General features: G+C 41.1%; 1 long non-coding RNA gene across 1 annotated transcript; it reads left to right on the top strand.

Annotated features, from left to right (window-relative positions):
- The first annotated feature begins 13,000 nt into the window (after positions 1-13,000).
- LOC144595505 (uncharacterized) lies at positions 13,001-41,442 on the top strand. Its single transcript, XR_013547505.1, has 3 exons — positions 13,001-13,034; positions 24,973-25,085; positions 41,053-41,442. It is a non-coding gene; the product is annotated as an uncharacterized LOC144595505 (long non-coding RNA).
- The last annotated feature ends 30,647 nt before the right edge of the window (positions 41,443-72,089 follow it).

Raw genomic sequence — 72,089 nt, 5'->3', positions numbered from 1 at the left:
CCAGGGCTCTGAAAAAGCCCGCTACCCCTCGGTTAAATAATGCCAGTGTGATCTGCCACGTCCAGCAGAGAAGGCAAACTGCGAGACCTGCCATTCCCTAAATAATGCATTTGAAATACTTTTGAAGTCACAACCTTCTGAGGCGCAGCTGTGATGCTGAGCCTCTGCAAGGTCTGACTTGAATACTCTAAGAGTCGGCCATGAAGCTATCTGCTGCATTTCAGCATTTAGTGTATTTGGTATTACAATGTGCATATATTTTCCTTCACTTTAAATTGTTTGGAAAATTACTTCTTTTTGCGCGCATTATTATCAGAATTTTGCAGAAGCAGGAGATGAAAGCTATTTTTTTATTGTGATCAATGGAGTAGTAACTCCTGTGCACAAAGAAAGTTCACTGCCCTCATCAAGAAGAGTTAGGGCAACATAAATCCTCGGTATCCATCAGCTCATTTTAATATAATGATCTACACTGGCAAAACATGTACTTCAGTAATGAAGTGACCATTTCCATAAATATCCTTTATAAAGCCTTTGCACCAAGCATCCTCATAAGCCAATCCTCACTCCGCACAAGCACATATATTTTTTTGACATTGCCTGCACTAAAGCTGAAATGCAATATTATATTGCTGGGTTTACACATCAGAGATGTAAATAAATATGAATTATAATTATCATTTGCTAAATGTCAGTAGCATTTATATTTTGAGTAAGCCAATGAAATCAAAACATTTTTACTTGGAGCTGACCCATTAGTTTCCATTATACTCAGAAATAAGAGTCACGTAAAGGTTCCATTTGAATTTCATGGGAAGCGTTACAAATGTCTATTAATATCAATAGCAGAATGAAAGTGCACATTTGTAAATGCATCAATTGCTCTTTGGCATGCAGTGGGATATGGGAACAGAATGAAGCAGTGACATTATCAGAGAAGAAGGAAAGTTAGTGTTAATGCAACCTCTCTCCTTTGTAGTTAAAATATTGAATATAACCACTGGATGTAATGGAAAACAACTGGCAAGAGACATTTCTTAGCAGCTAAATGAAATGATGAACGATTAACACTGAAAGTGCCAGATGAAGACTGGCTGAAGGATGATTACATGGACCATAAACAGTAAAAAAATCTCTAACCTCCAATCAAATTGTAATAACAACACAAGGTAAAATTACTTCAACATAAAAACAGAAGGGCTGGTCAAGTGTCAAGTCAAGTAGCATCTGTGGAAAAGGGACACCAGTTCATGTTTCAGGGATTTTTCAGACAAAGGATCTTCAACCAGAAATGTGTCTGGTTTCTCTCTCCAAGAATGCTACTTGACTGGGTGAGTTCTTGCAGCTTTTTTTTGCGCTTCTGATTCTAGCATCTACAGTTTTATTTGTTTTCAGATTACTTTCAATTCAGATTCCTACGTGCACAACCCCATCTGTCCTTGTGGTTTCCTCACTGCACCACTTATGCTTTGGGGCTACGAGAGATAAATCCATTCAGAGTCTGCATACTGCAGCTGTCCTACAAGTGTGGTGTCTGCACTGTGATCAAGCCACATTCCCTACTTCAAAACAGAGATATTTACAGCAGCTCAAAAAGTTTTCAATATTATTTAAAAATTTAAAAACAAATTAAAAAGTCATATATTTTACTGAGTGATATCTTACAATACTCAAAGAGAATTAAGAGCAGAATGATAAATGTTAAATTAAAAGAACACATCAGTTACCTTGTGACTTTTGACATTTGAAAGAAGGTCCCTTAAACCACTGACATTTATGGTCAAAGTGAAAAGCCCCCTCCCTCGGATGCCGCCCTGATCTCCATCACTAGAACACGGGCCAGGAGAGGCTAATCCTCAGCATCAATAGACAATAGACAATAGGTGCAGGAGTAGGCCATTCGGCCCTTCGAGCCAGCACCGCAATTCAATATGATGGCTGATCATTCACAATCAGTACCCCGTTCCTGCCTTCTCCCCGTACCCCCTGACTCTGCTATCATTCAGAGCTCTATCTAGCTCTCTCTTGAAAGCATCCAGAGAATTGGCCTCCACTGCCTTCTGAGGCAGAGAATTTCACAGATTTACAACTCTGGTAACTACAATCATTGGTAACTGCTGGGACCAATTAGATCAGATTGGCCCACTTGAACCTCGGCAGCCTACTCCTTATAATTATTGCTGGAGGAGGAATGGGAATGAGAATGGGATTGGGAATGGGAATGGGAATGGGAATGGGAATGGGAATGGGAATGGGAATGGGAATGGGAATGGGAATGAGAATGAGAATGAGGATGGGGACGGGAACGGGAACGGGAACGTGAACGGGAACGGGAACGGGAACGGGAACGGGACCGGGACCGGGAATGGGAGTGTCAATGTCGATGTTGATGTTGATGTTGATGTCGATGTCGATGTTGCATCCCTGCAAGTTATGTTACCCGTCGCAGGTTTGAAGAAATCTGAGCCACTGGGACAAACCAGAGGCCACCAATGCCACCATGTGGTCAAGACCGGGCTGCTGGGAAGAAGTGCTAGACAGCCAGCTCCCCTACTGAGGCTAAGACTGAGTGGCTGAAGCAAACCTGAGAAGCCCATGCCTCTGCCTGACCACAGACAACGAGGGACTGTGCCCACACACAGAGGCAAAGATTGAGCTGCCAGGATAAGTCTGAGACAGCCAGTGTCGTCTCGTCAAGGCCAAAACTTAGCTGCCAGGATAAGCCTGAGACCGCCAGCCCCTCCTCTCGAGGCAAAGGTGAACTGCATGGAGAAGCCTGAGATTGCCACGCTTCCTCCTTTGAGACCAGGACTGAGTTGCTGGGACAACTTCAAGATCACCAGCTTCATCTTATATGCGCTCTGACAATGCGGGACAGTGCCCAGACTTTCTTGTCACTGTAAAAAAAACATATATTTTGAGTTCACCCTACTGCATGTGTCGGTTGGGTCACTCCCATACCAGGTGTCATGCCTGATGCCACAGGGATTTAGGTAGTGGGGTTTATGGGATAATTTCAGATCTCGCTTCATGTCTGCTAATAGCTATGCTCTCAATGATGGCACAATTAAATTTGGGGGTGATCAGAAGAGTTAACTGGAGATCACAGATAATTCAGACAGACAATAGACAGTAGACAATAGGTGCAGGAGGAGGCCATTTGGCCCTTTGAGCCAGCACCGCCATTCAATGTGATCATGGCTGATCATTCTCAATCAGTACCCCGTTCCTACCTTCTCCCCATACCCCCTGACTCTGCTATCCTTAAGAGCTCTATCTAGCTCTTTCTTGAATGCATTCAGAGAATTGGCCTCCACTGCCTTCTGAGGCAGAGAATTTCACAGATTCACAACTCTCTGACTGAAAAGTTTTTCCTCATCTCAATTCTAAATGGCCTACCCCTTATTCTTAAACTGTGGCCCCTTGTTCTGGGCTCCCCCAACATTGGGAACATGTTTACTGCCTCTAACGTGTCCAACCCCTTAATAATCTTATACGTTTCGATAAAATCTTCTCTCATCCTTCTAAATTCCAGTGTATACAAACCTAGTCGCTCCAGTCTTTCAACATATGAGAGTCCCGCCATTCCGGGAATTAACCTAGTAAACGTACGCTGCACACCCTCAATAGCAAGAATATCCTTCCTCAAATTTGGAGACCAAAACTGCACAGATGTCAGACTAACTGGTCTATAATTTCCCGTTTTCTCTCGCCCTCCTTTCTTAAAAAGTGGGATAACATTAGCTTGTAATTAAACTGATCAGGAAATGCTTATTTATATCAGGAATTTACGCAAAATGCTGGAGTAACTTAGCAGTGAGACTAACCCACTGAGCAACTCCAGCATTTTCTGTCTATCTCAATCAAATGTTGAGTTGAAGGATGTCATGGAGGTGAGCAGGAGCAATACAAAGGAGTATTTGAAAACCAGATGAAACATAAGATTTAATCAAGTATCAATACTTATCAGCAAATACTGGGTGAATAAGATTGATATGGAGCTCCTCTCTGTATCATCAGAGGCCAAGGGGGGATCTGATAGAAGTACATAAAATTATGCAGGGCAGAGATATGGTAGATGATCAGTACCTTTTTCCCATGTATAAATCTCAAAGACTGAAGGGCACAGTTTTAAGGAGATGATCAATGTTTAAGGGGGAAATGTGGGGCAAGCGTTTTTACACAGAAAATAATGGGTGCCTGGCACGTGCTGCTAGGGATGGTAGTGAAGGCAGATATGATTGTGGCTTTTAAGAGGCTTTTGGATAGGTACATGTACATACAAGTAATGGAGGGATATGGATCATGTATAATCAGAGTAGATTAATTTATCTTGGCATCATGTTCTGCATGGTCATTGTGGTTCAAAGGGCCTGTTCCTGTGCTGTACTGTTCTAAAGCTGGGTGGCAGTGTGAACTGTGAGGAAGATGCTATGAGGTTGCAGGGTGACTTGGACAGGTTGTGTGAGTGGGCGGATGCATGGCAGATGCAGTTTAATGTGGATAAATGTGAGGTTATCCACTTTGGTGGTAAGATGAGGAAGGCACATTATTATCTGAATGGTGTCAAGTTAGGAAAAGGGGAAGTACAACGAGATCTGGGCGTCCTAGTGCATCAGTCACTGAAAGGAAGCATGCATGTACAGCAGGCAGTGAAGAAAGCCAATGGAATGTTGGCCTTCATAACAAGGGGAATTGAGTATACGAGCAAAGAGGTCCTTCTGCAGTTGTACAGGGCTCTAGTGAGACCAGTACAAACAGGACGGTCTGCACCTGAGCTGGAATGGAACCAATGTCCTAGGGGGAGTGTTTGCTAGTGCTGTCGGGGAGGATTTAAACTAATGTGGCAGGGGGATGCGAGCTGGAGCAGAGAGACAGAGGGGTGTAAAATGAGGGTAGAAGCAACAGGTAGCAAGGTGAAAAGTAAAAGTGGCAGGCAGACAAATCCAGGGCAAAAATCAAAAAGGGCCACTTTTCAACATAATCGTACAAGGGGTAAGAGAGTTGTAAAAACAAGCCTGAAGGCTTTGTGTCTCAATGCAAGGAGTATACGTAATAAGGTGGATGAATTAAATGTGGAGATAGTTATTAATGATTATGATATAGTTGGGATTATGGAGACATGGCTCCAGGGTGACCAAGGCTGGGAGCTCAACATCCAGGGATATTCTATATTCAGGCGGGATAGACAGAAAGGAAAAGGAGGTGGGGTGGCGTTACTGGTTAGAGAGGATATTAAAGCAGTGGAAAGGAAGGACAGTAGCTTGGAGGAAGTGGAATCGATATGGGTAGAGCTACGAAACACTAAGGGGCAGAAAACGCTAGTGGGAGTTGTGTACAGGCCACCTAACAGCAGTAGGGAGGTTGGGGATGGCATCAAGCAGGAAATTAGAAATGCATGCACGAAAGGCGCAGCAGTTATAATGGGTGACTTCAATCTACATATAGATTGGGTGAACCAAACTGGCAGGGGTGCTGAGGAAGAGGATTTCTTGGAATGTTTGAGAGATGGTTTTCTAAACCAACATGTCGAGGAACCAACGAGAGAACAGGCCATTCTAGACTGGGTATTGAGTAATGAGGAAGGGTTAGTTCGCAGTCTTGTTGTGCGAGGCCCCTTGGGCAAGAGTGATCATAATATGGTAGAGTTCTTCAATAGGATGGAGAGTGACAAAGTCGATACAGAAACAAGTGTTCTGAACTTAAAGAAAGGTAACTTTGAGGGTATGAGGCGTGAATTGTCCAAGATAGACTGGCGATTGATGCTGAAGGGGTTGACGGTGGACTTGCAATGGAAGGCATTTAAAGGTCGCATGGATGAACTACAACAAGTGTTCATCCCAGTTTGGCAAAAGAACAAACCAGGAAAGGTAGTGCATCCGTGGCTAACAAGGGAAATCAAGGATAGTATTAAAACAAAAGATGAAGCATACAGATTAGCCAGAAAAAGTAGCATACCAGAGGACTGGGAGAAATTCAGAGTCCAGCAGAGGAGGACAAAGGGCTTAATTAGGAAAGGGAAAATAGATTATGAGGGGAAAACTGGCAAGGAACATAAAAACAGACTGCAAAAGCTTTTATAGATATGTCAAGAGAAAAAGATTAGTTAAGGCAAATGTAGGTCCCTTGCAGTCGGAAACAGGTGAATTGATCATAGGGAACAAGGAGATGGCAGACCAATTGAACAAATACTTTGGTTCTGTCTTCACTAAGGAAGACATAAACCGTCTGCCGGAAATAGCGGGGGACCGGGGGTCTAAAGAGATGGAGGAACTGAGGGAAATCCAGGTTAGTCGGGAAGTGGTGTTAGGTAAATTAAATGGATTAAAGGCAGATAAATCCCCAGGGCCAGATAGGCTGCATCCCAGAGTGCTTAAGGAAGTAGCCTCAGAAATAGTGGATGCATTAGTGATAATTTTTCAAAACTCTTTAGATTCTGGAGTAGTTCCTGAGGACTGGAGGGTAGCTAATGTAATCCCACTTTTTAAAAAGGGAGGGAGAGAGAAAACGGGGAATTATAGACCAGTTAGCCTAACATCGGTAGTGGGGAAAATGCTAGAGTCAGTTATTAAATATGTGATAGCATTACATTTGGAAAGTGGTGAAATCATCGGACAAAGTCAGCATGGATTTACCAAAGGCAAATCATGTCTGACGAATCTTATAGAATTTTTCGAGGATGTAACTAGTAGAGTGGATAAGGGAGAACCAGTCGATGTGTTATATCTGGACTTTCAGAAGGCCTTCGACAAGGTCCCACATAGGAGATTGGTGAACAAACTTAAAGCACACAGTATTGAGGGTTCAGTGTTGAGGTGGATAGAAAATTGGTTGGCGGACAGGAAGCAAAGAGTAGGAATAAACGGGTCGTTTTCGGAATTGCAGGCAGTGACTAGTGGGGTACCGCAAGGCTCAGTGCTGGGACCCCAGTTATTTACAGTGTATATTCATGATTTGGACGAGGGAATTGAATGCAACATCTCTAAGTTTGCGGATGACACGAAGCTGGGTGGCAGTGTTAGCTGCGAGGAGGATGCTAGGAGGCTGCAGAGTGACTTGGATAAATTAGGCGAGTGGGCAAATGCATGGCAGATGCAATATAATGTGGATAAATGTGAGGTTATCCACTTTGGCGGCAAGAACAGGAAAGCAGAGTATTACCTGAATGGTGACCGATTGGGAGAAGGGGAGATGCAACGTGACCTGGGTGTCATGGTGCACCAGTCATTGAAAGCAAGCATGCAGGTGCAGCAGGCAGTGAAGAAAGCGAATGGTATGTTGGCATTCATAGCAAGAGGATTTGAGTTTAGGAGCAGGGAGGTTCTGCTGCAGTTGTACAGGGCCTTGGTGAGACCGCACCTGGAGTATTGTGTGCAGTTTTGGTCTCCTAATCTGAGGAAAGACGTTCTTGCCTTAGAGAGAGTACAGAGAAGGTTCACCAGATTGATCCCTGGGATGGCGGGACTTACATATGAGGAAAGACTAGATAGACTGAGCTTGTACTCGCTGGAATTTAGAAGACTGAGGGGGGATCTTATAGAAACATATAAAATTCTTAAGGGGTTGGAGAGGCTAGATGCGGGAAGATTGTTCCCAATGTTGGGGGAGTCCAGAACCAGGGGTCACAGCTTAAGGATAAGGGGGAAGTCTTTTAGGACCGAGATGAGAAAACATTTCTTCACACAGAGAGTGGTGAGTCTGTGGAATTCTCTGCCACAGAAGGTAGTTGAGGCCAGTTCATTGGCTATATTTAAGAGGGAGTTAGATGTGGCCCTTTTTGCTAAAGGGATCAGGGGGTATGGAGAGAAGGCAGGTACAGGCTACTGAGCTGAATGATCAGCCATGATCATATTGAATGGCGGTGCAGGCTCGAAGGGCCGAATGGCCTACTCCTGCACCTATTTTCTATGTTTCTATGTTTCTATATTGTGGTCTGTTTTGGTCTCCAAACTTGAGGATGGACATTCTTGTTATTGAAGGAGTGCAGCGTAGGTTCATGAGGTTAATTCCCAGAATGGCGGGACTGTCGTACATTGAAAGACTGGAGCGACTGGGCTTGTATACTCTGGAATTTAGAAGGATGAGAGGTGATTTTATTGAAACATAAAAGATTATTAAGGGATTGGACATGCTAGAGGCAGGAAACATGTTCCCGATGTTGGCAGAGTCCCGAACCAGGGGCAACAGTTTAAGAATAAGGGGTAGGCCATTTAGAATGGAAATGAGGAAGAACTTTTTCACTCAGAGAGTTGTGAAGCTGTGGAATTCTCTGACTCAGAAGTGGGGGCCAATTCTCTGGATGCTTTTAAGAGAGAGTTAGATAGAGCTCTTAATGATAGCGGAGTCAGGGGATACGGGGAGAAGGCTGGAACAGGGTACTGATTGTGCATGAATAGCCATTTTCACGGTGAATGGCAGTGCTGGCTCGAAGGGCCAAATGGCCTACTCCTGCATCTATTGTCTATTGTCTATTGTCTATTGACTTCGGACTGTAGTCAGTAGGTGGAAATATATGGATTGAGACAAGAATTAATTCAACCATAGATGGATGTCTCAAATTATGAAGTTATAAATAGGTACTATTATAGAGTAATCGAGTCATACAGCACTGAAATAGATCCTTTAACACAATGCACCCATGATGACCATATGCCCTCTCTAAGCTAGTCCCATTTGCCTACATTTGAACCATATTTCTCTCAACCTTTCCTATTCATGCATCTGTCCAATGTCTTTTAAATGTTGTTATCATACCTCCCTCAACTTCTTCCTCTGGCAGTTTGTTCCCGTAAATGAACCACTAGGAATATGTGTTGCTCACATAATCCATTTTTAAATATAGTCATATTCTAAAGTGAATGAAGCTGGCTATTTTGGCACTGAAGAAACCTTTTAAAAAGCTACCTTTGTTCAATTAAATTACCTTTCAGTCTTCCAAGTTCCAACTTAGAAGTTCCATTCTTTCTGTAGCTTGTCATTTTGTTGAAATAATTTGGACCTGGTGCTGCATGGTCTGAGAGGATTCCTCTGGGAACTGACAATATTTAAAAGAAGATATGAGAGGGCAGGGGGAGTGAGACATGGCATTGGCAGCAGTCACTTATTTAATAATGAAGCTGGACATTTTGAAGATTTATATCAAAAAACAACTTGAGTTTGGAAACTAAATCTTCTTTCCTGGAGCCTGCTCCCTGGTTCCTGATCCAGTTTCTATTGATAGACACAAAATGCTGCAGTAACTCAGCGGGGCAGGCAGCAATCTCTGGAGAGAAGGTGAAGGGAAAATGAAACATAGCAGAAACAGAAACGAACATATTTGGCATTTTATATTGTGACTTGTGACTTGGCTTCAGTCTGAAAAAGGGTCTCGACCCGAAACGTCACCCATTCCTTCTCTCCAGAGATGCTGCCTGTCCCGCTGAGTTACTCCAGCATTTTGTGTCTATCTTCAGTTTAAACCAGCATTTGTAGTTCCTTCCTACCAGTCTCTATGGATCTGGTTATGTTAATTTGATGGAAATAGACATCTTTGCTGTCAGCCAAACGTACGGATTGTCAGTTATCCTCTCTCCAGCATGTACAATAAAATATTGAAGATGAAGGGAGAATGAAACACAGGCAGAAACCTATTGTGACCTGTAACTTGGCTTCTTTTGAGAACACATTTTGTGGCCTCTACTCAACTGATTGTGGAGAGGAAAAGAAGTGCAGAAAGTATGTGTGATGCAGGGGTGGGAAGTAATGCAAAAGGAGAGAAGAATGATGATTTGAAGTCAACCCCACCACTTTAAAACGGTAAAATGCCCATATGGACAAACTATCAGCAGCATGAAGGAGCCTTAAGGGCCTGTCCCACTCTAGGCGATTTTAAGGCGACTGCCGGCGACTGTCAAAGTCGTAGCAGATCGCCAAACTTTTCTTTTACCCGATGACAATGACCACGACAATGACGATCGAGATTACAGCGTCTTCGGAAACATTGCGAAATTCCCATGCTGTCAATGCTTCTCCGGTGTCCTAATTTTCGCAGAAATCACTGACAAGTCGTTAAGTACTTGAGAGTTTTGAACTATAACATCTTGTATGGGTTACTTAAAAACCAAGCATCACTGTAACAAGGTGTAAACTGGATTTACTAATAGCTGTATTAAAAAAAATTTTTTTTAATGTGGTTAAGTGGATTTTTGACAAAGGTGTGTGGGCATTCTTTGAAAATGTAAGGGGGATGCATCTCTGGTTTTTGGGTTGCATATCTGGGTTGGGAGCCCACTTTAAATGTCATGGCTGATTGCCATAAACATCGCGAAATTCCCACGCTTACATGACCGTCAAACTGTTGCCTCCAATCTACCTGTCAAATGTCCTGACGGTAAATAAATTGGTTAAACACAAGCATTTTATGGTATTTTGAAATGACTTTACTTATTTTAATATAATATGCTTCTAAATGCATCTAAGAGAACCTAGCAAACCTGGGGACAGCAGGCGACAGCGCCCGCAATAAGCAACGATACCTGGCGACAAGCCAGCTGTCGCCGAGAAATTTCACTCTGGATAATTTCTCAGCGACGCGCTGAGATCCGCTACGATTCTTGGAAGACTCCTCACGATCATGCCCGCGACACCCGGCGAACTGTCGGCGACAGCTTAGTCGCCGGCAATCGCCTTAAAATCGCCTAAAGTGGGACAGGCCCTTTGCCTTCTTGATCAATGGGATCCAAATGTATCTATAGATTAGTTGTTGATTGCATTTTATTAGCCATTGCAGTGATTTTATAAATCTTTGTCACTTATTCTTTAAAGTTGCCATGAACTATATAGTATGACATGTGATCATTGATATTTTCCCAATTTCAAGGCTTTTGCACCAGTAGGTTGTAGATTTGAATACAACATAATTTCATCTTCTGTGTAGAACTGCAGATGCTGGTTTGTCAGTCTGGGGAGGGGTCTCGACCTGAAGCATTGCCCATTCCTTCACTCCAGAGAAGCTGCCTGTCCCGCTGAGTTGCTCCAGCATTTTGTGTCTACCATCATTTCATCTTCTTTCAGTGTATCATGAATGGAAGAATATACAAATGCCATGGAGAGCAGAAGAAGCTGGTTGAAGGAGGGATCTTAACAGAAACCACGTATTCAGAGTGCAATTCTCCGCCAAGAGATAATGACTGTCATGTCTGCAGTTTAGAAAAAAAAATCTTCATTGAAATCTGCCATCAACTCCAGTCATACCTTAAATCTCAGAGCATAGAGAGAATCACATTGCTAGCTAGCTAGCTACCCACCAGGGGAATATCTCTAATCATCCTGGGAACCTATTCATGTTTAGTGTGAAATAAGACAAAAATGGGCAAGTTCACAGTCAGATCAGTGGTAATATTTCACTGCTATTTACAATTAAACCTAATGGGAATGAAATTCTGGCTGCACATGCTGGAATAAAATTGTAGTTTAATATAGGAGGAACTGTCAGCATTCATTTGGAGTATTCAGTAAAACTGGCAGGCACTTCAAGCAACTGCACATTTGCAGCTAACTGGAGGAGTCCAGCAGTTTCTGACAGTGATACCCCACCGATGGGCCTTTTCAACTGTAATCAGTCCAAATTCATTAACGTGTCAATATGTTATGCACTCTTTTCACAGTATCAAACATGCAAATCTTTAAGCACTGATGGGGGTGATTCTGGGTGCTCAACAGAGTTCAAATCTTAAGTAACATTTAACACCCTCTCTGGTTCCAAAAGGAAGAAGTCATCCGCTCTGTTCAATACTAAAATGACCATATTTCTTTCGGTTTCTTTTCATGAAAATTCACCTTTTATGTTTATCCCTTGCAGATATTCAAATCCTTATTCAAAATGATAAAGAAGTAAATTGATTTTCTTGGTTTTTACTTTCTGATTTATGCTTCTTATGTCCATCTCATTAGAAAATCCACTCCCTATGAGATAATGTCGCTGGATATTTGAGATCCCACACGTATCAAGCCAGTTTGAAAGTCTTTTTCAAAGAAGTGTCCTGACCAGAAACATCACCTATCCATGTTCTCCAGGGATGCTGAGTTACTCCAGTATTTTGTGTCTTTCGTTTTTGCAAACCAGCATCTAGAGTTCTTTGTTTCTACAGTTTGAAAGTCGCATCAGAATAGAGGAAATCAATATTTTGGAGATTGTATGATATTTGTAGGTCCTTTCTTCATGATTTGCAGAGAGCAGCATCTCTTCATTGCTAATTAAAATTCCAGGCTAAAATTGTAACCAACCACATAGAGGCTGGGAATAAACTGTGACTTACTCAATATAGGAAGAGCTATCCAAAGGGTTTTCAAATGGTTCTCTTGAAAGAAGGAGAACAAATTAAAAAAAATATTTAAATATGTTACATCTATTGCATAAAATTACATGAGGCATTTAACACTTTGTATGTCATACTAATCTTTGAAATCCACATACTCCTTCTCACTGTGTACTGACAATCGCATTGGACCAGTGTGTGTGTGTGTGTGTGTGTGTGTGTGTGTGTGTGTGTGTGTGTGTGTGTGTGTGTGTGTGTGTGTGTGTGTGTGTGTGTGTGTGTGTGTGTGTGTGTGTGTGTGTGTGTGTGTGTGTGTACTGCTTTTCTGATTAGCATTTACAATGCATATCTATTTTGATAATGACAGGTTTCACAGAATCAGACTGAAGTACTATGAGACTAACTGTTTTGTTTTATTATAGTAAAAAGACAGTTTATCTGACAGCACAAATTGTGCTGCTTGAAGCTATAGATATTATCAACCAATGCAAAAGATTTCTGGGAGGCTTCATTGATTAACTCCAAATGTAGATCCTGGTCCTTGATTAACATTCAACAATTCATTGCACTGCGGGAATCAGGTTGAACTGGTGCTTCCTGCTGATTTCTGTGATTGTTGCTCGCAGCCTGTGCAATCTGCATCATCAGGGTGCTTAATATTAATGGTGGGTAGCGCTGCTTAAAGACAGATTCATGGAAGCACCCAGCAGAAATGCCAGAAGCTTGGCAATCCAAGTGGTGAGTTGTCAATCTTTAATTATGTTTTGGTTCTCGGAGAAATTGAACGGCATAACAGGCAAAAAAAACATGCTGTTACCTGATCAAATTACTCGGTAAAGCATTTGGCAGCATCTCTCTGACATTGCAGTGAGAAAATTGGTTGATGTAGATTCTCAGCCGACGTTGCCTCTTCCTGACCTCTCTGTGGCTCCTTCAACTGACTTGTCCAGCTCACTATGACCTCTCACCATTCTCCCATGCTCCCAGAAAAAAAACTCTCCCAGCCCACCCACAGCTAATTCCAATTTCTTTCAAGAAAATTACAAAAAATCCTACAAAAATATTACCTGGAAGTTAGATGGTAGAAGGTGATTTGATTGAATTGTAACTATTTCTATTGAATGGGAGATCTGAGACAAGGGGACATAGTCTTAAAATTAATGCCCAGCATTTCAGGAAGGTTAGAAAACATTTTTACACTCGACGGATCATAAATGTTTACAATATGAATCTACAAATAGAGGTTGTAAGCCTGAGATGATAGCTTTTTATTATGCAAAATAAAGAACTGAGGAAAACGGTAGTGTGTATGCAGTTAGATCTCAGTTACAATAGAAATGGCTCAAAGAGTTTAACAGTCAACTTTTTTATCATATTATTTAACTGTCCAGACCTTTTCCTTTAGAGTAAACTTTACCCAATAAAAAGAAAATGTCTTTTAGCAATTGCACTGTAAGCAATGAGCAGCTATCTAGTGAGCAGATACTTAATGATTTTTTTTTAAAAAAACATGGGTTCCTTATGGTTTTAAACTGTGTGCTTATACATGCATAATTAAAGCAGGGCAAATGTTAAGTGCGGACTGGCAAAATGGCTATTGCTTTTTCAAATGAGTGCAGTACCATAAATTACAACATTGTCCACCATGCAAATCATCGGCCATCGGGAAACTGCTGAAACCTTTGCTTTGTTTGCAAGGTGATTGGATCAACACACCTCTGAAGTGATTGCTGAATGCCGGCCTTCCAGCCTCCTGTCTGATTATAAACTCAAAGTGTAGAGTTTAATCTCTCGTTTGTGATCACTAGGTAGTTTCTCCTATCGGTGTGCCAAGCTCTACCGAGAAATTTTTGGTTTGCCTGAATTGTTCAATCTCATGAGGTTCCTGAAAGTAATAGATCTCTGTCTTGCTGTGATACATGGGGCTGGGGAGAAGTCTGTTATAGCATCTGGGATTTTGACTGTTTGGTTTTCAGTCTTCCATTCCTTGTGACTTCAACATTTCAGTAAATTCATTGGAATTACAGGCAATGATTCATTCACAAATTCTGCTAAACAACCACTCGGAACAAGAAACCATCTGATTTTGCAAATACGCTAACTCACCAATAAAGCAGAGCACAAAAGTGCTGGAGGAACTCAGCGGATCAAGACGCTTTGATGGAGGGAATGAACAGAAAAGGTCTCAGATCAGGATGCTTCTTCTGACTAATTGTCCTGACCCAAACCATTGTTTGTCCAGTTCCCTCCATAGATGTTGCCTGACCTGCTGAGTACCTTCCGCTCTTGCTCCCCCTCCTCACATTCGTAAAATTTTAGATGAGGCTCTCACTAGGGTCTCCTCAATATCCCGCAGCTCCGCTCTTGCTCCCCCTCCTCCCATTCGTAATAAGGACAGAGACCCCATGTCCTCACCTTCCACCCCATCAGCCGTCGCACAGCATATATAATCCTCCAACATTTCCGCCACCTCCAATGTGATCCCACTACTGGCCACATCTTCCCATCTCCACCCCTTTCTGCTTTCTGCAGAGACCATTCCCTCCGGAACTCCCTGGTCCACGCGTCCTTTCCCACCCAAACCAACCTCTCCCCAGGTACTTCCCCCTGCAACCGCAGGCGTTGCAACACCTGTTCCTTTACCTCCCCTCTCAACTCCATCCAAAGACCCAAACAGTGTTTCCAGGTGAGGCAGAGGTTCACTTGCATCTCCTCCTACCTCATCTACTGTATCTGCTGATCCAGGTGTCAATTTCTCTACATCGGCGAGACTAAGCGTAGGCTTGGTGATCGTTTTGCTGAACATCTCCGTTCAGTCCGTCTTAACCTGCCTGATCTCCCAGTGGATCAGCACTTCAACTCCCCCTCCAATTCCCAATCTGACCTATCTGTCCTGGGCCTCCTCCATTGTCAGAGTGAGGCCCATTGTAAATTGGAGGAACAGCACCTCATCTTTCGCTTGGGTAGTTTACACCCAGGGTATGAACATCGACTTCTCTAACTTCAGATAGTCCCTGCTTTCCCTCTCTATCCCCTCCCCGTTCCCAGTTCTCCCACTACTCTTCCTTTCTCCGACTACATTCTATCTTTGTCCCGCCCCCTTCCCTGACATCAGTCTGAAGAAGGGTCTTGGTCTCGACCCGAAATATCACCCATTCCTTCTCTCGCAAGATGCTGCCTGACCCATTGAGCTACTCCAGCATTTTTTGTCTACCTCCTTTACTTTGGGATGGGTCAGGATTTCAGTATCTGTGGTTCCTTGTGTCTCCATATAGAAGAGGTTACCACCCAGCTTCTATTTTGATTCTTTATCTGCAAAAAGCTTTATTTTATCCTGTGAGAATCTGTGAACTGGCCACATTTTTGCTTGGTTAGATTTTGTTCCCTTTTGTAAATGGCTCGATTGTAATCATGTATTGTTGTTCCGCTGACATGGTTAGCAAACAACAAAGGCTTTTCACTGTACCTCGCTCGGTACACGTGACAATAAACTAAACTCAAACTCAAATTCAGAAGTAAGTAATGGAATGATGGAGAGTTTGTACATAGGGCCTGTCGATATAGAATTTGTTTTTCAATCTTGCACATGTTACTGCTTATAATTTTACAATGACCATTTTCATATCCTCTATAATAGAATGATTTTGAATACATAATGAAACAGCTGGGTCAAACTGCATTTTCTTGCTCTATTAGTGTGCTCACAAACATCTTCATCTGAAGATGTTCTGAAATGTATCCCCCCTCTCGCTATTTTCTCCACTGGCAGACAATTCAGCTCGAAGCATTTTGAGATAATGATCACAGTTTGGTCATGCACAAGATTTCCAGCTGCAGTCTTTCTGGCAAATCCTGTCCTATCATTAAGATCTCATTTGCATTTGATTTTACCTGGAAGACTATAATTTCTCTTCAGCTGTACAAGGCTGATGAGGTATAGCCAGCTGGGTGTATCCAAGATCCAAATGTTATCATGATTTCTTCCAGCAAAAAGTTATTTTTAACAAATTTAACCTAAGGTTTCCCGCTTTGAATTTTTACTCCAATTTTAATATAACAATGCCAGTCGTCAGAAAAAGCATATTGCTTCCATTTTAGTTGCCAAACATTGCATTGTTGTTACTGGTTATCCATTCAGTTGCCTTAGGCATAAGCTAATACTATCCCTCTGCAATCTTCCTCATTTTTCTATTTCCCTCTGTCCTCTTTTATAATATTCCTTAATCTTTTTCACAAAGCTTGTGATTAGCTCTTATTAATTCATCGGCATGTTACTTGTTTTCAGGCTTTGTTTGATGGTATTTTGGAATTATTTTTTTTCTTATTACAAATGCTGTAGAAATACTGATTATTGTTCATTGATTAGCATGTTTTCCATAATTTTATTTGAATATCTACACCTGTCAGTATTATATTTATCAGTATTCCAAAATAGGCAGTCGCTGGTTGAGTAAGTTTTGTACATCTGCAGTGTAATTCATAGGGTCATTGTTTGCTGTAACAACAGGAGATTCAGTAATGGGCCCTTCACTGCAAACTTCAAAAGTGCCAGAAGCTCATGACTCACTCTCTATTGATGCATACAAAGGAAAATATTGCATGTAGGATCTGCGTTTCTGCTTCCACAGATGCTGTCTGACCTGCTGTGTTTCTCCAGCAATTGATTATATGCTCTGCATTATTGGCCTTCCCTAATTACTTTTGAGAAGTTGGTGGTGAGATGGTTTTTTTAACCACTTCAGTTTTATGGTGAAGATACAGTGTAGAACAGTACAGCACAGGAACTAGTCCTTCAGTCCTTAATGTCTGTGCCAAACATGATGCCAGATTAAACGAATCTCCTCTGCCTATGCATGATCCATATCCATTTCCTGCATATCCACCTCCCCACATAAAACCCACTTAAATGCCACTATCACATCTGATTCCACCACTACCCTCCTTCCGGGCACCCATTGCTCACTGTGTAAAAAATCTCGGCCTCTCAACTTAAGCTATGCCCTCTACTTTTTGGCATTTTTACCCAGGGAAAAAGGTTCTGACTGGCTACCCTATCAATGCTTCTCATAATTTTATATACTTCTAACAGGTCTCCACTCAGTCTCTGATGCTCCAGATAAAACAATCTAAGTGTATCCAAACTCTCGTTATACATCATATCTTCTAATCTATGAAACCTTCTGGTAAATCTCTGCTACAAAACTCTATATTCTTCCTGTAGAGTGGTGACCAGAATTGAACACAAAACACCAAATGTGGCCGAGCCAAAGTCTTATAATGTTGCAACATGATTTCTTGACTCTTATACTCAATGCCTGGTCAATGCAGACAAGCATACCATAGACCCATATGGATACTCCCCAATGCTTTTGTAATTTACAGGATTTAGACCCAGTAAGAATGAAGGACCAGCAACTTCTTTCCATTGGAGTGGCACAATAGCACAATATAGTTGCTGCCTTCTAGCGTAGAGACCCGGATTCGATGTTGATTATGAATGCTGTCTGCGCAGAGTTTATATGTTCTCCCATGGGTTTTCTCCGGTTGCTCTGGTTTCCTTCCACATTCCAAAGACGTGCAAATTATCCCTAGTCTGTAGGATAGAACTAGTGTATGGGTGATTGCTGGTTGGCACGGACTCGGTGGGCCAAACGACCTGTCTCCATGATGTATCTCTAAACTAAACTAAACTAAACTAATCAGTGTGGTGCACAACATTAGGGATAACTGTAGTCGGTGGTGTCCCCATGCATCTGATGCCTTAAACATTCTTGGTGGTAGAGTTCAAGATTCTGGAGGTGTATTCCAAGTAGTTTCAACAAATAGCTGCAGTTGTCATATTGGGAGGGCAATAAATCAGGGAATCAATGTTCAGGATTATCAATGGGTTTAAATTAAATCTGGCTGCTTTTTCTTGGATACAGTAGTATCTTTACTTGTATCCTTACAATGACACCCAGTCAGGTATGTAGATAATATTCTAGCACACTCTTAACTTGTTTCTTCTTGATGGTAAAATGGTTTTGGGGTGTCAGGAGGTGAGTAACTTGTCACAGGATACCCAGCCTCAAATTTGTTCTTACAGCCACAAAGTTATTGTAGCTGGTCCAGCTGAATTTCTAGTTGATAAAAGAGACTATTAAAGTGTTGGTGTACCTAATGATAGCTATGATATTGATCATCAAGGGTGAACTTCCATTTGCTGGAGATGGCATTTTGCAGTGTAATTATCACTTTGCACATCAGTCCATGCCTGAATGGGAATCTTCATTTGTCAATGGGCCTCAAATGGATTTCAACGTCAATGAAACATTTTTTTACCTTTTGATGGAAAGAAGGTCATTGATAAGGCAGTTGAAGATGGTTAGGCTGAATTAATTGTCCTATGGATCTCCACCATGTGGTCATCAACAGAATCCACTGCAGTTATTTGCTTAAACTATTTAGATACCACCTATAATCTCCTAAACTCAACTACCAAGAATGTTAAAGACATCAGATGCATTGGAATAGCTTTGACAGTGACATCGTGGATTTAGGATTCAACATCCACAATCATCTTCCTTTATTCGAGATATGACTCATGCCTATTGAATTCAGTTTTTCCAAGGCCTGCTTGGTCAAATGTTGACTTGATATCAAGGAAAGCCACTTGTACATCACCTCCTCATCCAACTTCTTGGTCCATGCTTTGATGAAGCATGTAATGAGTTCCGGAGCTGAGTAATTGAGAACAAATTTATCACCTGCTGAGAGCATATAATTGGCAAATAAGAAACATTTGATAGCATTTTGCTGATGGTTGAGAGCAAATCCATTGGGTCGTAATTACCCAAAGTGGTTCTGTCATTTATTTTATGAACAGAACACACCTAGTTAACTATCCACATTGTTGGGTAAGAGTTGTTTTGTAACTATGGAGCAGCTTGGCTAGAATCACAACCAGCTCAAGAGTGCAAATATTCAGTACCACAGATGGAACATTCACTGAATCCATTGACTGTGCAGTGAACAGCACTTTTAGTCAGTTTTTATTGATGCGTGGAGTTTATCAAATTAGTTGAATACTAGCTTCTGTGATATTCTTGCTATTGAGGGCGTGCAGCGTAGGTTCACTAGGTTAATTCCCGGAATGGCGGGACTGTCGTATGTTGAAAGGCTGGAGCAATTAGGCTTGTATGCACTGGAATTTAGAAGGATGAGGGGGGATATTATTGAAACATATAAGATAATTAGGGGATTGGACACATTAGAGGCAGGAAACATGTTCCCAATGTTGGGGGAGTCCAGAACAAGGGGCCACAGTTTAAGAATAAGGGGTAGGCCATTTAGAACGGAGATGAGGAAGAACTTTTTCAGTCAGAGAGTGGTGAAGGTGTGGAATTCTCTGCCTCAGAAGGCAGTGGAGGCCAGTTCATTGGATGCTTTCAAGAGAGAGCTGGATAGAGCTCTTAAGGATAGCGGAGTGAGGGGGTATGGGGAGAAGGCAGGAACGGGGTACCGATTGAGAGTGATCAGCCATGATCGCATTGAATGGCGGTGCTGGCTCGAAGGGCTGAATGGCCTACTCCTGCACCTATTGTCTATTGTCTATTGTCTATTGTCTATAAATATAAGATTTCATGTGGAAACTGAGGAGCACTGATTAAATGAACAACATGGTCTATTCCCCAGGGTAGAGGATTCAAAAACTAGAGTGCATAGCCTTAAGGTGAGAGGCGAGAGATCTGTGAAATCTCAGGGTGACTTTCTAACTTGGAGGATAGTCTGTATTAGGAATGAGCTGCTGAAGGAAGCTGTAAAAATAATTTTAATTTTAGCTTTGAAAAGACATTCAAAAACTAGAGTGCATAGCCTTAAGGTGAGAGGCGAGAGATCTGTGAAATCTCAGGGTGACTTTCTAACTTGGAGGATAGGGTTTAGAGTGATATAGGCCAAATGCAGGAAAATGGGAATTCCCCCAGAATGTTAATATGGTCAGCAGAGACAAGTTGAGCTAAAGAGTCTGTTTCTATATTGTTAAGCTCTATGTCTCTATAACACTGGCATAATTAAAGGCATTGCAATAGTCACAATTGTGGTCTGAGTTCCTTGGTTGAACCTATTTACTTCAGCAAGGCATTTGATAAGGTTGTGCATGGCAGACTGCCCTGGAAAAATAGATTGCATGGTAGAGAGAGCTAGCCAACTGGATAGAGAATTGGCTTCATGGAAGGTGCCCGAGGATGATGGTGGAAAGTTGTTTTTCAGACTGGAGACATGTGATTAGTAGTGTGCCTCAGGGCTTAGTGCAGGGCCCTTTGCTGTTTGTGGTTTATATCAAAGATTTGGATGAGAATGTACAAAGCATAATTAATAAGTTTGCAGATGTCATGAGAGTTGGTGGCATTGTTGGTAGTGATGATGGTTATCAAATTTTGCTACATGATCTTGATCAGTTGGCCTGGTGGGCTAAGGAATGGAGTTTAATACATTAAGTGCAAGTGTTAGATTTTGGGAAGGCAAACCAGGACAGGACCATCACAGTGAATGGCAGGGAGTGTTGTAGAGCAGAGTTCCTTGAAAGTGGTGTCATAGATGGTTAAGAGGATTTTTGGCACATTTGTCTTTATCAGTCAGAGTACTGAATAAAGAAGTTGTGCAAAACATCGATGAGGTCACATTTGGAATAGTGTGTCCAGTTTTGGTCACCCTGTTAAAGGAAATATATTTATAAGTTGGAAAGCGTGCAGAGAACACTTACAACAATGTTACCGTGACTCAAGGAACTGAGCTATAGGGAGAGGTTGAGCTGGCTTGGACTTTATTCCTTGGAGTGCTGGAAAATGAGGAATGAGGAGGATGATAGAGGTGTATAATACATCTACACATCTACTATAAACACATCTACTATAAACCCACTGACTCGCACACATCTACTATAAACCCACTGACTCGCACACATCTACTATAAACCCACTGACTCGCACACATCTACTATAAACCCACTGACTCGCACACATCTACTATAAACCCACTGACTCGCACACATCTACTACAAACCCACTGACTCGCACACATCTGCTATAAACCCACTGACTCGCACAGCTATCTGGACTGCACTTCTTCCCACCCTGTCTCCTGCAAAAAGTCTATCCCCTACTCCCAGTTCCTCTGTCTACGCCGCATCTGCGCCCAGGATGAGGTGTTTCACACTAGGGCATCAGAGATGTCCACATTCTTCAGGAAACAGGGCTTCCCCTCTTCCATTATAGATGAGGCTCTCACTAGGGTCTCTTCTACATCCCGCAGCTCCGCTCTTGCTCCCCCTCCCCCCATTCGTAACAAGGACAGAATCCCCCTCGTTCTCACCTTCCATCCCACCACCCAGCGCATCCAACAAATCGTCCGCCAACATTTCCATCACCTACAACGGGACCCCACCACTGGCCACATCTTCCCATCCCCTCTCCTTTCTGCATTCCACAGAGACCATTCCCTCCATAACTCCCTGGTCCACTTGTCCCTTTCTACCCAAACCACCCCATCCCCGGGCACTTTCCCCTGCAACCGCAAGAGATGCAATACCTGTCCCTTTACCTCCCCCCTTAACTCCATCCAAGGACCCAAACAGTCTTCCAGGTGAGACAAAGGTTCACCTGCACATCCTCCAACCTCCTCTATTGCATCCGCTGCTCTAGATGTCAACTTCTTTACATCGGCGAAACCAAACGTAGGCTCGGCGATCGTTTCGCTCAACACCTTCGCTCAGTCCGCCTTAACCAACCTGATCTCCAGGTGGCTGAGAACTTCAACTCCCCCTCCCACTCCCAGTCTGACCCTTCTGTCATGGGCCTCCTCCAGTGCCATAGTGAGGCCCACCGGAAATTGGAGGAACAGCACCTCATATTTCGCTTGGGCAGCTTGCAGCCCAGCGGTATGAACATTGACTTCTCCAACTTTAGATAGTTCCTCTATCCCTCTCTTCCCCTCCCCCTTCCCAGTTCTCCCTCTATCTTCCTGTCTTCACCTATATCCTTCCTTTGTCTCGCCCCCCTGACATCAGTCTGAAGAAGGGTCTCGACCCGAAACGTCACCCATTCCTTCTCTCCTGAGATGCTGCCTGACCTGCTGAGTTACTTTGTGAATAAATATCTTCGATATAGAGGTGTATAAGATCATGAGGGGAATTGATACGGTAAATGCACAATTCCTTTCACCCAGAGTAGGGGAATCAAGAAGCAGAGGACATAGGCTTAAGGTGAGAGGGGAAAGATTTAGTTGGAACCTGAGGGGTAACTTTTTCACAGAAATGTTGATGGGTATTTGTAACGAGCTGCCAGGGTGGCACTGCGGTAGAGTTGCTGTCTTATAGTGCTTACAGCGCCAGAGACCCGGGTTTGATCCTGGCTATGGATGCTGTCTTACGGAGTTTGTAAGTTCTCCCTGTGACCATGTGGGTTTTCTCCGAGATCTTTGGTTTCCTCCCACACTCCAAAGACGTACAGGTTTATAGGTTAATTGGCTTGGTATGTGTTAATTGTCCCTAGTGTGTGTAGGATGGTCAATGTGTGGTGATCTTTGGTCGGTGCGGACTCGGTGGGCCTGTTTCCACACTGTATCTCTAAACTAAACTAAAATAAATTAAAATAAACTTAAGAAGTGGTAGTTGAATTAGGGATTATTACACCATTTAAAAAACACATGGACAGGAACATAGATAGGAAAGGATTAGAAAGATATGGGCCAAACACACGCAGGTGGGACTAGTGTAGATGGGGCATGCTGGGCTGAATGGCCTGTTTCCATGCAGAATGGCTCTATGTTTAGGGATTAGACTGTGAAAGCATGATTGAAAAGGAAGAATAAAGATGTGTAATTTTTCACAAAGACTAAATGCATTGCTGAGTTTCTGTTCTTTACATGAATTGCATTAATAATAATGTTTGTTATCAATTTCTCATCATGTTTATATTTCAATGTAAATTAGCATGTGCCAACATTTGAGAGTGATGAGGAAGACATAAGTTCAGGGTGTCCAAAGTGCTAGATTATTTTTGCAGCATTTCTTGGCTTTGTGTGTATTGGGTGGCTGCTGTGCAACGGGGTAATAAAAAGACTCAATTACTGCAATTAACCCACTGACTAAATTAAGTTTATTTTAGTTTAACTCACTGACGAGACTGAAGTGAACATATGCAATAGGCAGAAAAGACATAAAATGTTGGAGTAACTCAGTGGGTCAGGCAGCATCTCTGGAGAAATGGTATGGCACCTGTTTCCATGCAGTACGAGGCGGCACGGTGGCACAGCGGTAGAGTTGCTGCCCAACAGCGAATGCAGCGCCAGAGACCTGGGTTCGATCCCGACTACGGGCGCTGTCTTTGCGGAGTTTGTACGTTCACCCCGTGACCTGCGTGGGTTTTCTCCGGTTTCCTCCCACACTTCAAAGACGTATGGGTTTGCAGGTTGATTGGCTTGTAATAATTGTAAATTGTCCCTAGCGTGTGTGGAATGGTGTTCCTGTGCGGGGATCACTGGTTGGTGTGGACTCGGTGGGCCGAAGGGCCTGTTTCCACGCTGTATCTCTAAAGAAAAAGTAAAGAAATATCTGCCTGACCTGCTGAGTTGCTCTAGCATTTTGTGTCTATCTTTGGTGTAGACCAGCATCTGCAGTTCCTTCCTACACAACAGGATATTCATTTTGCTTTGTAAAGTGGGTGATGTTTTGCCCATTCTGACCTATTTGTGACCATGAACCCACAACACCATGATGTACATAGGTCATAGAACATACAACAGTACAATATAGGAATAGGCCCTTCAGCCCACTGTGTTTGTGCCGAACCTGATTTCAAGTTAATCTGCTATCATCTGCCTGTACATTATCCACATTCCTCTCTTCCTTGCACTTTCATGAGCCCATCTAAAAGGGCTTTTTGTAATGTTCTTTAAAACATGTTCTTTTTAACTGCTGCCCTATAAAATGGCCCAATAAACCATTCAGATTGGGGCAACGTGGGACAGATAATTAGAAGTCACAAAGAACTGCAGATTCTTAGGGATCTAAACACCAAGCTTTGGAATAACTCAACGGGTCAGGTAGTATTTGTGGAGAAAATTGTTAGGCGACATTTCGGCTTGGGATCCTCTTCAGTCAATTAATGCTAGCTTTAAGAGCCACATCCTCATCCCCTGAATGAATTAAAAGTGAACATCAAAAAAAGGAAGAAATTGGATAAATATTTTTAAGGAGAAAAGCTATGGGCACATTTGGTTTGCATTGGCTGTTCCTTTCTGACTCACTTCATGGTTACATGATGTGCAAATATCTGTTCAAAGACTGCCAACGATAAAACAAATAAAGTTGCTTATGAGACATTTATGATTGTGTAATCATTAAGAGTGCATGAATTACTGAGGAATTATCATCTTATGGCTGAATAATGGTTATTAGCACACTTCTTCGGCGCTAACACTGATTGTTAGTTTATATTTCTGTTTAGATGATTGTTTTACATGGTTATTTACAGCGTGTATTCTCATAAAGTGTTCCCTCATCTGGGTGACATTTTGCTTGTTCCTCCTGGGTCATTGAACATGAAGAGAAGAAATAAAAAACATAAATATAAATGCCAACAAAATGAAAACAAAGCCAAATAAATGCAGGTTTAAAAGCATGTTGCTTTTGTTTCAGTAAGATGCCTGTCGAATCTAACCTGGAACCCAGCAATTGAAGAACCTCACACCTCACTATTTCAATGTTGGGACCACAAAGAAAGATTTCTACTTCAGTGAACCATTGTAAAGGTCAGTGAACCTTTTTGGAGATCAATTCAAAACGGCAAAAGCATTAAGACTTTCAAAATGCTTCAGGTCAGCATATCAACAAACATATTATTTGTGAAGGAAGGAATTGCAGATGCTGATTTACACTGAAGATAGACACAAAAAGCTGGAGTAACTCAGCCAGTCAGGCAGCATCTCTGGAGAGAAGGAATAGGTGACGTTTCGGATCGAGACCTTTCTACAGACCATCTGAAGAAGGGTCTTGACCCGAAACATCACCTATTCCTTTTTTTCCCAGAGATGCTGGTTTCCCCACTGAGATACTCCAAATTTTGTGCATATCTTCAGATTCATTGTGAAGATGGGTCTACAAGACCTGAACTGCAAAGCACATGAACGTAAAAAAAAATCAAAACATATGGTCGGAACCAATGAAGGAGACGAAGAAATAATATTCCAATTGAACAAAGCACTTCATACCTATAGGAGTAATAAGTATAATTAATCTTCAGCATATAATTGTGACAATGTTGCCCATAAACTGGCAATGCGGCAGATGGAATTATGTAACAGAATTCAATTGTTAAGTTTGTAACAAATTGTTTCTGCAACTGGACCTAAATGAAACAGAAAGGCTGACACTAGACACTGTAGAGCAAGATCATAGAACTACATGTGAAAGAGCTGACTAAGCAAAACACAAGAATCTGTGGCAGAACTAACTGATAGAACCAATTGACAAAACAACAAATCTAGTTTACTGAATTAGGAGAGGAGCAATCTGATCTTTGCAAACGTTGTGACCTCACAGTTGCAAGCTTAATTGAGACTTGATGAGGTTTACTTTGAAAATGCAAATATTTTATTTTTGCACAGATTTTCCACAAACCATAAAATTACCAGTTTGGTAGCAATAATTGCTAGAATGTTTTACAACACCATTATTTACACAGCATTGCCCTTCACTGTGATTGATGCTGGACAGGATGTACTGTATAAATAAAGTAATAGATCATTATGAATGCCTTCTTACCAAATACTGCTTGATTAAAAATGTTAACAGTGACAATGAAGGAACAGTGATACATCTCCAAGTCAGGATGGTGTGTGACTTGAAGGCTAACCTCATGTAGTGGTGTTCCCATGCTTTTGCTGCCTTTGTCCTTTTGGTCCAGGATGACCATGGGGTTGGATGATGCTGTTGAAGAAGTCCTCATGAGTTGCTGCAATGCATTCTGTAGACGGAGGCATTGCTGCTCCTGTATCTGAGTGGAGAAGTGAATGAATGGTTGTGGTTGTGTCTTATAAAGTGAGCTGCTACATCGTTTATGGTTTCGTTTATTTTAATATTTTATTGCCACGTATACTGAGGTACAATGAAAAGCTTTTGATTGAATGCTATCCAGTCAAAGAAAAGACCATACATGATTACAATCAAGCCATCCACAGTGCACAGATAAAGGATAAATAGTATAACATCTAATTCAAGATAAAGTCTGATAAAGTCCGATTGAAGATAGTTGAAAGGTCTCCAATGAGGTTGATGGGAAGTCAGGACCGCACTCTAGCTAAGAACTGTCCAGTTGCCTGATAACAGCTGGGAAGAAATGTGGCTGTACATGAATCTGGAGTTATGTTTTTTCAAACGTGTACCTCTTGCTGGATGGGAGAGGGGAGAAGGAGGAGAGAATGGGGTGTGACTGGTCCTTGGTTATGCTGGTGCCCTTGCCTAGGCAGCGTGAGGTGTGGATGGAGTTAATGGAATGGTGAATGGATTGTGTGATTGTCTGGGATACACCCACAAATCTCTGCAATTTCTTGTGGTCTTCCATGGAGCTGTTCCCAAACCAGGCTGTGACGCATCCCAATAGGATGCTTTCTATGGTGCATCTGTAGAAGTTGGTGAGGATTGTTGGGGATATGCCAAACCCCTTAAGCCTTCTAAGGAAGTAGAGGCATTGGTGTGCTTTCTTGGCCATAGCTTTGATGTGGCTGATACAGGGCAAATTGTTGGTAAGATTTATTCCTAGGAAATTGAAGCTTTCGACCATCTCTAATTCACCACTATCAATGTATATTGGGGTGTGTATACAGCTTTGCCTCCAGAAGTCAATCACAATTGCCTGGATTAGAAGGTTTCAGCTACAAGGAGAGGCTGGATAGAGTTGGTTGTTTTCTCTGGAGCATCGGAGGTTGCGGGGACACGATACAAATGTATAAAATTATGTGAGGCATAGATTTGGTAGACAGTCAAAACCTTTTCCCCAGGGTGTACATGTCCTGCTCTAGAGGGCATGGCTCTGCAGTGAGAGGGGGAAAGTTTAATGGAGATGTGCAGGGCATGTTTTTTCGACTGTGGGTGGTGGGTATCTGGAACAAATTGCCTGGGGGTGGTGAGAAAGGCAGGTACAATAGTGGTGTTCACAAGGCTTTTAGATGGGCACATGGAAGTGCAGGGAAAAGAGGGATACGGATCACATGCAGTCAGTTGAGAGCAGTTCAGCTAATCATCATGTTCGGCACACACATTGTGGGCTGAAGGAGTGGTTCCTGTGCTGTACTGTTCTATTGTCATGGAAGAAGTCCTGACGTAGCTTCACGTGTTTGATTCCTCATTTTGAGGTTACAAGCGGTGCTTTTGGTATGGTCTTCTGCATTCTTTATTGAACAAGGGTTGATCCTCTGGTTAAATGGTGATGGGAGACAGGGAGATACGCCTGGCCACAAACTTGCAGATCATAGTTGATTACAATTCTTTTGCTGCCGATGGGCATGAATGTAGCCAACAACTTTATTTTTAGTTGTATTCATTCAAGGGATGTAAGATTTGCAGATTGAGCCAACATTTCAATCCCCACCCTTAGCTGCTCTTTGAGAAAGTGGTGGTGAGCTGTCATTTTGCACCACTGCACTCTTTGAGGAGTGAGTATACCCATGGTGCTGTTAGGGGGGAAATTCCTGGATTTTGACCCAGTGACAATGAAGGAACAGTGATACATCTCCAAGTCAGGATGGTGTGTGACTTGAAGGCTAACCTCATGTAGTGGTGTTCCCATGCTTTTGCTGCCTTTGTCCTTTTGGTCCAGGGTGACCATGGGGTTGGATGATGCTGTTGAAGAAGTCCTCATGAGTTGCTGCAATGCATTCTGTAGACGGAGGCATTGCTGCTCCTGTATCTCAGTGGAGAAGTGAATGAATGGTTGTGGTTGTGCCTTATAAAGTGAGCTGTTACATCGTATATGGTTTAGTTTATTTTAATATTTTATAGCCACGTATTCTTTTGCTGCCGATGGGCAATGATTTATCATGGATGCTCGGTCTTGAGCTATTAGTTGTTTTCATATTCTGCCCATTTTGGCATGGCAGTAATTCAACATGAATTAAAGTATATTTTCACTGTGAGGATGGAATGTTGTCTCCACATGTAGTATTTACTCCCACTGAACGTGGACAGATGCATCTGTGGCAAGTAGTTTAGTGGGGATGAGATCAAGTAGGCTTTGCCCTTTTGTTGGGTTCCTCATTTCCCTCTTTGTCTCATCTCTTTCTTTCTCTCCTTTTCTCTCTCTGTTTCTCTTACTCACTCTCGTTTTCTCTTTCTATTTTGGTCTCTCCCTTTCTATTTTGGTCTCTCCTTTTCTTTTTTTTGTGTGTTTTTGGGGTTGGGTGGTTTGAGTGCCTGTTTGATGCTTTTATTGTTGGACTGTGTTTTTGGTTTTTTTTTGGGGTTGTGTAATTTGAATGCCTGTTTAGCGCTTTTATTGTTGGACTGTGTTTTTGGGGGTTTTGGGGTTGTGTGATTTGAATGCCTATTTAATGCTTTTATTGTTGGACTGTGTTTTTGGGGGTTTTTGGGGTTGGGTAATTTGGGTGCCTGTTTAGTGCTTTTATTGTTGGACTGTGTTTTTGGGGGGTTTTTGGGGGTGTAATTTTGATGCTTATTTAATGCTTTTGTTGTTGGACTGTGGGTGATTGAATTAACATTTTGTTCAAGATGGCCGCGCCGTTGTGTTTGGCTGCCTGCCACTGTATGTTTCTTTTTTTTCCTAGTCAGATGTGCAGCACTTTGGTCAACGTGGGTTGTTTTTAAATGTGCTATACAAATAAATTGACTTGACTTGACTTTCTTACTCAGTGTCTAACTTTTTTCTTTGAAATCTTTAAGGCGGCCTATAACTTTCCACTAAATGATATTGAAGTTGTTAACTATATCTTAATTGCTCTGGCTGGGGTGTTAAGTGAATGCAGAATACATTTGACTGTGGATAAAATGTTATCTATCCTGATGCATTATTGGAGGAGTCATTGAGGATATTAACAATCTAATGTCCATTCTCTGATTAAAATTATATAAAAAATAAATGCATTTTTCTGCTTAGTGTTTGTAACTATGCACCCTTTCAGATTAATTTAGATTACACTGATTATCCTTTTAATGGGTCTTGAATGTTTTTATAATCACCAGGAGCTTTTCTTTTCTCTGTGAAATTTGTAGGTTAAGATTGGAAAATTGTGGAAAAAAAGGTTGATTTCACATGAAAATAAACCTTTATGTTAGATTTAGTTTCATCGATTAATTCTTATGTTAAAATCTTAGAATCCTTAGACTGTAAAAACTACTGAGCAGAGGTTAGTTGCAAGAATTAAAGGTTAGTTACAGGTTGGTAACATTAAGAATTAACTAACTGTTCAAAACTGAAGACTTATTCCTCCCTTATCTTTTACTAACGCAGATAACGTATGTTATCTGTCTGATTTTAGGGATAAAAGACAGTAGAATAGAGAAAAAATATTCAATAATATCGTGATAGCTGTAAGATTACAAGTGAAGGAATACAGCTGAATTAGCCTTTGGATGAATGCGACTAAATTTCTAGCCATAAAAAAGAAAGAAAAATCACAGAGCGAAAGAAGTTCCAACTCTATTGGATTAGCATGCTACTCCTCTGCAGAGTAGCTTTATGGTTATCATATGCTAATTGTGGACCATTCATGTGTTCCCTAACCATAAGCCTTGATTGAATCAGGAGGTCCATAGTCTACTGTGGTCTGGATCACGGGAATTCAAGTCTGGCGATGCAGAATCACATAGGAAGGCCAGGTGTGACCTCGATAAGACAATCAGAAAAGCAAAGAGATATCTTTGTTCAACGATGTATGTTCGGCAGCTGTGGCAGGACTTGCAAGCCACCACTTTCTACAAGGAGAAATAGACCAGGTACTGAAGCAACACCGATGAGCTCAATGCTTTCACATTCACATGAGAGGGAGAATAATGATGCATCTTCTCAGACCTCATAGCCCCAGGCAACACTGTAATCTAAATCACCAATGTCAATGTCATAAGATCCTTCATGAGAGTGAACCCTCAGAAAGCATCCAGCCACGATGGTGTACCTTACCATGTTCTTAACATCTACCTGTCCAATTGATTGCAGTGTCTGCAGACATCTCCAGTCTCTCATTACTAAGGTTCCCATCTGGTTTTAAATGGTACATCAATAATACAGGTGCCCACAATGAGTAAGGTGACCTGCTTCATGGTGGCACTGACATCCATAGCATGAACTGATTTGAGAAGCTGGTTATGATATAGGTCAATTCCTGAATTAGTAAAGACCTGGACCCATTATAATTTGCCTACTGCCACAATAGATCAACAGTGGGTGTGATCTCACTGACTTTCTCTGATATCTCTGCACCGGACCACTTGACAATAGGAACATGTACATTAGGCTGTTGTTCATCAACCTTTACAAACCAAAAAAAGTGTTTATCATATCATATCATATCATATATATACAGCACGGAAACAGGCCTTTTCGGCCCACCAAGTCCGCGCCGCCCAGCGATCCCCGTACATTAACACTATCCTACACCCACTAGGGACAATTTTTACATTTACCCAGCCAATTAACCTGTACGTCTTTGGAGTGTGGGAGGAAACCGAAGATCTCGGAGAAAACCCACGCAGGTCACGGGGAGAACGTACAAACTCCTTACAGTGCAGCACCCGTAGTCAGGATCGAACCTGAGTCTCCGGCGCTGCATTCGCTGTAAAGCAGCAACTCTACCGCTGCGCTACCGTGCCGCCAATCAATCATCTGAGGGTAAATCAAATTAAATGAATTAAAAAAAGACAATAAAAAGAACACTTTATTGGTTTCAGCATAAAATGAAATATTTAATATCCTTAGTCATATTTCTGTTATTGAAACAAGAGTTTAATAGCAAGTGGCTCATTCTGGACTCACAGGACACACATTTAGTGAAAAGTCATCATGGTGATTCATCCAGCCTGAGCGTAAGACCTATTTGATGAGGGGAGGCAGCCCCAGTGATTTTTAGATTCGTACAAATGTTTAGTGGAAATTTAATTTTCATTGTATATAATGTATGCTTGAAATGTCACAATTATTTGCACAGCCTTGATTGATCTAAAGAAATCACCTCTTGTTTTAGCTTTGAAATGGCCTAATTTAAATACTAATATTGGATCTAGATGTTCTGGTTCCCTCAGTTACAGGAAACAAAGGGGGGGGGGGGGGGGGGGGGGAATGTGGCTCCAGTAACCTGCAGTTTATGCAGAGGATAACCATGAGTGGACATTGTATGAGTGGGTGGCATTTTGGATTGGGATCCCTCTTCAGACTGAGTAAGCGTCCTGACCTGAAACGTCACATATCTATTTTTTCCAGAGATGCTGCCTGACCCGTTGAGTTACTCCAGCAATGTGTTCCATCTTTGGCATAAAACAGCATCTGCTGTTCCTTTTTATTACAATGCACATTGTATTCCATTTCTGAAATTTGGTCGAATGAGTTAAAGAAAATACTACATCTCTATGTTTTGTGCATTTCTCAATGTCTGTCCATTAACTCTTTTTTCAGTATTAACAACTGCCCATAACCTCTTAAGGAAATGGATAGTCAAGGAAATAAATGGTATGTTTATCCATTCTAAATCAGTAAGATTTAATGATTTACTGTCTTTATTTACTGAGACCATAATTCTGCTGTAAGATCTTCAACAGCAACATGAACATTTTGAGGTGAAATGACTAAAGTTGGACATAATATTTACAAAGGTCATTATTTCAATTATTTCCCAAGCACTTGGTTTTTATGATTTGAACATCTGGATTTTCATATCACTCCTTTCCCAGCCTTTTAATTAGAAGATGCTGCAATATATGCAGAGTGTTTTGCAGTCTTTGTCTATGCATTATTACAAGAATAATATTTTAATGTACACTTAATCCCAGTTTCATTGCATTTTCCATTTACTGTCTTTATTTACTGAGACCATAATTAGCATTCTGATGCACTTCAAATAAAAATCTTAAAGATTTTAATTTTATCTCCAATTAAAATGCAGGATTACAATTAGTTCCAACACGTCCCCTTAGCTGTTCCTGTACTCATGTGATATTTCTTTTTTTTAAATGTGCAGTGTATTTCATCTACATTGATGGATTAATCCCTCAGGACAAAATGTATTAGTGTTCCGCATTGTTACAAGGAAATTAATGTCATTAGTTACATTTCATTGCTTCAGATTTTACAGATGTATAGATATATCAAAATGATGGACATCACTATTAATGTACAGATCAGCAGCATCTGGTGGATTATCAATTAATTTGTGAATGGCCATGAAGTAATGGACAAACTTACCTCTGCCATTAAAACTATAAACCACAATTGTGACTCAACATTCACATGGTGATGTAGCAGTTTTATATAAATTCCGTTGCAATCTTGTCTAAGAATGTTAAGCTTAGTAATTATCAATGTAAGTTCCCTTTTTAGCAAGTGATTATTTTCAGTCAATCTCTCATGCCCTGAAAGTGAACATTTAAAAAAAGTGTCTCATTCCTTCCGTTGAAATATATTTAGTAAATGTCATTTTTTATTCTGACTTTTCTTTCCTTTCTGCACTTTCTTTTCCATTGTGTTTCTCCTTGTAGACCTGACCTTTGACATTGAATGCACTAATTCAATCTGGTCTCAGTCAGTTCTCTGTTTGGAGAAAGGACAGTCCTATGCTGGGTTTTTTCCCTCAGTCTCAAACATTAAATGGATACCTTGTCTAGTTCATTAGATTTCAAGGCCCTGTTCACTCTTGTGCCGTTAACTTGTAATTCCACAAATGTACGGTCAAAGTGTTTAAAATCAAACTAAATGAACAAGGCCTGTTACAGAATAAAAGGGCTATGGTGAGTCTTTACAATTGTGCCAATTGTTTCAAATGATAAAGTCTATGGATTAACTTCTGTGCATGTATTTTCTCTCTTGGTTGACTTAGCGGTCTGTTCAAATGTTTTAGCAGCTTGAAGTGACGTAAAATAATTGTTCCTCTGAACTTACTTCCACTTTGGTCAACATGGGTTGTTTTTAAATGTGCTATACAAATAAAATTGACTTGACTTGACTTGACTGTGTTCCATTAGATTGCATTAAACCAAAATGATATGTTGCCTCATTTCCAATCAATGCCAATGTTAAGCTGCAAGCACAAGTAAATACGGTGAATGGAAGCGTAAGTGCCATTTGCATTGATTCTTTGCTCAATGAATTCATCCCCAGTGTGATATTCAAAAAGTGCTAGTATTTCAAAGAAGATTAATGCAGAAACAAAACTGTTTTAAATCCTCCCTACTGCTAGGCAAAGAATTCCTTTTGAGGAACTTAAATTTTGTGTTTATCAAAGATTTAAATCTATTTTATTTGTTTATTGGATTGCTTATTGTTGTTAATATTTTTATGCAACACATATTGCACTGATATGATGTGCTTTAGATATTTTATTCATATTGAAATCATTGGTACAAATATATTTACAATTTCTGTTCCCTATGATAATGCTGGGAAATAAATATTCATCAGTTTTCCAATGAGGTGAAGTTGGTCACACAATCACACATAGCGGGAAATATAGCTTAGAATTGATTTCAATTTAATTCCTGCCCCATGAAGCAATGGGATAGTATCATGGTCTCAACTGCTGGGCTTCACATAATTGCCACCGATCTACCTCTGATCTAGATTGGGCATTAAGTAAATTTGAAGTTGATCTGAATAGCTGTTTGTCTATTGATATAATTAGTGACACACAATCCCCAATCCAACATCAATAAATAATCCAATAAATGAAGTTGTCCTGAACAAGTAGTAGTGCATGTTGGCACAAACGATGTCGGAAAGAAGGGGATGAATATTCTGCAGTGTGTCTTTAGAGAGCTTGGAAAAATGCTGAAAAGCAGGACCTCCAGGGTGGTTATCTCCGGTTTGCTTCCAGTTCCTCGTGCTGGCGAGAGCAGGAACAGGGAGATACAGGACCTGAATGTGTGGCTGAGGAAATGGTGCAGGGGGCAGGGATTTAGATTCTTAGGTCACTGGGATCTGTTTTGGGGCAAGGGGGAATTGTACAAAAGGGATGGATTGCGCCTTAACAGGTGTGGGACCAACATTCTGGCAGGTAGGTTTGCAACTGCTACACGGGAGGTTTTAAACTAAATAAGGGGGAGGTGTCAAATGGGATAGTCAAGGCAGCAGATTACCTTCCTGAAAAGATAAGAGAATCAGATAGGTTTTTATGAAAACCATAGCTTTCATTAATAATAAGATCGAAGATCTTCAATCTGAATATTTGTGGCCCAGAAACATTGAAACTGAAAACTTCATGAAACAAGTAAAACTTTGAGGAATATTTATGAATGTTAATGAATCCAATAAATAAATGTTATTAATTTTGTCCAGTTCTGTGGTACATGTTTCCTGGTGAAAACAAACATGCATTTTCTTGTCCAATCTGTTTATGTCAATAATCCAAATAATGCTTAGTTTCAAGAAATTTGGACTGAAGATCCATTGTAACAATAGATCCATCATCTGTACTGGTGGGTCATGATGCATTTCTTCAGCACATCAGTCTAGTTACACATCCAGCAATGCAACTCTGATAATCTGGCCTTCAAACTTTGGTGATACCAACGTTGTCTGGACTGTCGTATTACACTCCTATTGATATACCAACACACTTTCAATTCACTTTTATTTCACTTATCACACAGAAGTAAAATAAATTTTCCAGTGCACCATGTGAGCCCAAAGAGGGCGTGGGAATACTGCTTCAATGGATTTAACAGGAGAGTGCAATATGGGCTATGTAAATTTAAAGGGAAAAGTGGAAACATGGCCTTGCAAGTTTAAAGCAAACATAGTAATAGACATAGAAACATAGAAACATAGAAAATAGGTGCAGGAGTAGGCCATTCGGCCCTTCGAGCCTGCACCGCCATTCAATATGATCATGGCTGATCATCCAGCTCAGTAGCCTGTGCCTGGCCTTCTCTCCATACCCCCTGATCCCTTTAGCAAAAAGGGCCACATCTAACTTCCTCTTAAATATAGCCAATGAACTGGCCTCAACTACCTTCTGTGGCAGAGAATTCCACAGACTCACCACTCTCTGTGTGAAGAAATGTTTTATCATCTCGGTCTTAAAAGACTTCCCCCTTATCCTTAAGCTGTGACCCCTGGTTCTGGACTCCCCCAACATCGGGAACAATCTTCCCGCATCTAGCCTCTCCAACCCCTTAAGAATGTTATATGTTTCTATAAGATCCCCCCTCAGTCTTCTAAATTCCAGCGAGTACAAGCCCAGTCTATCCAGTCTTTCCTCATATGAAAGTCCCGCCATCCCAGGGATCAATCTGGTGAACTTTCTCTGTACTCCCTCTAAAGCAAGAACGTCTTTCCTCAGGTTAGGAGACCAAAACTGCACACATAAGATCCCAGTGAATTTATTGGGGACATGGGAAAGCAAACCATGTGAGCCAATTGCTGAACCATCGGGATTTATGAAAAATCTGTCAGAATTTGACTGTACTGCCATCACACCAAATGCTGTGTACTAATAAATTAAATCAATGAGGGTGAGAATTTTAGTTTCTTTACATTCTGCCTAACCATTTTCTCTTGGTACATAATAGGAATCATATCACAACAGTCAACTGCCACCTGGAATTGTAATTTGCTCTACATTTCATTCTTTTAATTTTTTGTAATATTATTTATGCGACAAACAAATTCCAGATGGTACGAAATGAGAATATTGATGTAATTTCATCTTCAGTTTAAGTAAAATCTGTAAATCATTGGAGTTGGAGTTGTTTCTAAACCAAGAGTATATTACAATATTAATTCAATTTTTTTTTAAAACAGCTCAAATATGAGGTGCCATAATATACTTATGCAAATCGTGCTAAAGAAAGAAAGAATTTATGCAGTAAATAATCAACCACAATGTTGTCCCTCAAAATAACCACGAGCAGCATCTATGCCAATTAAACCAATCGAAAGGAAAATGTATTTTAAAGTGATATCTGAAGTACAGAGGAAGATTACAAGTTGAACACAACATAGTATAAACAGAAGGTAGAAATAAAGAACTGCAGATGCTGATACACAAAAGGACACAAAGTGCTGAGTGACTCAGCTGGTCAGCCAGCATCCCTGGAGAAGATGCAGAGGTGACGTTTTGAGTCGAGAACCTTGTTCAGACTGGGAAGGATCAGTCTGATGAAGAGTCTCAACCTGAAACATCACCCATCCATGAAAAGGCAGTAGTGTGATTTTAACATAGTACAAAAAACAAAAATAGGTCTCATGTTCTAACATTTCTTCTCTTGAGAACATTAGAAATAAAAAAATGTGGCAGTTTTTCAACCCTCAAATGTTCTCTGTATACATGAACCACTTCTGTGTTTACTATGTGGAGAAGTTTTGGAGGTTTGATTCCTCGGATCCAATTTCTAAATTTGCTGATGGCACATGCATAGCTGCTTAGTTAAACAGTGAGGAGTTTTGAAGCCTTTCTGTAGAAAATACATCAAATAGTAGAAAGAATATTGCAATGATTCTCCAGACTGATGTAACCAATGAACATCCAAATCTTTTTAGAATACCACATCAGGTTGAAGCCATTCCTGTAATCTCTTGGTTTAGAATCAAACAGATACTTTGATTCAACTATTCTCAATCAACGGACTTAATTAAAATATACAATATGTCGCAGGAGTGAGTTATCAGTTATTGCGTTTCGGTCTCCCACAAACATATAGATCTGAATTTAATTTATAATTTTACTTCTGTTTAAAACAAGTCATAGTAAAATCACTGCACCAAATAAATGAATCTAGAATTTAAAAATAGTGAACGTGATAATGGAATGATACAGTATACGGTTTTAGCCTCTGAACAAAAGTTAATAGGAAAACTCAGGATGTAGAGACGAGGAGGGTGCAGATGATGAAAATGCTGGAGAATGTCTCACATATTTGATGTACAAATTCCCCATAGTAAATGTCTTTTATTAGATAGACCCAGCTGGATCAATTCCCAAGAGAGGACTATTTTCAGCTGGGAATAGACAAGCAAGGCAATGGCACACGTAATGGACTGTGCCGCATTCATGAAGAATGAGAAAATAATCTCCTGAATCAATAAAACTGCAATGATAGAAATATTAAATAATCCATCATGAAGATCATATGTTGGCACCAACAGGGCAAATGCTGTTAAAATGTCAGAAAAAAAGCACCTGCAGGCAAAGCACGTTAAAAATCATTGAAGGAAATAGGCAAATTCATTGCTACTTGCAATTTGAGAGCCTTCAAGTGCTGATGCAATAAGTCAATGGTCCGTGTTATGAAATAACTTGTTAAATGTTAGGGACAGTCATGTGAAAACAAAACCATGAACCACCATGAAAAACGTGCATTGAAGATTTGTTTTCCTCTTTGATCTAGAGCTGCATTGGACAAGAAACTACATTTATTGTGAGAAAAAAATAATCATAACTAATGCAGTAATCATGACCACCATGATGTTTTTGTCCTAAGAATAAGATTATGACAGAGTGACGAGTCAGTCTAGGCTGAGATTAAAAAGTTGCATTTTCATTGGGGACTAGTAGAATTATATGAACTCCATTTCTCCTCTGTGTTGAAAAAAACAAACTCAGATTGGGAGATCACTTTGCGAAGCGCTCCATTCAGTCTGTAAGATTGACCCTCGGCTTCCAGTTTCCTGTCACTTTAATCAAATGTCTCACTTCCATTTTGATCTCTCTCTCTATGGACTCCTACATTACATCAACAATGATCAATTTAATCTTGAGAAACAGCACCTCATCCTCTGTCATGGTATATTGAAGCCCTTGGGCCTCAATATTACGTTTAACATTTTCAGCTAACTGCTTATTTTTTCTGCCTCTCCACATTTATGACTGTATGCCTCAGTGAAAATTTACTCCCATCTTTTAATCTGTCTCCAACTGCTTTGTTTTAAAATAATTGTTACCTTGACAACTGCAATCTGTACTTCATCACAGAAGTTCATTCTGCCTTTTTCACTTTTCTCCCTTTCCGACAAATTAACATGCTTGTTTACTCATTTTTTCCTGTAAATGACACAAAAGGTCAATTGTGCTTTGCCACTGAATCTGCTTGACCTGCTGAGTACTTCTGCCAGTTTCTCTTTGTTTCAGATTTCGAGCATTTGCAGTTGTTTTGCTCCAACCTTTATTTATTCTTGATGATTAAGTTGCCTGTAGTTAACAATTCCTAATTTGCTCCTATTGACTGTGTAACTTGCAATAGATAAAAATGTTAAAAGTAGAAGAAATTAGAAGAGAGCGTGCAGAGCTGAATAATTAAGATTCAATTTAAAAATGCCACATTGCCAGGAAATTCAGACAATTAATTTCAATGTTCCTTAAGTAACAACTGATCTTGCTGTGCTGCTGGGAAAAGTATGGTTGTGTACAATAAGTAAAGATGTAATTTTGTTTGACTATAATATATCCCATAAAACTGGGCCTTAATTGAACATATGTACCCAGCTTGGATGGACAGGCCATTTGGTGAATCCCACATGCTTCGTCAACTCCTGTACGGAGTTCTGTCACAGGGTCAAAGGAACCCAGGGCACCCAAAGACACAGTTCAAAGACTGTATCAAGGACCACCTCCAGCATGCAGGACTAGCCCCAAAAGAACTGGAAACCCGCGCCAGTGACAGGGCTGGCTGGCGTACAACCACTCGGCAGGCAGTCAGCAGTTTCGAAGCCAGTGTTAGAGACAAGAGGAAGGCTGCAACCCTAAATACTCCCATAACGGCCTTCATGTGCCCCCACTGCTCCCGCGTGTGTGGCTTGCGCATCGGACTCATGAGCCACGCTCAATCCTACAAGACATGCACAACCATGCTATCATCATCTACGATGAGTCACCAACACATTTAAGATAAATTCAAGCTACTCTTGGTTGAATGTTATAGTTCAGTTATACTTCTACCTTTTTCTTATCATTGGTGCTTTATTAAAACAAAAATATTCATATGAATATATTCCTATGATCAGCAATCTATGCCTATAAATAAGCTTTATTTATGTTCACTGTTAACAATTATCCCTGGTTGTCGAATATGATTCACTGCAGATTAAATGGGATTCCTGCAATGTCAACATACTGCACATAAAAGAGTGGAAATGCCATGATATCAGACCAATGCACACAAGTAGATTTATGTTATAGCTAATTCATAAATTACTTAATGGAAGGAAAGCAAAATCCCAGATCAGTTCAGTGTTTAAGCACTTTGAAAAATCAATTCCATCGGAAGTAATTAATGTTATTTCTGTAAGGTGTTTCATGCATTGGTTTCTTTCAGTAAATTTGTCTACTTGTTCTGCAAACTGTTGCATTGTAAGTTCTGTGTGCAATATGGCCTCTTTTAAATTAGAGAGAACAAATGCAAAAACCTCCAAAAAAGAGAATCAACATTTCTGTCTACTTTCCTCTTCACTTCCAACTCAGCTTCTCTTTCACTGGCTTATGTTGCTTCAAAGAAACTTTTTCTTTCAATCAAATAATCTCCTGCTATTATTTGCAATTGGCCAATAACTGTATGGCAGCTGATTGGCAAAGGTCCTCACTGGGCATTGAATCAAGAGCAAATAATCAAAATTCTTTATTCTGTGGCAAAATACCTTTACTTGTGGTTTAGAGATGACAGTTCTCAATATGTGACAGCACATATCATGGTATACTTTTTCTTTAACCATCTATGCTACAAGTTGAGCCCATTTGATTCTTGAACATCTTGGGGTTCAATCTGACAAAGATCCTCAAGGCATGATATCTGTATGCGCCTTTTTTCCTGGCCACCGTGCCCTTAAGGCTAAGAAGTAATCCATTTAGAATAGCTCCCTGCCAACTGTCAGCAGTTGAAATTATGATATTCTTGTGGAGTTGCATTTTAAATTTCCGATTTATTTCATGAACCAAATTAAATTATTACTGTAGATACCTCCCAACTTATATTGCATCTAATGGAGTCTTCTTGGCCATTGGCCTCTGATGCCCATCTGTTCAGCTCAAGTAAGATCCAACTAATAGTGTCCTCTGTTATGTGGAGGAAAGGTACTACTGTAATGAAGCTATGTCCTTTGTACAGCCTAATCTGCCTTGTATTCTATTTGTTCCCTCAACCATTTTTCCATGACGCAAAACTCAAACCTGCGCAAAGTACTCTCACCTGCTCCTATCAAGATCTTACATAGATTCACCAAAGCATCTCATTTTTTTATTATTTCCTCCTATAAAATATTCCATTAGCTTTTTTATGATCTTATCCACTTAAGGTGATGCATCGCTCTATCTCATAAACGTTGTTAAATTATTTCTCCATTGCTCCAATTTTCTCTGAGCAATATCGCTTTAAGCCATGCCATTTAATCACTGCCTGTTTGCTACTTAAGCACCTTGCAGCTCATTGTATTTCTTCTTTTGACCGCGTGTGTGCAAAGTACACATTTTCATTAATCTTTTTAGAAAAAATTCCTTCCCTTTGTTCATTTCTTGTTTCATTGCTGTTCAGCGGCAAGGCTCTAAACAGGATTTTTTTTTCTTCTGTTCACAGTCACAGAAATGAGCAAAAGTGGTGCCTAGGCCAAAACAGAAAATGCTGCAAATCTTTGGCAAAGCAGGAAACATCTGTGGAGAAGGGAACAATGTTAATGTCTCAGTCCGAATAAAAGCTCTGATGAAAATGATGTTCCCCTCATAGACCTGGCCTCGATCCTTTTCTGTTTTATTTCAGTTTTCTAGAATCTGTGATACTTTGCTTTTGGTTTTTGGTGCTGAATTGTTTCAGTTCATCATGACCAATATGTCACGTTAAATATTTAATTATGTTCTCTGCCACAAACATTTTTTTTAATCATAGAACAGAATCTTGATCACAGGACAGAAACAAGGGGCCACAGTTTAAGAATAAGGGGTAGGCCATTTAGAACTGAGATGAGGAAAAACTTTTTCAGTCAGAGAGTTGTGAATCTGTGGAATTCTCTGCCTCAGAAGGCAGTGGAGGCCAATTCTCTGAATGCATTCAAGAGAGAGCTGGATAGAGCTCTTAAGGATAGCGGAGTCAGGGGGTATGGGGAGAAGGCAGGAACGGGGTACTGATTGAGAATGATCAGCCATGATCACATTGAATGGCGGTGCTGGCTCGAAGGGCCGAATGGCCTCCTCCTGCACCTATTGTCTATTGTCTATTGTCTATAAACAAGCCCTTTGGTGTAAGATTTGAGAAGTTTTCCCTCATTTGGAAAGCAACACAATACCAAAAAGCTGCAGTTTGGACATTTTAAACGGGAGACTGGGGCTGATAGTGGAGAAAGGCTGCGGTCAGATGAACAAAGGATGTCACAATCCGTGGGTCCTAAAATGGCCGCAGGACCTCGTGACCAGCCACAAAAGGTAAAAACCTTACATCCCAGTCTCTAGGTTTTCTGCAAAGCCATGGCCAGAACAAAGGATGGGTATTGGCCATGCAGAAACCTACGAAACCAGGTCGGAGTCCAGACACTGGGGCGCTGACATCAGCATACTCACAATGCCCCAAGCCGACCTAAACAGTTCATCTCAGTGAGGGGGCACAATAGCCCATAGAAAACTACCTGGTAGGTGATGGGAAACCAGTTAACACCCATCACCTCACAATGAAATCCCAATTCACACCATCTGGCCATCCCCGGTATCCCCGAACATAAGCGCAGATCAGAAGAAAACCTCATACATATCTTTTTGAACAAAGAGATTCCAAGATCTGGCGGGAGATAGGATGGGTCAGAAACAGTATAACTGGCCACTACTTTTGGGTGAAAAAGTTAAGTCGGAGGGGAGTCGGAACTGAGGTCAACTCGAGAAGAAAACCTGCAGGGAACGCAAGCAGGCAAGTTAAGACGGACACAGTCAAGAAGAAAGTCGGAAAGAAGAACGGATGCAAGAGAGAGGAACAGGCACGCAACTCGAGAAGAAATACTGCCAAACGAACAGCCAGTAACCCCAGTAATAGCCCCATGGTGAGCATGCACTCCAAATTCTACATATCCTGGACATAGTTTAGTGTAGAGGGGAGGGTGGTTGTGAATAAACGTTGGGTGTGTACTAAAATATGTGTTGGTCAAGGTTGCGATGCGTCGTGCGTTCCCCATCTTACAGTCGTGTATGTGTCCTGCAGAACTGTGTTTAAGAATTCATAAGTAAAAGGGTATTCGTATATATGTTTTGTGGAACTGTGTGTGTTTCAAGAATTCAGCGAAGAAGGTATTCGGATATATGTCTCGTGGAACTGTGTGCTTTTAAGTTTTCAGCGAAAAGGGTATTCGGGTATATGTCTAGTGAACTGTGCGTTTTGTGATTAATAAATAAAAGGTATTCATGCATTCGGTATGTGTATTATAGATATGTCTTATAGAACTGTATAAATATATTCATGGACAATAGTCCCAAGTGCTGAATAAAAGCCTTTTCATTTTAACCCTGGTTTTGAAATCTGGTCTGGTTGAATTTTTTCTGCACTATAAGAGCTCCTGCATCTAAGCCCAGTGTCTAGAACCGTAAGGGGTGAGTGGGTCGAACCACTCACGGGGAACCAGTGTGCACGGCCTGGTCAAGGGATCAGAGCAAGGCACGGGGACCTTAGGTCGGGCGAAAGCTCGGCGCAGAAACCCCTTACATTGGCCAACCAAGTCTGTACCAAACATTAAGCCTTCATTTCCCAATGTTGGGGGAGTCCAGAACCAGGGGCCACAGTTTAAGAATAAGGGGTAGGCCATTTAGAACGGAGATGAGGAAACCTTTGTCAGTCAGAGAGTTGTAAATCTGTGGAATTCACTGCCTCAGAAGGCAGTGGAGGCCAATTCTCTGAATGCATTCAAGAGAGAGCTAGATAAAGCTCTTAAGGATAGCTGAGTCAGGGGGTATGGGGAGAAGGCAGGAACAGGGTACTGATTGAGAATGATCAGCCGTGATCACATTGAATAATAATAATAATAATAATAATGCATTTTATTTATATAGCGCTTTTCATATACTCAAAAGACGCTTTACAGAGATTTTGAGAATGGTGGTGCTGGCTCAAAGGGCCGAATGGCCTACTCCTGTATCTATTGTCTTTTGTCTATTTATACTTATCCTATATAAACTCATCTTTATTCATCTCACATTCCCATCGACCACTCCAATTTTTGACACTCATCTACACATGAAGAGCAGAAATCAGAGTCATGCAATTGCGATTCATATAGACTATCAAACATGCATTACGTTAATTCTAAACCAATCCTTTTTTTTAACTCTCCCAAATTTTCATCAACCTAGCGGCTCATGTGTTTTGGGAAGTGAGAGGAAGCACCCACAGACAACTCAGATGGTCAGAGGGATGCTTTCCCCACCCTTACCTCTCCCAATTCAACAAAAAAAAAACAAGGAATGGGTATATATACACAATATAACAGAGATGGGGTTTTTTTTAAGCAAAGTGCTGGAGGAACTAAGCTGGTCAGGCTGTGGAGGAAAATGGACAGACGACGTTTTGGTTTGGGACCCTTTGTCAGACTGTTTGAATAGAGCGGAAAAGGCTGGGAAAGAGAGGGAGAGATGGGGGAAAACCTGACAAATGTTAGGTGGATACAGGTGAGGAGGAGTGAGTGGCAGATGGTGGAGATGATAACAGTGGTTAGAGGTAAAATGGCGACAAAATAGCATCAGATAAGAAAGGAAGAGTAAGAGTGATCGGTAATGCTAGAGGGAGGGCTTTTGGTAGAAAGGGACAAAGGACAAAGGAGAGAGAGGGGATGAGGGGCAATAAGTGACTGGGGAGCAGGGAGGGAAGGGAAATGAGCAGAAGGAGGAGGATAAAGGAACAGGGTGACAGTAATGGTTGGAGAAAGGTGTCTGCACAGGATGTGGGGAAATAAGAAGGCGGGGGGGGGGGGGGGAGATGCGGAGTTTAATTGAAATCGGAGAATTCAATGTTCATGCCAATTGCAATGTTGGCTAACCAAGTGGGATATGAGGTGCTGCTCTTCCAATTTGTGTTTGGCCTCATTTTGGCCCTGGAGGAGGCTAAGGACAGGAAGGTTACTATGAAAATGGAGAGTGGAGTTAAAATGCCAAGCAAATGGGAGTTCCTGCATGTGATGGTGGACAGAGCACAAGTGTTTGGTGAAACGGTCGCTTGTTCTATGCTTGATCTCGCCTACTTTGAAGTATGCCTACTTTGAAGAACTGAAATTATACTTTCAACAGATTCATCAACTTTACTACCAGTGAGGTCATCTGAATGCGCAGACCAACAAGTTTTGGTTGGCTTACCACAAGGTTCACTGTTTGCGGGTGTATTACTGTGCACTGAAATCTCCAAAGACTGTTCATAAACTAGATGTCTTCCACTCCATGAAAATTGAGCTATTCTGTGAGCAAGGGAATGAATCAGACATTTTCTGGTCTGGAAAGTAAAGCAATCGACTACCCATTCGATTATTTGTGCAGAAGCTGACCACCAGATCCCACACGTCTCTGGCAGAGCCTTAGAAAGATCCTAAAGCAAATCTGTTGAGAATGTTGTCACTCTGCCACTAGTTCTAAATCCAGCAGTCAAACGGTCTTGTTGAAGTAGGCAGAAAATGTCTGCTACTGCCTGAGTACCCTCTAATGGTGGAGTTAAGGAAATCTGCCAATGTGGATGGAGGGCATGTCACCTTGCAATGTGAGCCTCCTTGACACCCTCTTCTTTTGTCGACAGTTGTAGTAATTTAGGAAGGAACCAGCCGCCATCCTGGGAGTGTGTAGGAAGGAACTTCAGATGCTGATTTACACTGACAATAGACACAAAATGCTGGAGTAACTCAGTGTAACTCAGTATGGTTTTCTTCTCTGGGAACTTAGATAAGTGAAAGAATGCTTCATGTTGTAGTGTTGTCAAGTTGCAATACGGGAAATTGTTGAATTCAGTGTGAATGCACTCATTTAAAATAGTAGAAAATAATGGTTTTTAATATATTGTAACAGCAGCAATATTCAGGAAATTAATGTTGTGATAAGATTTAAATGTTTTATTTTGAAGTAAATGTTGGTATAATGTAGAACAAGATTAACAAAAAATCCATTATTCTTTCTAAAGAAGATTCCAAAGATTAAAATATAATTGTTGTTTTTAACATTATTTCTTTTCAAATAAATTCAATCAGCTAAATTGCTATATAATGAATATGGTTATATGAAGAAATAGTGTGAAGGAAAGGGGGGCTAAAATACAAATTTAAGATAAGTAATGCGCAGTAAAAAAATTAGTTGCAAAAATAAATTAATGGCAGAAGTAATAACAGCATAAGACAAAAGCAGACAGGATAAGAAATAAATAAATAAAGCATAAAAGTAAGTTTACATGACAAAGATCTTTGTATCTTTACCAGTCACAGGCGAGGTCCCGGAAAACTGGAGATATCCAATGTTGTTCCTTTGTTTAAGAAGTGAAGATAATGTAGGAAATTATAGGATGGTGAGCTTCAAAAGTGTTAGGGAAGATTTTGAAGAGGATTCTTTGGGGTAGGATTTACTCACATTTGCAAGAGACTGGTCTAATTATGGAAAGCCGGCATGGCTTTGTCTGCAGTAGGTAATATCTTATGGACATAATTGAGTTTTGTTGAGGAGGTGATAAAAGTGATTGATGAGGGTAGTGGATGTTCTCTGCAAGGTAAACCATTTGATAAAATCCCAGCTTGTAGGCTGATCCAGAAGATTAATGATAGTTTGGATGCATCACCAGCATACTCGTAGAAGCCTGTGGGTTTGTGTGGAAGGGTGTTATTCTGAATGTGGTTCTTCGACCAATGGAATTCCACAGGGATCTGCGCTAGGACCTCTGTTGTTCATGATAGGTACAGCAGGCAGTGAAGAAAGCCAATGGAATGTTGGCCTTCATAACAAGAGGAGTTGAGTATAGGAGCAAAGAGGTCCTTCTGCAGTTGTACAGGGTCCTAGTGAGACCGCACCTGGAGTACTGTGTGCAGTTTTGGTCTCCAAATTTGAGGAAGGATATTCTTGCTATTGAGGGCGTGCAGCGTAGGTTTACTAGGTTAATTCCCGGAATGGCGGGACAGTCATATGTTGAAAGACTGGAGCGACTAGGCTTGTATACACTGGAATTTAGAAGGATGAGAGGGGATCTTATCGAAACGTATAAGATTATTAAGGGGTTGGACACATTAGAGGCAGGAAACATGTTCCCAATGTTGGGGGAGTCCAGAACCAGGGGCCACAGTTTAGGAATAAGGGGTAGGCCATTTAGAACAGAGATGAGGAAAAACCTTTTCAGTCAGAGAGTTGTGAATCTGTGGAATTCTCTGCCTCAGAGGGCAGTGGAGGCCAATTCTCTGAATACATTCAAGAGAGAGCTAGATAGAGCTCTTAAGGATAGCGGAGTCAGGGGGTATGGGGAGAAAGCAGGAACGGGGTATTGATTGAGAATGATCAGCCATGATCACATTGAATGGCGGTGCTGGCTCGAAGGGCCGAATGGCCTACTCCTGCACCTATTGTCTGTTGTCTATTGTCTATTGTCTATTGTCTATATATATAAACAACTTAGATGATTGGGTAGAATATAGATGATTGGGTAGAACAGAACACAACAGCATAGGAACAGGCCCTTAGCCCACTCTATCTACCCACGACCACCTTTAAGGAACCATGCACCTGCACTCCAATCCCTCTGCTCCACAACACTCCCCAGACCCCTACCATTCACTGTGTAGGTCCTGCCCATGTTAGACCACAAAATGCAACAACGCACATTCGTCCTGATGGCAAAGGACAGCAGTCCCGGACTTTCTTCCCACGGTAAATAAAATATATACGGGAGACATGAGTTCACCCTTCTGCAAGTGTCGATGTAGTCACTGCCATACTCGGCATCACTCCCCACTGTACATTTAGCGCAAGGAGAGGATAAATTCCTGAAACCATGGATCCATGAGGGCAACTTAAAAAAGGTTTTGACGTGTATTGTATATGATTGTTGATTTGTCTGTAGTATAGGGTGAATTGGCAAGTAGGGTAAGTGGCAAAAGAATCAGGAGAGGTGAATTGATGGAAACAAAACAGAGAAAACTGATGATGAAATAAGTGGAGAACACTTTGTAACAGGAGCCAGTTGGAGCAAGGACCTTCACATAGATTCCCCACCTGAAGGGGGAATATCTGCAACATAAGTTGATGCCAAAGCACAATCTGCAAAACAGATGGGAGAGCTGGTCACACTCCTTGGCAACCATTCTTCCATGTGTATGATTGGAAACTGTTGGTAGTTTCACTTACATTTCCTCACAGGCTCTGCACTCTTAAGCTAATTACAATGATTAGGAATTAACATGAGGCCAGACGGATTACATTTCAGCTATCTAAACGTGTTGTTAGTTCTTTTTATTTTTTTAAATAGGCTACCAGAGCTCCAACTTTTTAACATGCAGACTTTCTACTTGTATTATTTTGCTGCCAATTTAAAAGGAAGGAAAATATGACCATTTCCTCAGTCCTTTCTTCACAAATCTAAATACAACTAGTCAAATACATAGAAATATATTTGCTTTCAGAGACAACTTAATCTCTATAGAAAGTATGTCTCACCAAATATTACTGGACTAATATGCAGGCAGTGTGTGATACAAGGCATGTCTTCATCTCTCTATCATATAATTACCTTCAATCTTTTTCTGACTTCCCTTTGTATTGGAGCTAGTCAGCTGTGCGCCTACAGTGATAACCACAGGCCTATCTCTAAACCTTGACTTGTGAATCTTATTAAGTGTCTATTAATTCTGCAGAAGGCAGACATGAAGAATAAGGGGTAGGCCATTTAGAACGGAGATGAGGAAAAACATTTCAGTAAGAAAGTTGTGAATCTGTGGAATTCTCTGCCTCAGAAGGCAGTGGAGGCCAATTCTCTGAATGCATTAAAGAGAGAGCTAGATAGAGCTCTTAAGGATAGCGGAGTCAGGGGGTATGGGGAGAAGGCAGGAACGGGGTACTGATTGAGAATGATCAGCCATGATCACATTGAATGATGGTGCTGGCTCGAAGGGCCAAATGGCCTACTCCTGCACCTATTGTCTATTGCCTATTGTATATGGTCTATGGAGATAATTGGTGATTATAAATACATTTTTCATTTCATCATCATGTCAAAGTCTCTTCCATTTACCATTCTTATTGAGATGCAGTTCATTAAACATCCCATGGATTGGGTCAAGTAAGTAAATAGGGACTTATTCAGTGGAGGAAACAACTGAGAAATGTAGTCAAAGACCAAAAATCTCTCATCTGGGTGAATTTACTTTCAAGCTATATATGATTACTATTTATGATCTACAGTACTTCATTCTGGAACTCCAGAACACGTGAAAGGCTTGAAGAGCTTGTTAAGGATCAAGAAGCAGGCAGCACCTACGGAAAGGAACATTACAAAGCACTACAACTTTATTCTTGGCAGAAGTGTGCTTACTGTTCTCCCAAAGCCTGGCTGCCTCATTTGGCTAACAGGAGGTTTAAAAGGGTGACTATGAAGCAAGAGCAGACAGCATATCTGTTGAACTTCTAATGCTTGGCAGAAAATAACCTTGGTCATAAATTCACAGCATTGTCTGGCATGTCTGAGAGGAGGACAATAGGCCAGGAGATATCAGAGGTGCTGCTATCATGACTATCTTCAACAAAGGGGTAACAACAGACGGATTTTCATGCTGTCTGCTGTAGGGAAAATCACTGTCAAGATCTTTCTTGATTATGGCTGAAATGCCTCTGCATGAATTACAGTGTGGATTCAGTCCACCCGGAGGAACAACTGACATGACATTCATTAAGCATCAACTCCAAGATAAATTCAGGCAGCAACATCAAATACTATGCTTGGTTTTTGGTGATCACTGAAAAAGCCTTTAATGATTTAGAAAAAGCCAGCTGTTTGCAGTCATTGTCAATGATTTGGATGAAGTGGTCATATATAATATATTCAAGTTTGCCTACAGTACCAAACTGAACAGTAAAGTGAATTGCAAGGACGATGCAGAGAGGCTTCAGGGGAATAGCAACAGGAATGGCTGAAGAGATATCAAATGAAACATAATGTCATAGAGAAAATAGAAATGCAAAGTATTGCTGAGAAGGTAGAAAATTAAACAGTGTTGATGTTCAGAGGTATCTGGGTGTTCTTGTACACAAGTGACTGTAAGAAAACAGGCAGGTGGTGCAAGCAGCTCAGAAAGCCAAATGGCCTTTATTGCAAAAGGATTTGAGTGCAAGAGTGCTCAAATGTACAGAGTCCAAATGAGCCTGCATCTAGAGTGTCGTTATGCATCACTAAAATAGGCTCTCCAGACCAATGTGTCCAAGTGTTCATCAAACACATCCTTCATTAATGCCATTTCATCTCTTGCATCAACTACTTTACTTCTCTGTCATCTACCTATAGATGAAGGCCAATTTACAATGGCCAATTAAACGTGGTCACTGGGACAAATTCCACACATACAGCCCTATACAAGGTAGAACGTGCATAAAGAAAGATACGTCTGCACTCGACAGACAACAAAGCAGGTTCAATATATTGATTCCTGGGATGGCAGGTTTGACATGAGTCATAGAGAGTCATAAAGTGATACAGTGTGGAAACAGGCCCTTCGGCCCAACTTGCCCACACCGGCCAACAATGTCCCAGCTACACTACTCCCACTTGCCTGTGCTTGGTCCATATTCCTCCAAACCTGTCCTATCCATGTACCTGTCTAACTGTCTCTTAAACAATGGGATAGTCCCAGTGTTAACTATTTCCTCTGGCAGATTGTTCCATACACCCACCACCCTTTGGGTAACAACGTTACCCATCGGATTCCTATTAAATCTTTTCTGAAATCCATACACACAACGTCTACAGTTCTGCCCTCATCAACCTTTTTGGTCACTTCTTCAAAAAAATCAATCAGATTTGTGAGACATGACTTCCCATGTGCAAAACCATGCTTACTATCCCTAATCAGACCTTGCCCATCCAAATACCTGTGTAACCTATCCCTCAGAGTACTCTCCAGTAACTTTCCAACTGCAGATGTTAAGCTCACTGGCGTATACTTCGCAACATTTTCACTGCAGCCCTTCTTGAAAAGAGGCACAACATTTTCCACCCTCCAGTCTTCCGGCACGTCTCCTGTATTTAAGGGCGACTCGTAAATTTCAAACAGGGCTTCCGCAATTGCCTCTCTAGTTTCCCACAATTTCTTTGGATATATCTGATCAGACCCTGGAGATTTGTCGACCTTCATACATGACTGTACCTTCAGTACTTCTTCCATGGTAACACTGACTGCTCTCAAGGCACTTCTATTGACTGCCCCAAGTTCCTCCATCCTACTTTCTTTCCCCTCGGTAAATACAGAGGAGAAATACTCATTGAGGACCTGGCCCATCTCCTGTGGCTCCACACAGAGGTATTTATAAAATATTTTGTGATTGTCCTTAATGCTACCTGCCAGAGCTATCTCCTGCCCCCTTTTTGCCCTTCTGATCTCCTTTTTCAGTTTACTCCTTAGTTCCTGAAACTCCTCCAGGGATGCACTTGAAACCAGCTGCCTATAACTGTCCCATGCATCCTTCTTGTTTTTGACCAATTACTCAATTTTCCTTGTCAGCCAAGCTTTTTTACGTAGCCTACTTTGCTCTTCACTTTCACGGGGACGTACATATCCTGAGCTTTCGTCAGCACACTTTTAAAAACATCCCACTTGGCCGATGTTCCTTTCCCCTCAAATAACCTGCTCTGGTCAACTTGAGTGAGACCTTCTCTCATACCCTCAAAGTTGGCATTAGCCCAGTTGAGCATTTTAACAGGTGGACCCTCTCCGTCCGTATCCATAACTATCTTAAACCTAATTGAATTTTGTCACTGGTCCCAAAAGGCTCCTCCACAAACACTTCATTAACTTGCCCTTCCCAATTTCCCAATACTAGATCCATCATTGCCTCCACATACTGCTTAAGAAAACTCTCCTGAACACTTTTGAGGAATTGCACCCCATTCAAACACTTCACACTATGATTTTCCCAGTCTTTATTGGGAAAGTTAAAATCCCCTACCACAACAACCTTATTTGACCTGCAGCTGTCAGCTGAGATGTGATTAAGCATACTGTGCCTGCACTCTAATATGTTAAGAACAATGAGTAGTGATTTTGGTGTAATAAATCCTTAAGTGGCTTGATGTGGGATAAATCTTCTCCTATACGTAGTATCTTGAACAGTGAGTCACAGTCTCAAAATAAGGTGTAAACTATTCACGACAGAGCTGAGAAATGTTGTGGTCACCACTAATAAGTTTCCAACTGAAATGGTGCAACTCCACTGGACAAATGCGAAGATGTTCCACCCACATGCTCTCCTCTTCAAAAACACAGTCATTCCAAACTCACTCATCAAAGCTCACATCTGGAGATAATGCTAATGAATGCATGTCCACAGGCTGAGTTCCAGGTCTTCTTCCATTTGAACATAGATGTGTACAAGGGAATACCCCTCACACTTGTGTTTCTCTCACAACCTATCCCTACTGTACATCTTCAACAATAAAACTGCACAAGATCCTAGAGTTGAGGTCGGTCACTACTCATTTCCCAGCAGCAATTTCTCAAGAAGAGCAGGCAAAAATGAAATTTGCCAAGATCCAACACATTTTACACATTGCCTGGGAACTGGAAGTAATTTTGGCGTTGAATACTTTGAATAGTGTATGAAATAAAGCTCCAGTTTTATAAGGCACATTGGCTGAGCAGATGCCCAAAACCATTTACTCCAGAACTTTATTTTCCTTTATCGACACATGCTACAAGAAAGGGGTTGAAGGCTTTAGCCACTTGTCAATATGAACATGCATGGTAGAAACAAATTTAAAACATCTATATGTTGAGCTGCTGCGTGTGTGGCTGTCTGCTCTGGCAGCATTTCACATAGATTCATATCATATATCTACAGCCGGAAACAGGCCTTTTCGGCCCTCCAAGTCCGTGCCGCCCAGTGATCCCCGTACATTAACACTATCCTACACCCACTAGGGACAATTTTTTTTTTTTTTTTTTTTTTTTTACATTTACCCAGCCAATTAACCTACATACCTGTACGTCTTTGGAGTGTGGGAGGAAACCGAAGATCTCGGAGAAAACCCACGCAGGTCACGGGGAGAACGTACAAACTCCTTACAGTGCAGCACCCGTAGTCAGGATCGAACCTGTGTCTCCGGCGCTGCATTCGCTGTAAAGCAGCAACTCTACCGCTGCGCTACCGTGCCGCCTGATCAATTATAATAAATGATCAATTATAATAAATTGTATGCCCATTATAAATTGCTTCAGTTCTCATTTTGCTCAATTCAATATTGCTCAAAAACCAAAATTATTCACCAACAGTTTAATCACTTAATATTTTAAAAAATCACTGAATCATCATTGCATATTATGATAAAATTACTGAAATTTATTTATTTCACAAAGAAATGGCCCAAAGCTCTTTGTACAATGAATTACTTTGTAAAATAGTGCTTTGGCTCATAGAGCTTTGTCATAATACTGCAATTACCTGGTAGAAACCAGCTTCCATGTCATCTTTTTCCTTTTATTTTATGAAGTAATTCTCAGAATTGTCTTGAAGATATTATTCAAATATGTTTGCCGGAATATTTTTTAAAAACATGTTTTTTAAGAGAAACTGAAGAGAAACTGGCACTGCAATTATAAATCCTCTTTTAGAAATATCTCTTTGTACTTTGGCAGCATTATAAGATGTCAACGACATGATAGGGAGTACAATTTTAATAAGCTCAGAGATTGCTATCATCATTTTTATTTACAGGCTCAATCACTGATTGAAAGGATTTCCACTTTTTTGGCTGTAGGTGAGGCTAGATGTGCACAGCAGATAGAGCTCTGTACTCCCACGCTCTGAAGGATGGACAGGTATGTGAGTATATGTATAACATATATCGTAGGAAAATAACTGCAGATGCTGGTACAAATCGAAGGTATTTATTCACGAAATGCTGGTGTAATTCAGCAGGTCAGGCAGCATCTCAGGGGAAAAGGAATGGGTGGCGTTTCGGGTCGAGACCCTTCTTCAGACTGATGTCAGGGGGGCGGGACAAAGGAAGGCCCTGGCCCCTGACATCAGTCTGAAGAAGGGTCTTGACCCGAAACATCACCCATTCCTTCTCTCCTGAGGCTGCCTGACCTGTTGAGTTATTCCAGCATTTTATAACATGTATCAGTTGAAAGCAATTCATCGTAACTTCCCACCGATATAGACGATTGCTAGAAGAGAAAAAAAATGTGCTTAAGTTTCTGATGACACACATTAGACCTTTTGAACAAAGGCAAAATTAGCAATACTATTTATTTTCATAATAAAACAGGAAGAATTTTAAAAAAAGAGAATCAATTCCAATTAAAATGGATCTTGAGTGTGAGAGATGACATGAATTACAACTTTATTTGTGAGTGAGGCACAATCCTGAAACAGCAGTTTAAAAAAATCTGATTACACACGATAAATGTAGAACTAGACTCATTCATTACTGTAATCCAGAGTGTCTTGTACATGCCTTTATTACTGCTCGAAATGTTCATAAACTTTGATTGATGTCAAAGAACAAACATGTCCATATTCATATAGCATATTTATTTTATGGAGGCTTAGAGTTATACTGCAAGGACAAAGGACCATCAACACTGAGTCTGTGTGCCAACCACCAAACACCCTTTGCACTAGTCCTATGAATCCTGCACACTCGAGGCAATTTACAGTGGGCAATTAAGCTGCAGCCAGTATATCTTTGGAATGTGGGATGAAACTGGAGCACCAGGGGAAATCAATGTAGTCACAAAGACAATATGCAAACTCCACACAACCTCCACTAATTCCCAAGTATCTGCCTTTTCATTGGAATTTCTCTATTTTCAATAGAATGTAAGGTAAATACAATAAACGTTCAGAACTAGGATAAACTTCAACCAGGCCTATCTCAAAAGTGCATTATCAAAATATCATCTACATGTCTCACTTAACAGGTACATGGCTAGGCCTGGTTGAGAGGGTTAGTCAGGATCGAACCCGGGTCTCTGGGGCTCTAAGGCAGCAACTCTACTGCCATGCCACCGTGTCGCCTTCCGATCCAGAAGTCTTCTATTAGACCATCCAACACAATTAAATGCACTGAATATATCTTTGGTTGACGGATTTAAATTAGATGCATCCTGTTGACCCCACGCTATCTGCCATATGCTGCAACAGCGATATCGAAAAGGATACAATTCAAACATAATTACTGGAATCAGCATCCAGATTATATGTATTATGAGAAGGGAGCAGATATTTAGAATAAAATCTTCTCTAGACAATGTTATGAACTATTGTTCATTGTACCAAAGTATTTTCATAATACTAATGCTCAGATTGAAAAGTAAATTCCTGGAGGGACTCAACAGGTTAGACAGAAATCTGAGAAGGGAAATGGACAGAGAATGTTTTAGGTCAGGGTCCTTCTGCGCATTGATGGAGTATACTACAAGCGCAAATCAAGCGTGAATAATATGCTGACTTCTCTCGGATGGGATATCCAAGAGCTCCGCATAATCAGGCGAAGACTTATTGCAATTTACAAAGAGATTCACAAAATCACGCCATCAAATCTTCTGTCATCCCAGAGCACCAACTGCCATGAAACAAGACAAAATACCGGTCCCTACATCATCAACACGCTAAATTTCAATAAACTTTGCTACCAATATTCCCTTTACCCGAGGACGATAAGGGAATGGAATATGTTACTACTCAACACACGACGTTCAATCATTTAAAAAGGGGATTGAGCAACTAGATCTCCTCAACTTGGTCAAAAAGGCCCACATCAAAATTTAATCACTACTCTACTCACTCCGACCTGCTTGAGAAAACCACTTATGAGGTGTTTGCGCAGTAATCAACCCGAACCAGAGGGGAAAAAACCTCCTTCTACCATCTTCTTCATCAGTCTGAGGAAGGGTTCAATCCTAAAATGATGTCTGTCTATTTCCCTCCTGAGATGTGACCTGGGCCTTTGAGTTCCTCCAGCACTTTGTTTTTTAGCTCAAGATTCAGGCATCAGTAATCTATTGTGCTTCATTAGATTGAAAATAATATTCTGATTTCAACCTCTCATGGTTGGAATTGGGCTGGTTTCGTTTTTTTTATCCTGTTTACAGCCTACTCATTTTACTGTCCATTGAATCGATGAAGAATAGAAAATGAACATTCATCATGGTCTCATCACATACTCACTCAGAAGTAGTAAAATTGAACTGGAAGATTAAAAGCTTCCATGAGTTAAGAGGATAAGTGATTTGCTAAGACAAATAAGAGTTAAAAAATAATATTGGATGTTTTGACTTTGCAACAGATGTGGAGATTAAACTTTCAGCACCCAATACCTTCTGCATACTTTATATGCAGAGGCAATAACATGTCTTGAGATCTTTACAGTGGAGGGAATGACTGTTTGTAATCTGATAATATTAATGTACTCCTGCTGGAATGTTGGAAGTTAATAGTATAATTCACAAGAAAGGTATGTTCATAATCCCTGGCTTCAAGCTCAAAGACAAGGGATTAATCAATAGGTCACGGATGTCTGAACAACAATAAAGCCTGGTGAACCCAGATCTCTTGCAGATACCTTTACAAATGAGAACATTTTAGCCAGTATAACTGATAGCAAATTTAGAGCAAGGTTTCCAATGAAAAAACTGTCTAAATCAATAGAGAATAATTGACAGTCACAGAACAACCAAAACACAGAAAAAACATATGTAGAATAAGAGTAATGTAAGTCAAGTGAGTGGCGTAAAGCAATGTCATTTTAAATGAAAAGAAACAACGATCTGATCCAACCAGTCAATAAAAGGTCATGGATTTTTAATTACTGTGTTAAATCACTCAAGTAAAAACTTAATTTCTCTTCTATACTGTTAAGGAATTATATCATAACTCTTACACTATTATTTTTTTCACATGAACATCATTAGACATTCTCCCCATTGCAAATCATTCATGCTTATCCTCTGGTTCTTTAGATGCCAACCACCATAAAGGAGGGGGAGCAGGAAGATTTTGCCAGGACTCATTCCATTCATTTCATTCTAGTGAACAATGCATCCGATAAGTTACCACTCATCAAATCACCCTAAGTCATTCGTCAAAAATGCTCCCATGGAGATCAACAAATTGAAAGATAAAACATACTGGATAAACTTAGTTATGTGAGCTATGTAGAGAAACAAGTGAAAGTTAATGTCACAGGTCTGCAATCTTTCGTCGAAACAAGAAAAGGTTAAAGACATCCTACAGCTACAAAGCCAGGCAAAGAGAGGAGTAGAGTAAATAGTCAAAGGAAAATGCCTGAGAGATTGGAAGGCAGAGAACATCAAATAAGGCATTGGGCAAGATAATACATAGTCTGTCTTTCCATCAGACCACTCATTTGATTTCCATTGCCAAGAATTATACATATACAGTACATGTATAATTATAGATTCATAAATCCATACATAGAAACTAGCCCCTCAGCCCAAACTCGTCCATGTTGACCAAAATGCCCCATCTAAGATAGTCCCATTGGCTTAAAGTTGTCCCATATCCAGTGAAACCTTTCCTATCCATGTACCTATCCAAATGTCTTCTAAATGTTATTATTGCCTGTGCTTCAATGACTTCCTTAGCAGCTCATTCCACCTACGCACTACAGTCTGTATGAAAAAGTTGCCCTCAGGTTTATATTAAATCTTTCCTCTTCCACCTTAAACTTATGCCCTCTATTCTTTTTGATTCCACAACCCTGTCAGATGATACAGTGGGATATGGATCAACTGCAGAAATAGGTGGAGAAATGGCGGATAGAGTTTAATCCAAGCAAGTATGAGATATTCCACTTTGGGAAGTTGAATGTAAGAGTATACAGTTAATGGCAAGACGCAGATGAAGACAGATATGATAGTGGTGTTTAAAAGGCTTTTAAATAGGCACATGGGAGTGCAAGGAATGGAGGGATTTGGATCATGTACAGGCAGATGAGATCAGTTTTACTTGACATCGTGTTTGGCACAAACATTATGTTTGTTATATTATGAATGTTTGTTCATATTATAAATGGGCTGAAGGGCCCATTCTGGGCTGTATTGTTCTATCTTTATTACCTATGAAATTACCAAAGAAGCAAAATACCACAAAGACTACTGTAATACAGTATATATTCTTTGTAATATGCAACTCTAACTCACGTGTAAATCATGACATGCTCAGTTATGCCTCTTAGCTCTGTACTTGTGATCAATTCCATATCACCTCAATTGTAAGCTGTTTTTAACTTTAAATATCATCACCTCTCGAGCAATGGGTGCTATTGAACAGAACTCATCTTAGTGATCATTCAGACTGCGGAATAATTCTATTTACTGCTTTCTATTTTTCAAAGTCTTTCTTGAACTTTTCCTTATTTTATTAACCAAAAATCACACTTGTGGCCATCGGACTGCCCCAACATTTCCTTATGAATTCACCATCGTTGTCATGCGTTCTGCTACAAGACCGGGTGGTGCTACCAGCTGTGGCTGCCTCGCTAACAGTCTGTCTATCTTTTCTTATTTTTTGTTATTTTTAGTATGTGTTAAAAAGTATGTTTTAGTGTTCCTTGGTTTGTTTTATGTGGGGAGTGGGGTGGGATGGGGGAAATTTTTATTTTCAATCTCTTACCTCGACGGAGGTGCGATTTTTTTCTATATCGTATCTCCATCCACACTGTGGCCTAACATTGTGGAGTTGGTGGCCTTTCCTGGAGACTGACCCAGCGCTCCAAGCTGCGGGAGTCTGCGGGACCTGAGCATCGCAGAGCTTGTGATCCCTTTGCTGGGGATCGAAGCTCCAACCGCAGGGCCTGTTGACTTTAACATCATGAAGCCCACGGTTTCTGGTAAGAAGAGGCCGACTCGGGAGCTCCATGCCGCGGAGAGAGTTTCAACTGCCCTGACGCGGGAGTTTTGATAACACCGACGACGCCTTTGATCGTCGGCTGAGGGGGCTTTGATCGCCCCGACAGCGGATGGTTGACTGCCCCGGCCATAAGAGAACAAAGAGGAAGAAGCTTGAACTTTATTGCCTTCCATCACAGTGAGGAATGTGGAATCCACTGTGGTGGATGATTATGTTAACTTTTAAGTGGTTGTGTGTCTGGTTGCTTTTCACCTGGTATGGCTGTATGGTAGCTCAAATTTCACTGTACATTTCACTGTACATGTGACAATAAACTGACCTTGAAACCTTGAAGACCATTAACTACATGTTAGAGGAATTTTTTTAATCCAACTATTCACACTGCAAACATGGACTTTGCTTTAGACTTTAGAATGGACAAAGGCTCTTCCACCCACCAGGTCTGCACCAACCAGCGATTCCCTTACACTAACACTATCCTGCACACTAGGGACAATTTTACAATTTTACTAAAACCAATTAACCTACAAAACTGCACATCTTTGGCGTGTGGGGGGAAGCCGGTGCACCCAGAGAAAACCCGCACAGTCACAGGGAGAATGTACAAACTCCATACAGACAGCATCCGTGGTCAAGCTGGAACTCGGGTCTCTGGCACTGTAAGGCAGCAACTCTACTGCTGCGCCACCGTGCTGCCCCCAAACTAAATTGATGGATGAAAATCTAATTGAAATGTAATGAATTTTCCCCCAACATTTACACTTTCAAATACCATTGAAAGGAAATGCAACACCACCTGAGCCATCTTGTTATTTATGTGATGACATTTAGTAACACTGCCACAAACCAAATGGCCCCGAAGAAAAAAAATGTGTTTGTACGAATAACTGCTTCAAGATTTCCTTACAGCTCACATTCTGTTTGAAATGTTCAGAAATTTCAGTCAATTTTAATTCACTGAGTTATTTAATTTTACTTGAGGCATCTGACTAAAGAAGCTAATCCAACGATAACCTGTGTTTTCATGGAACACTGAGAAAGTAAAGATTTTCAAGGACTTTTCACAAGGTTAGCAAACCGAATAGAAGGAATACAGTAAGTTAATATTCAAAGGACATCTGAAAATAGAAAGATGAAGCAAAGAGAAGAGGACGAGGAATGTTGGGCCAAGGAACCTAAACTAACCCACCAGCAAGGGTATCATTCATATGTATAAGAAAATAACTGCATATGCTGGTACAAATCGATTTATTCACAAAATGCTGGAGTAACTCAGCAGGTCAGGCAGCATCTCGGGAGTGAAGGAATGGGTGACGTTTCGGGTCGAGACCCTTCTAGTCTGAAGAAGGGTCTCGACCCGAAACGTCACCCATTCCTTCTCTCCCGAGATGCTGCCTGACCTGCTGAGTTACTCCAGCATTTTGTGAATAAAAGGGTATCATTCATATTGTTGTTGCTCAATAAACTGGAGGAGTGCAGATATTTCAAAGGAATTTGAAGCCAGAGCAAATTTCAAATGTAAGGAGATACATTTAATGACAATTCTATATCAAGGTTATGCATGGGGTGACACTGAAAGGAAAACATTTGAAGGCTCCGGTCCTGTACTCACTAGAGTTTAGAAGGATGAGGGGTGATCTCATTGAAACTTGCTGGATAGTGAAAGGTCGATATAGGATGGACGCGGAAAGGATCTTTCCAGTAATGGGAGAATCTAGAACTAAAGGGAACAGCGTCAGAATAAAAGGACATGCCATCAAAATGGAGGTGAGGAAGAATTTATTTAGCCAGAGGATGGTGAACTTGTGGAATTCATTAAAGGATATGGGGAGAAGGCAGGAGAATGGGGTTGAGCGGGAAAAATAGATCTGCCATGGCTGAATGGTGGAGTCGAGTCGATGGGCTGAATGGGATAAATTCTGCTCCTATGTCTTATGGTTTAATGGAATTTGGTTCAAATTATGAGAAAGGCATCTGCAATTCTGAGTAATATCAAACGTATTGAAGGTAGAGAGAGAAGGCCATTAAGAATATATTAAATTAGTCAGATCAGTAGTAACAATGTGTTTCAGCAGCACAAACAATGTTGCAGAGGTGAAAATGGACAATTTTAATTATTCATTGATGGATGGTGCAAAACTCACCTCAAAATTAGAAAATACATTAAGATGTCACACAGTCTCATTCACTTATATCTGATGAAGTCCCTTTATCCTGGAATGTTAACTCAATATCTCTTTCCACAGATGCCAACTGACCCATTGTGTGTTACCAGTATTTTCTGTTTTTATTTCAGATTTTCAGCATCTGTAGTTTTTAAAAAATAATTTGGACTTCATTTTTCTGATTCACCTTATATTAGTTGCCATGGATGAAGATGTTGTCTATGTTTATGAACCATGCATTGATTTGGGGATCAGAAATAATGGATTCAGTCTTGCTAATATGTATTTGAAAAATTCCTTTGTCTAACAAGTCCTGAATGTTGGATAATCAGTCTGAAAGTTTATGGGCGATTGCACGGCTGAGATCACAGTGAGGGAAAGTTAAGTTCCATTTGTATTCATAAGAAATGGATGTGCTTTTGGATAATGCAGTTGGGGAAACATTTAAATACCCTGAGCACGTCCTTATGAATGCCCCCAAAGGCCTCTAATATTTGCTTCTGAATGATCTATATACTAAAACTCTTGTTTGTTCGCTTGTTCCTGAACTACAGCCAAAGCGATAGCATGACAATTTTAGGCCCTCCTTGCTCACCGTCATCCCATGGTCCTCTGGAAGAAGTTTCATTGAAATCGGTGTTATATATTTAAGTTATTCACATTCTAAAGTTTTTAAAACCATGCATGCGCAGTCGGGGCTCCGTTGATCTGGAACTTATGTAAGATGGCCACCGCATCCGTGCGTACGCAGAACAAATGCGTCCGCGCCTGTGCAATTGGGGCCTGTTGAGCAGGGCTCAGCCGCCTGTCTCTTGGGGGCGGGAGAACCAGGCCTAGTGCCAGGGGAAGCAGCGGGAGCCTGAGCCTGGGCCTGGACGTGACTGGGTAGCCGTGAGCCTGAGGTGGGATAAGGGGAAAGGCGGTAGCAGCAGCAGCGGCAATGATAATAGCTAACAAATGCACAATGGCTCCTACAGAGGGGGTGGGAGGAGGTGGGGAGGGTGGGGGTTTGGGGGAGGGAGGGGTGAGGGTGGGGAGGGAGGGGAGTGGGAGGAGGGGGAGTAGGAAGGTGAGGAGGGGAGGAGGAGGGAGGTGGAGGGAGGGGGGAGAGTGGAGGGGAAGTGGGTGGGGAGTTGGAGAGGAGGGAGTGAGGGAGGAGAGAGTGCTGCACCAATACAAGAGAGGCAACCCTAGGAGTGAGGCGGGAGGAAGGGGGGCAAGGGGGGAGGGGGAGGGAGGAGGGAGGGAGGGAGAGAGGGGGGCAAGGAGGGGAGGGAGAGGCGGGAGAGATGGGAGGGAGGGTGAGGGAGAGAGGGGGTGGGGGGAGGGGGGGAGTGGGGAGCGAAGATTGGGAGAGGAGAGGGTGCTGCACCAATGCATGAGTGGTTTGGGCCCAACGGGTCCACTTGGTCTAGTTACTATTATTATTATAAACTGGTCTTTCATATCAAAGGATCATGTAATGTTAAAAGACTGAATTTTTTTATCACATGGCAAATTACCCTGGCTTGCAATGACTTTAGGACTGCTGTTAAATTTTATAAGTAATTGTAACTTTTAAGAACCAGCTGTACGTGTATTTGAACCACCAAGGCAAAATGGGCAGCAAACAAAGTGCCGGTAAATGGGATTAGAGTAGATAGGTACTATAGCTTGATTTATAGCTTAGCTAGGATGGGCCAAGGGGCCTGTTTCTGTGCAGTATGACATGACTCTGTAGTGTCTGTTATTAAAAGTTAGAAATGCTTTAAAAATGTAACATTGGTGCAAAAGTCATTTCAGGCAAAAGTAGTTTGATATAAAAGACAAATTTCTAAAAATAGTTCTGAAGCAAAATATTGTAAATGGTAGAAATCTGAAATAGAACAGAAATAATAAGTCTGTGAATAAGTATGCATGGAGAAGGAGATAATATTTCAAATAGATGATCTTTCATCAGAACTTGAGCAGGAAAATTAATATGGGTAATCTCTCCACAGGTGCTGCCTAATCTGCCATCGTTTGCCCCAAACCAAGTTAATCATAGAGTCATACAGCTTGGAAAAAGGCCCTTTGGCTCAACCTGCCCATGCTGACCAAGTTGCCCCAACGCCTGTATTTGGCACTTATCCCTCTAAATTTTTCCTATCTGCCCAAATGTGTTTTAAATGTTCTTATAGTACCTGCCTTAACTACTCCTCTGGCAGCTCACCCCATATACTCACCCTCCCCTGTGTGAAAAATATGTCACTCAAATTCCTATTAAATATTTCCTCTCTCACTTTAAACCTACGTCCTCTGGTTCTTGATTCACCTTGGGTAAAAAACTGTATTCTCCCTATCTATTCCCTCCATGGTCATATACACTTCTATCGGATCACCCCTTATTCTCCTGCACTCCAAGGAATAAAGTCCTAGCCTGCCCAAATTCTCCCTTTAGCTCCGGCCCTCAAGTCCTGGCAACATCCTCGTAAATCTTCTCTGCACCCTTTCTCACTTAACAACATCCTTTCTATAGCAGAGTATCCAAAACTGAACACGAAACTCCAAATACTGTGTCACCAACATCTTGTACAGCTGTACCATAACATTCCAACTTCTATATTCAATACCCTGACTGATGAAGGCCAATGTACCAAAAGCGTTCTTGACAACCCTATCTGCATGTGACGCCACTTTTAAGGAATCTACACTCCTAGATCCCTCTGCTCTACAACGTGGCCCAGGGCCTTGCTATTCATTGTGATGTTCCAACCCTGGTTCACCTTCCCAAAAGTGCAACACCTTGCACATCTGCATTAAACTCCATTAACCATTCCTCAGCCTACTTGCCTATCTGATCAAGATCCTGCTGTATTTCAACAGTTCCTGCTGAAATTTCAGCAAAGGTGTTGCAATGGAGTAGGAACAAACCAGAAGAAATATATTATTTGATGTTCAACATTAAAATGTGATTCCCAGAGATTTTTTTGCCAATTGCTTTGCATCACAATGCTCATAACATTATCAGAGTATCACAGTAATATTCCCCATCATCATTATTGCTAAACACCTGCAACAGCTTACAAAACTACGAATTGTGTTTGTTCGTACCATCTCTGGTCAATAGACAATAGACAATAGACAATAGGTGCAGGAGTAGGCCATTCAGCCCTTCGAGCCAGCACCGCCATTCAATGCGATCATGGCTGATCACTCTCAATCAGTACCCCGTTCCTGCCTTCTCCCCATACGCCCTCACTCCGCTATCCTTAAGAGCTCTATCCAGCTCTCTCTTGAAAGCATCCAACGAACTGGCCTCCACTGCCTTCTGAGGCAGAGAATTCCACACCTTCACCACTCTCTGACTGAAAAAGTTCTTCCTCATCTCCGTTCTAAATGGCCTACCCCTTATTCTTAAACTGTGGCCCCTTGTTCTGGACTCCCCCAACATTGGGAACATGTTTCCTGCCTCTAATGTGTCCAATCCCCTAATTATCTTATATGTTTCAATAAGATCCCCCCTCATCCTTCTAAATTCCAGTGTATACAAGCCCAATCGCTCCAGCCTTTCAACATACGACAGTCCCGCCATTCCGGGAATTAACCTAGTCGAGTTCAATTTTCCAAATACAGAAATGCTGTTTTTATAATGTTTCCCTCATTATCACACAACTAACTGCTGACATATACAGCTTCAAGCTCACACAAACAATGTAATCTTGGGAGAATGCTGAGGGAAAATGCTCAGCATTGGTTGTTTAAGTATCCATTCTTACGCTTGTCAGCTCTGACATTTATTACTGATCTCAAGCACGGAATAGGTTTAAAACCTTCAAAGGTCACATTCAATATAATGAGCTCATCCAAAATTTGCTGGGCACATGATATCCCAGGGTTGAATTCATGAAGATATTAAGATATGCATCAAACTATCTAAATTAGATAGATATACTTTTAATCTAATATTTATCTAACAAAGAATTATCCTATTATTACATTAATAAAATAAATAAATAGGTTAGGAAGAAAGAGAAAATGTTGACAAATATCAAATGGGTTTTAGGTTGACATTAGTGAATATATTCTGATCACACAAGAGTCAAAAAACAAACCACTAATAATTCTCAATGCACCAGTTCTATGCTAGAAGTGTTTCATTTTGTTGTAACGTTAACATTGTTTCAGAGCAATAATCTTGAATATTAATTGTTTTCTTCTGAAAACTCTGAAGTGTATCTTGCCATGAGAGGTAATATATCTTAATCCAAGGTAACTATGAATCATAGGTAAATCATAGGTGAAGAAACAATTTAAAAGAAAATATATCTAAGGGATAAACAATCTTATTCATTCTCAATGCTGCCAGCTCCTGACAAGGTAGATATTGCCTGAAAATATGTCCTCCAAAAATGAATATGCAACCTTACTACAGTCATATTGCTAATTGTAAGCATGCTCTGCTGTGCACTCTGTCCCTCTGTCCTTCCATTGGCCCAAATATCTTATTAAGTATTTTGTCTGAATTGTGAAAATCATCTTCAAAAGCTCCAAGCATAAAGGAAAACATTGAAATCTGCAACAAAAATGAGTGCCGTATTTAATTTTTAAGGGTTCATTGCCAATGAGTGAACGTGGTTTTTTTAAATTCCTATTTGTGAGCTACCATTTATCACCTATCCCGAATTGCTTTTAAGAAGTTTTGATGAGCTGCCTTCTTGAACCAATGTCAGTCTTTGTGGCAAATGTAAATAAGTAGGAAGTTTTGGTATCGGGACCCAGAGGTAAATAAAGGAACAGTGATATATTTCCAAGTCGAGGCAATGCGCAACTTGGAAATGTACTTGCAGCAAGTCATGCAGCTAGCTCAACATTATCCCTCTTCTGTTTGACAAGATCTTTAATTCACAGTTTATGTCACAGATGTTTGTCTGATCTGCTGCTTTGCGTTTTGTAGATGACATGCATTGCAACCATGATACACTATTGTTGAAAGAGTGAATGTTTTGAGTAGTGAACTGTAGACTGGTTTGGTATGGTTGTCGTAAACATATTTTAATGTTGTTGTAGCTAACTCAGCCTATCCACGCAGGTGATGCATGTTCCATCATAATTCCGATTTGGTAGAAAGTTTGAGGGATTTGTAGATTCACCATAGCAGTTGTGTGATTTAATAAACATATCAGAATAAAGAAAAACACTAGTCATCTGTTTGTTCATAAAGACGACAGAAGTGCAATCAAATTGCCATATAAATCTATCTGATTCACTAACGTCATCAGGTGAAGAAAGTTGTCATCTTTATCTAGTCTAGTATATGTGAGCCCAGCCCCACCAATATAGTTGCCTCCTGTATCTCCTCTGAAATGCCCACTCTGATGTACTATAAATCAAAGACTGAAACAGAATGTTAACAAGACTAGATAGACCAGCTAGCATTGATCTTGGCACCAAACTGTGGCCCCTTGTTCTGGACTCCCCCAACATTGGGAACATGTTATCTGCCTCTAATGTGTCCAATCCCCTAATTATCTTATATGTTTCAATAAGATCCCCCCGCATCCTTCTAAATTCCAGTGTATACAAGCCCAATCGCTCCAGCCTTTCAACATACGACAGTCCCGCCATTCCGGGAATTAACCTAGTGAACCTACGCTGCACGCCCTCCATAGCAAGAACATCCTTCCTCAAATTTGGAGACCAAAACTGCACACAGTACTCCAGGTGCGGTCTCACCAGGGCCCGGTACAACTGTAGAAGGACCTCTTTCCTCCTATACTCAACTCCTCTTGTTACGAAGGCCAACATTCCATTGGCTTTCTTCACTGCCTGCTGTACCTGCATGCTTCCTTTCATTGACTGATGCACTAGGACACCCAGATCTCGTTGTACTCCCCCTCCTCCTAACTTGACACCATTCAGATAATAATCTGCCTTTCTATTCTTACTTCCAAAGTGAATAACCTCACACTTATCTACATTAAACTGCATCTGCCATGTATCCGCCCACTCACACAACCTGTCCAAGTCACCCTGCAGCCTTATTGCATCTTCCTCACAATTCACACTACCCCCCAACTTAGTATCATCTGCAAATTTGCTAATGGTACTTTTAACCCCTTCGTCTAAGTCATTAATGTATATCGTAAATAGCTGGGGTCCCAGCACCGAACCTTGCGGTACCCCACTGGTCACTGCCTGCCATTCCGAAAGGGACCCATTTATCCCCACTCTTTGTTTTCTGTCTGTCAACCAATTTTCTATCCATGTCAGTACCCTACCCCCAATACCATGTGCCCTAATTTTGCCCACTAATCTCCTATGTGGGACCTTGTCGAAGGCTTTCTGAAGGTCGAGGTACACCACATCCACTGACTCTCCCTTGTCAATTTTCCTAGTTACATCCTCAAAAAATTCCAGTAGATTTGTCAAGCATGATTTCCCCTTCGTAAATCCATGCTGACTCGGAATGATCCCGTTACTGCTATCCAAATGCTCAGCAATTTCGTCTTTTATAATTGACTCCAGCATCTTCCCCACCACTGATGTCAGACTAACTGGTCTATAATTACCCGTTTTCTCTCTCCCTCCTTTCTTAATAAGTGGGATAACATTTGCTATCCTCCAATCCACAGGAACTGATCCTGAATCTATAGAACATTGAAAAATGATCTCCAATGCTTCCACTATTTCTAGAGCCACCTCCTTAAGTACTCTGGGATGCAGACCATCAGGCCCTGGGGATTTATCAGCCTTCAGTCCCATCAGTCTACCCAAAACCATTTCCTGCCTAATGTGGATTTCCTTCGGTTCCTCCATCACCCTAGGTTCTCCGGCCCCTAGAACATTTGGGAGATTGTGTGTATCTTCCTCAGTGAAGACAGATCCAAAGTAACGGTTTAACTCGTCTGCCATTTCTTTGTTCCCCATAATAAATTCCCCTGCTTCTGTCTTCAAGGGACCCACATTTGCCTTGACTATTTTTTTCCTCTTCACGTACCTAAAAAAACTTTTGCTATCCTCCTTTATATTATTGGCTAGTTTACCCTCGTACCTCATCTTTTCTCCCCGTATTGCCTTTTTAGTTAACTTTTGTTGCTCTTTAAATGAGTCCCAATCCTCTGTCTTCCCACTCTTCTTTGCTATGTTATACTTCCTCTCCTTAATTTTTTTGCTGTCCCTGACTTCCCTTGTCAGCCACAGGTGTCTCTTACTCCCCTTAGAGTCTTTCCACCTCTTTGGAATAAATTGATCCTGCAACCTCTGCATTATTCCCAGGAATACCTGCCATTGCTGTTCTACCGTCTTCCCTGCTCGGGCCTCCTTCCAATCAATTTTGGCCAGCTCCTGCCTCATGCCTCTGTAATCCCCTTTGCTATACTGTAATACCGACACTTCCGATTTTCCCTTCTGCCTTTCCATTTGCAGAGTAAAACTTATCATGTTGTGATCACTGCCTCCTAATGGCTCTTTTACCTCTAGTCCCCTTATCAGATCAGGATCATTACACAACACTAAATCCAGAATTGCCTTCTCCCTGGTAGGCTCCAGTACAAGCTGTTCTAAGAATCCATCCCGAAGGCACTCTACAAACTCTCTTTCCTGGGGTCCATTTCCAACCTGATTTTCCCAGTCTACCTGCATGTTGAAATCTCCCATAACCACCGTAGCATTACATTTTTGACACGCCAATTTTATCTCCTGATTCAACTTGCACCCTATGTCGAGGCTACTGTTTGGGGGCCTATAGATAACTCCCATTAGGGACTTTTTACCCTTACAATTTCTCATTTCTATCCATACTGATAGCCAGGGCACAGAATATAATTGAATGGGGACTTCAATGTCTATTGTCTAGCAACGAACAATGATCATGCTGAATTCTGAATGACAGATTAGATATAATTTAACCAACATGAGGAATAAACCTACATCATCATGTCCCAACCAGTTTACTTAAAGCTTTATACTTACCGATCAGAGCCTTGGTGGAACTGACCACCACACAATCTTTGTGGAAGCAAAGTCCTATCATCACTCTGAAAACATCCCCAACATATTGTGTGGCACAAAAGTCCTGCTGAATAGTATAGATACAGAATAAATGGCCATCCATAAGATGCTGTATACCACCAGAAGCACTAGAAATGCCAGAGCCTGGCATATCCCTCACCAACAATTACATTTTAGTCAAATTAAAAGTGTGTAGAAAGGCTTGCAGACAGCAGCATAAGTCATATCTAAACAGAGTTGCCAACCTCATTAAGATCCAACACAAAACTATCAGATAACTAAATAACGGAATGCAACAGATGGAGTTAAGCAACCTCACAATCAATGATTTAGATCAAGGCTCATCATATCTACCTATTTATGAAAATGTATGGGAGACGGAGGCAAAATAAAAAACACTTCTGTACTCCAAGGAATAAAGTCTTTGTCCTTCCTAATCTAACCCGATAGCTCTGGTCTTTGAGACCTGGCAACATCTTCGTTAATCATCTCTACACCCTTTCCAACTAAATGGCATCTCCCCAACAGCAGGATGACCAAAACTCTGCACCATACAAGTGCAGCCTCACCAATAGTCAGCCATTCAGCCATTTTAAATCAATCCGTGTGATGGAAATTACTGATAGTACAAGATATGCCAAAGGCTAAAGTAACAGTAAACAACCCTGCTGAACAACCAATGGCGTTTTGTTTCAAACTCCACATCGAGTATGCGTTCACATTCAGAATACATTAGATGACTCCCAAAATATGTGAAACATTATTGTTGCCTGTTTACTAGCTTCTTGTTCTATTTCGGAAAAAGGCCCATCGACCCATCAGGTCCACGCTGACCAACAATCCCCATACACTAGCTCTATTCTACACACTAGGGACAATTTACAATCTTTACTGAAACCAATTAACCTATAAATCTTTGGAATGTGGGAGGAAACCGGAGCACCTTGAGAAAACCCATGGAGAACATACAAACACAGGGAGAACGAACTAACTCAGTACAGACAGCATGTTTAGTCAGTATCAAACCAGGGTCTCTGGCACAAGTAAGGCAGCAACTCTACCGCTATGCCACCATGCAACCCCAGATGTAATCTAGTGCAATCTAGGTGGCTGCTATCACTTCACCACTGATGGTTGAAGCACATTTTGTTTAACCAGGCAATTAGCATTAGATTAATGAAGCCATGCCATGCCAACGGTGGCTTTATTTCCCTTGGGGATTTGATTGTATGGTGAAATTGGCAACACATTCCATTGTTGCTGTTGTTCAATTGAAAAAAGAGAGGTATATGTTGAATCTGTTATTGTAATGGGTCACATATCTAATATGTCTGTGAGTGCGAAACTGGTTGATAATGTAATTTCTCCTGTGGGAGCCTTCAATGTAATGAAAGCATAAAAAATGGAGGCAAGTGATACTGTGTACATTGTAAAAGTTGACTGCAAGTTTCTAGCAGCTGTTGGCAGAGTTTTATAGCTCTGTACTTGTTCTACTTCACACTCTGGAAATTATATTCCTCAATTATTTGTCATATATCTGGACCTGGAATGTAGATGTATCACATATAAAAGCCAAACCAACAGCCAGATGTGTCCTGTTGTACATGGAATTCCAATTTATATAAAATCCATGTGATTACAACATTTAAAACTTACAGTGGCTGATCAAGGCAACTTAACAACGTGGTTTTACTTTATCTGCTGATCCACATTAGATCTCTTATTTGTATTAATTAAGGTGTCATTTCTTCATGTATAATTTGGCATGAGACATCAGAGCAAGAATAATGAACAATGCAAGTGGTAAAAGAAGTATAAGAAGATAACTGCAGATGCTGGTACAAATCGAAGGTATTTATTCACAAAATGCTGGAGTAACTCAGCAGGTCGGGCAGCATCTCGGGAGAGAAGGAATGGGTGATGTTTCGGGTCGAGACCCTTCTTCAGACTGCAAGTGGTAAGTTGGAAGAAGTTTGCTGAGTTTGCAATTCTCCACTCTCTGTGTGCCCGGTTCTGACATATTTAAACTGGCAGAAATTATTATGTGAATGATACAAGTCATAAAGTCATAGAGTCATAGAGTCCTACAGCACAGAAAGAGGCCCTTCAGCCCATCGTGTCCACGCCGCCCGTTACCAAACACAGTCTAATTTTAATCCCATTTTCCCGCATTTGGACCGTAGCCCTGAATGTTGTAGCATTTCAAGTGCCCATCCAAATGCCTCTTAAACGTTGTGAGTGTTCCCACCTCCACCACCACCCCAGGCAGTGAGTTCCAGACTCCAACCACCCTCTGGGTGAAAAAGTTCTTTCTCACATCCCCCCGAAACCTCCCTCCCCTTACCCTGTATCTATGTCCCCTCGTTGTTGAACCAGAGAAAGCCCCCTTTATTCCCACTCTTTAAATTCTGCCATTCAGCCAATCCTTTATCCATGTACGTATCTTCCCTCTCATACCATGGGCTCTCATCTTGTTTAGCAGCCTTACATGTGGCATCTTATCAAAGGCCTTCTAAAAATCCAAGTAAACAACATCCACTGACTCTCCTTTGTCTATCCTGCTATTTACTTCCTCAACGAATGCTTGTCAGCAAGATCTCCCCTTCACAAAACCATACTGATTTCAGCTTATTTTATCATGTGCTTCTAACTACTCAGAAATCTAACTCATAATAATTAATGGACTCTAAAATCTTACCAACCATGGAAGTCAGGCTACAGTCTATATTTCCCCTCTTTTGCCAAACTCTCTTCTTGAATGCCTCCACAATCTCTAAAGCTACGTCTTTCCAAATCGTTGAACAATGCAGAGTGGCTGACTTTAGAAATTAACTAGGTAAAATAAATCAGAGCAACATAAGCCAAAAATCAAAAGTGATCTGCACTTTCTTTGCAGTAAATTGAATTGAATTGAATACATTTTATTAGCCAAGTATGTATACATACAAGGAATTTGCCTTGGTAATTTGCTCGCAAATAACAACATGATAGACAGTAAACAATTATGAATAAAACATTATAATTTAAACATGTGAAGAATGAAATAAAATACAATACCAGAGCAAAAGGAGGCTACAGACCTTTGGTTGTTGAGTAGGGCTCTGCTCGTGGGAAAAAAGCTGTTTTTATGTCTGGCTGTGGCTGCTTTGACAGTTCGGAGTCGCCTTCCAGAGGGAAGTGCTTCAAAGAGTTTGTGGCCAGGGTGAGAGGGGTCAGAGATGATCTTACCTGCTCGCTTCCTGGCCCTTGCAGTGTACATGTTCGTCAATGGGGGGGGGGGAAGGTTGCAACCAACAACCTTCTCAGCTGATCGAACGATACGCTGCAGCCTATGGATGTCATGCTTGGTGGCTGAGCCAAACCAGACCATGATGGAGAAGGTGAGGACAGGCTCTATGATGGCAGTATAAAACTGGACCAT

This window comes from Rhinoraja longicauda, chromosome 7, assembly GCF_053455715.1.
Source record: "Rhinoraja longicauda isolate Sanriku21f chromosome 7, sRhiLon1.1, whole genome shotgun sequence".
NCBI lineage: Eukaryota > Metazoa > Chordata > Chondrichthyes > Rajiformes > Arhynchobatidae > Rhinoraja > Rhinoraja longicauda.
Note: the sequence above shows the minus strand (reverse complement) of the source record. Positions and strands in the feature narration are given on the sequence as shown.